This window comes from Ostrinia furnacalis, unplaced genomic scaffold (genome assembly GCF_004193835.3).
Source record: "Ostrinia furnacalis isolate ACB-3 unplaced genomic scaffold, ASM419383v2 OfSCF7339, whole genome shotgun sequence".
NCBI lineage: Eukaryota > Metazoa > Arthropoda > Insecta > Lepidoptera > Crambidae > Ostrinia > Ostrinia furnacalis.
The window spans coordinates 135,764-207,852 of NW_021137578.1; the positions used below are offsets into that span (position 1 = coordinate 135,764).

Sequence of the window (72,089 nt, forward strand, 5' to 3'; positions counted from 1 at the left end):
CGCAAATAATGCATTAATTTAAAACAGATTTCTTTTTGCATAAAAAGGGTTACTATGAGCCAACCTTAAAAGATAGACATATGCTATCGCGGACTTTTTTTTAGAACTTTTAAAGGGGAACAATTCTGTCATACATGATTTTTGCGAAACTTTAACCGTTTACGCAGCGTCAGCTCTCAAAAGGAAAAAAATCACTGATTTGAAACATTCTTCATTGGTGCTCCCCTCCTATTGGTCTTAGCGTGATGATATATAGCCTAAAGCCTTCAGGAACTAACGGGCTATCCAACACAAAAAGAATTTTTCAAATCGGTCCAGTAGTTCCTGAGATTAGCGCGTTCAACCAAACAAACAAACAAACAAACAAACAAACAAACAAACTCTTCAGCTTTATAATATTAGTATAGATATTTAATTTTATATGCGAATTCCACCTCTCGTTCTCACCACTCTGCAACCCCTATACATATAGGCAAAGACCCAACCAGTGAAGGCTAAATTAGTCCCAGGGTGAAGCAGTCATTGTACTCGCACCGAAAATAATCAGATGAAAATAAGGTATATTGAAGCTAACAGGATCGACTTTACTCCAATGCAAAGTTTATTTTTGTTTGATCAACTTATCCAGGCTATGAATATCTTTTAAGTTAAAGGTTTAAGTTGATTACGCTTTTCGTTCGAGGGTAAGTAATATTATAGAGCTGTTTTATGATTTAGGTATAAATATTATTTCTTTGAAATACATCAAACAGTAAGATAGATTAATTTAGTACTTTTGAAATCTTTAGAGTACTGACATTCTGATCCTGTTCTCAAAATGGTTTAATTAACTTTAATAACAGTTTAAGTACCCATCCATACGCTAACATTGAGGTAAGAATGTACATAAAATTTTACTACGGTAATTCAACATTTGCTACGAGAATTTGCGTTTTACTACGAACTCGTCAAGTGCTACGGGCGTACGTTTCGCGAAACTAGTAAATGCGCATTTCACTTTAAATTCAAGCTGGTTTGTGTGAATCAGTTTACTTGTGTTGGTGCTAATTTTATTTACTTCTTGCGGTTGTATGTTTGCTTAAATGAAACTGATTGATATTTTGCTCACATGAAAGTATTTGAATAAACATGTCTTATGATTGTACGATTAGGTAAATTTTCTTTAAATCAAGAAAAAAACTTGCGCGTCATACGCTGGAAAAAAAATGTGTCATCATTCTGACAATTATAATTATTAGCAATATTATTTATTTTTGAAGACATTTTCGTTTTTATTCTAGTCGTAACATAATTATTACCAGAAGTAGCCCCTATTGATCAACTTACTCTTGTTATTCAACCGATGCTCCTGTATCAGTGATTTCATTTCAAACCACAGAGTTCATAATTAAGCAGCATTAAGCTCTACGTAGGCCAGATAAGAGTGTTATATCGGGGCATAATACCAAACAATGAAGATATTTGGCAACATCGTTTAAGCGCACCGGGACACATCCGGGACGTAATTAGGGTCCACAGGAAGCCCTATTAAGCCTTACTAAATTGCCTATGCCCGCCCCCGGCTATCTGTGAAGAAGATTACGCCAAAAATATGTTAACAATTAACCAAATTCGACCGATAGCTCGTTAGGAAGTAATGAAGGCACCCGCCTTTAATGCCAATCAGAAGTGAATGTGTTGTGGATGAAATTCTAATTGCCATAAATAAAAAGATCAAAAGTTTAAGGTTCTTTAGAACTGAAAGCTGCATGACCATTGGTAAAAACTACTACTCAACTTGACAAAAATAATACAAAATAGTATTATTTTTGTACTCTTATACTCTTTAATATTTGATATATTAGAAAGAAGCCCGAATTAGCTCGTGAACCGGTCTACTATGCTAGAAGTTGGGAGATTCGATCGGCGTGGAATATAATTTATATCTTAGCTTTTTTTACTGATCTGTGTTTTTTGTGTGTGCATTTACAAAAAAACATGTTTATATCCATTGTCTTGTACTCATTCATAGCACAACTTTTCCTTAGTTAGGGACTAGCTAGATGGCGCAGTGTAAAATGTCCGAGGCCATTTTCTGTGAATTTTATCTGACAGCAAAGTAAAACAAATAAACAAAGACAAATAGAAAGCGCTGCGCTGTCCTTTAAATTTTATTTCGCAAAAGAAAGCGTTTCTAAAACATTTTTATTGGAGAAATCTTAAGTCGTGTTTGTTCTATGCACGGTTTATCTCCACCCGCCGACAGTCGGATATTCCTTGACCTACTTTGCGGACGGACAAGTGAGAAATGTTGGGAATCGCAGATAAAAATAAACTTTATTTATCCTGACGATACAAAACTGCAGAACTGCTGGTATGCTGCTTTTGGTAAATTATTTTGTAGGAATTAACACCCATGTTCACAAACGATGCTTGCTTAAGTGACGCAGCAAATCGAATGTACAGCGTTGAATAGACCCTGTGCGTCTACGCGCACTGTGAGACCTCATAGTAGCGTTTGTGAATACGGGCGTAAGACTGCTAGACTTCCAAGTTTGGTAACCTCCTGAAATCAAATTTAGGCTATTTACGAAAAAGTAATGATCCTGTTTCTATTTACTTTATAGAGTTTGAATATACATCGATTTTTTAAAATTGGTATAGCTATATATTGGTATATCTAACTTACGGTTCACTTTAGTGGGCTTAAAAGTTTTATGAACAACAGTAAAAATTTAATATTTTTACTGCCCATATTTTACTACCCATAGAGCCCGAGTAGGCTCTATGGGTAGTAAAATATTCAATGAAATTATAATTTTGATAATATACCTAATTAAATGCAAATCAGCAGTCAATCGACCTCAAAATACCTATAAACGTATGGATTTAACTGAACTTATCGACTTTACCATACGTTTTTAATAATAACCCGATGACAAACCTAAATCATAATAACAAATACCTAGAACGGGAAGCATGGTCGATCTGTTTTAGTGGTTTCAATTTATTATTTAATGGACTTTAGTGTACAAATTTGGTGTTATTTTGTGTTCTAAAGTGCAGTGAAGTGATAAATTATAAAAAACATTGAAATACTTCGAATTTGAGCGCGCATCGAGTGTCGAGTGGGTTGTCGTATGAACAACCCGCTTTGGACCCGGTGGCGTCTCGAAACCTGCTTACGGGCATACTTAACTCCACGGAATCCATAAAAAATCAATAGAACTGAAACACCCACGTTCTATTGATAACTATGTCAATACTTTTCACTCGACATTGGCAGAAATAAACCTCCCAGAGAGGTTTGGTTGCCACAAATTAAAAAAAAAAAAACAAATACCTAATCATCTTTGTAGAATCTGATGCTAAACAAAAACTTGGCTATAAAATATTCGGCTATCCTTTCTTTCTGGTCGAAAAACTTTACAAAACCACAATCGCGGTTAAACAAAAGGGACAAAGCTTAAATTCAAATCCAGGTAAGTTAACCGACTTATTAAGAGAAAGTTAAATTAGGTTCTTTAAATTGCCTTCTGTTTCAGTTTATTCTTTGGGCTTTAGGTGACAACTGCTGAACGGATCCTTAGAATTTTACTTTGAAGGTGTTTAAAAACTTGAGAAACTACTGCCTACGAGTTCCCGGAGTTTCCGTTTCATTCAAAAAGGTCTAACTTGTATGAATTCTTTAGTAATAGGGACAGGGCTTGTACTTGATACTATTTAGCACGAAAAGAATACAAACTGCTTAAAAAATAGGTTTTTTTTTATGAACAACACTAAAAATGCACTTGCAAAATTGGGCTGGTAAAAATTTCACGAACGACCTATGTATCAACTGCCGTAGCGTATCGTAGATTAGCGTAGCTAGCGGTAGCTACGATAATCGTAGCAATTTCAAAGCATTAAGGACGTAGTATATTTGTCAACCTGGAAAGGGATCTTAACCGTCAACTTGAGGCGGTCAGATTATTTGTATGAAACTCCATACTGCAATGCACACTTATCCGCATCGTAACGTAAACGCCTCGCCTCGTGGTTGACAGCGCGTGAAAGGCGATAACAGCTCGCGAATGGTGTTGATCCCTTTCCGAGTTGATAAGTCTGCTATGACCTTTATGCATGCTATGTTACAATTCCCACTATCATATGTGATTAATTTATTCTTTTCTAGATTATTAATTTACCCAAAAAAACACCAGAAATATTGGTGTAAAAATATGTACATTTTTGGGAATCGATGGGCACATACTGTTGTTAAGTATGTTATACTTTGGTGTTATTTGTATGATTTTGTATTTCAATATACAGAAGTATATCAGTATTCAGTAGATTTAGCTTTCAACCTCGCATTGTGCAATAAAAATTTAATTAGCTAACACGCAGGAGTGTAATACTCATAAAATGTGAAGTATGATCGTTAACATTAACAATAGTAGTAATAGTATTCCTGAAACAATATTATGATCTCACATTATACTCGTAACTACGTATTTTCAGGAATAGACGTTAATTTAATCGCATTCTTGTATCAATGATAGAATTTATCGATGTTTGAACTTCGGTTAAAAATACAATCATAAGCACTCCGACCAAAATTCATATACCATATGGTAAGATAATAAGATACCATTTTCCAAATACCACCTGAATAGCGTTACACTCTAAAAATATGACTATGAAAAGGAAAAATCTCCGGCCAAGTTCCTTAAACTTATTCTAATATCTTCACAGGTGAACTTAACTCTTTTAACTGCGGCAATAAAGAAACGGACCGTTTACATGCAAAAAACCTAAGAAAACTTTATTGGTATAAAGAAACTTTGTCTTTGCTCCATGAATAACTTATTGTAGCTCGGGCTCTTCCAAAACTGGGAAGCGTTTGTATAAAATATACAAAAGAAATATTTCATTTTTCCTTTTTATTTTTGCTGGATATTGTTTTCTGTGAAGCCATGTTTTGCTACCTCAGTAGATCTTTCAGTAGGAGATATAATTTACTTTTGATTGGTTACGTAATCAAAACTGTCTATTGATACATTTTCATCTCTACAAATATTAGAATATTTATACAATACACATGAAATCAAAGGTACACTTTCGAAGCATCATCATAATTTCAGCCAAAACGTCCGCTACTAAACATAGGTCTTACCCTAATGATTTCCATATTGATCGGTTGGTCGCAACCTGCATCCAACGCCTTCCTGCTACATTCATGAGGTCATTCAATGAGGTCCAACGCTGCGTTTTCCAGTACGTGGCCTCCACTATATTCATAGCATAGCAATAAGCAAAAACAGATTGAGAAAATTAACGAGAACCTATGAATTTCAGGATATTATATTCCATTTAGTTTTACAGACGTAATAACAAATGCAAAACATACCATATCCAACACGAACACTATGAAACAGGCATTTAATACATACTTACATTAGTAATAAAAAAATAAGTAGAAACTTATTGCAGATCATGCGTTTTTACTCGCGCGTTTCGAATCGCGCAATATTAAGATAAAAAATGATTCTAGTTTTAGAATAAAGATTTTTGATTTGATTTGATTTGAGAGATTCATACATTTTTGTCCTCATGCAGACGCGCGTTTTCATAGGCAAATGTTTTGAGATTATTACGTGTACTGACTGGCCAAATGCTTGATGAGGTATTGGTCGAAACGTACCTATATTTTTTTGTAACCGTTTTTATGCGATCAGAATGAGTATGTAAAAATACTTACCATTTGTAGCGTCATGTAGCGTCGTGTCGCGTTGCTCCCTGACTGTCGCGTGAGACCTGAAATAGAAACAGTTTTAATTAATAGAGCTGAAAGTTACTTATTCAGGCACAGATTAATTATTATTAACCTATTTACTCGTAATTAACGGATACTAGACTGTACTTCATAACTTCTTCGAAGCTGCTCTCGATTATTTTAGTAAAAATAAAATATGAGTATTTGTACTAATGAAGACTTAATTATCCGTTTGTCTAATTACAAGCCTGCTCATTAGTAAACTTACAAGTAATCCTAGGCTTTGCCATCTTAGAAATGAAATAAAGCAAAAAATAATAAGGTCATAGAATAAGATTTATGCGTCTACTACTTGACATTTAATATATTTTCTAATTTAATAAATTAGTGTCACATTTACGTTGAGACTTGTAAGATAAAATTAACATCTAGAAAAAAACTTATTTAGGGAGAATTCTGGATTATTATATTGAGCTTGTAAATTTTCTCTAAATTGTCATTGACATAGTTGGCATATTAAATCCAACCTAGATCAATCTATATAATATATAAAAGAAAGTCGTGTTAGTTACTTCGCTTATAACTCAAGAACGGCTGAACCGATTTAGCTGAAAATTGTCAGGGAGGTAGTTTAGAGCCAGGAGAAGGACATAGGATACTTTTTATTCCGTTCGAAATTAAAAAAAAAGTCTGCTTATTTATTGCCAAAGGCGGAACAAAGTTCGCCGGGTCAGCTAGTAATAAATAATTGGCATGGTCAAAAAATATAGCTAGACTATTCCTAATAAGAAACATGAATGAATTAAATAAAAAATATTCGAAATAAACGTGTACCGTATAACTTTAGACTTATCTTTTTTACAAACAGCATTTTCGATTGCAAACATTTGAGGTTTTATATCGTCTTTTAGCAGGAATCAGTGAGGTGATACGCGATACCTCCATCGAATACAAACAAAACAACACAAGAGAAGATCTTTGTCAATAAAACGAAAAGATTTTTGTCATTCAGATTCGATTAAATGGTGTGTTGATTTCAGGAACATAACATTGAAAATTGAATAAAAAAAATGATTTTTAACTCCGCAGAAGGTAAATACGTCGAGTAGCTTTAATAATAATAATATTTATAATAATAATAATCTAATAAGCGGCCCGCCCCGGCTTCGCGCGTGTAGATTAAAAGTATTGAACAAAAAATGTAAATAAATAAAAATGCCCTTCACATGAAAAAAAAGGATGTTATCCTTTATTAGGTCCAGTGTTTTTTGAGTTTATTCATTACTAACACACAAAAATAAAAATCTTGCCTCTTATTAAATGAAGTAAAAGATAACATTCACAAGTTAATATAATAATATGAAATATTTAGATTTATTACTCCACAGAAGCCAAAAGCTTCAAATACAAAGTTGTCTATAGCTTTTATACCTAATGTATCAGACAGATGTGGTGCATCAGCCGACAAATAACCGCGCCGTGTTGATCTACCGGTACTATTAACTGCAGGTGCAGTTACACGTACGTGATTGCTTACGAAGAAATCTCTGTCTGGTGGTAATATCGTTTGGGTGATTTTACTGGAAAGAATCTAATATAAGATTTAAAGTTTTGCGTTCGATTACATTTATTAGGGTATAATTCCATTACAACCATGTAAATCTGGGGAGAAAATATAATTCGGGAATCTGAGACGATTTATTGAAAAATGTGCCTCTAGATTATTGTTTCTGGGTGGTATCCCTGCGTCGTGATTATGTATTCACAAAAAATATAGATTTGCCTAAATAGTTTGCTAAGAACAAGTTTTACTTTGTGTAGGTAGAAGTAGAGTTAAATGTCCAACGATATTTTTTTTATTTGCGAAAACCAGCCAATTCTCAATTTCAGTATTACAAAATTGTTTTTGTCGTAGATAAAAAATAGTGCTCGCTGCGATGTGCAAATCGCTCAACGTATTGATCTACCGGTACAATTAACTGCAGATGTGTTCGGCGTACGTGATTGTTTACGAGGCAGCCTCCAGGGTATTGAAATTAGAAGTGTACGTTTTTGTGCACGTCTGTACCTCATTTAGTCTATGAAATTTTGTTAGACTTACAGAAAGAGCAGAAGAAAAATGATTTATTTATAGTGAATTTAACTTTGTAGACAGACTTAGGAAAGAAGCTGCTGATTTTCAATTTCAATTCATTTATTTCAAGAAGGCAACTATGTTCCGCATGGTTAGTAAATGTTATGCCATAAACAACTATGTTAGTAACTATTTATTATTATGCTATGAATACCTTTGTTAGAATGTTATTTTATATTTCGTTATTAATTATGATTCATTGCAGAATTTTGATTTGAGTAAACTTTTTAGTTTACCTATTGTTTATAATTATGGTGAATAGGAGACTTCATTTCAGAATTTTTCACTTTTAAAAATATGTTCAACATTATTTTTTACCTAGAAGTCAAATGACTATCTAATAACTAAGTAAATGGGGTTGGTATTCAATGTAAAACATACAATTCAGTCTTCATAGTTGTCTTGTAACAGTTTAAATTCACTTCCGCTATTGTGACCTCGTCCGCAGGCACCGTATTGATCTAATTGTACAATTAGCAACAGATGTGCTAAGCATACGTGACTGCTTGGGCAGAAAACTCCCTGGAGATTGTGATTAGTACTACGAAACAAGTTTCTATAGTAATTAAGACTAATAGTTAAAGTTAAAAGGATTAATGTATTCTAGAACTTATTATTTGACCAGGGGCCTGAAATCACCCCTGAGCTAAAGAGACATTGATGATGTACAGTCACATTAGGTATAATTAGGTATATCAGTCTTACGCCCGTATTCACAAACATTACTATGAGATCTCACAGTGCGCGTGGATGCACAGGGTGACACATGAACCAATCACAGAGCTCTATTCAACGCTGTGCGTTTGATTTGCTGCTTCACATAAGAAAGCATCGTTTGTGAATACAGGCGTACTATGTTATCGTTGTAAAATCGCTATTTTTAACACTTCTAAGACCCCAGAGTGTTTAGTTTGTACCGTCGTCTGTACCCCTGTATAAAGTTCGATAAAAGAAATAATAAGTGGGTCTATCAATCCAAATTAATTTGTAAGGTTTCTAGAATATTAAACATTACATCAATATCAAGTGGCAGTGGGCAGGGCACATAGCTCATAGAGCTGACGGCCGTTGGGGCAGGAAAGTTCTTGAGTGGCGACCACGAGCCGGAAGACGTAGCGTGGGCAGGCCTCCGACTAGATGGACCGACGATCTGGTGAAGGTGGGAGGTGCCTGGATGCGAGCGGCGCAGGACCGGTCTTTGTGGAAATCCTTGGGGGAGGCCTTTGTCCAGCAGTGGACGTCTTTCGGCTGAAACGAACGAACATCAATATTGTGATAGTTAGCTAAACGATGACCTTTTAGTAGGAAACGTATCGTTTATTATGCTGTATTTAGACGACTGTGTCAATAAGCAATCGCTCATTATTGACATTACACTACATTTGAAACAAAGCTTGTTGTTCCAATGAAAACGTATTCTACGAAATATCAATAATTGGTACTGTGTATTCAAATCTAATAATATCTATGTTTAATAAATATAGATTGATAATTAAATGTAATAATAACTACTCCTTCTCCCCTTTCTAAGAAACCACCAAACTCTATAATCTATACTTATTATCTATACTAATATTATAAAGCTGAAGAGTTTGTTTGTTTGTTTGTTTGTTTGTTTGTTTGTTTGGTTGAACGCGCTAATCTCAGGAACTACTGGACCGATTTGAAAAATTCTTTTTGTGTTGGATAGCCCGTTAGTTCCTGAAGGCTTTAGGCTATATATCATCACGNGTATTTAATCAATATGGATCATGGCGCCTTATGTGGAAACTTGTATGAATCGTTATTCAGAAGTTTAATTTACCAGAACTACATCAGTTTTTTTTTTATCGATCGGAACATAAGTTTTTTACTGTTTCGCGGATTTACCCACTCGCCACTCTGCCCGGTGAAGCTGGAAAAGCTCCTCAAGCTACCAGCGCGCGGCCCGTCAAAAAAAAAAAAAAAAAAAAAAAAGTGTAAATTAAATGCTCTAACCCCTTATGGTGGTTGAGCGTCATGTTTCACAACTTCAGCTTTATAATATTAGTACAGATGTTACATAATATATTTCAAAATATACAGTGTGTTAGGTAAATGGGTATCCGAGCCGACACTAGCCCATGTTAACATGGGCATATAAATGGAATGGTGAAGTCAGAAATTTGACATCATCATTTTAATTTTTTTAATTTTCATACAAAATAAATTTTATAAAATCCGGTTATTATGAAAATTAAAATAATTAAAATGAAGATATCAATTTTATGACTTCACTATACCATTTATATGCCCATGTTAACATGGGCTAGTGTCGGCTCATATACCCATTTACCTAACACCCTGTATATAACTTATTTAGATGAGTAAATAGGTTATAAGTAATATAATTTATTAACTTCAGTGGTTAGAGACAGCTTGCAGCAGGGATTCTCGTTTGAGTAACGCGACCCGGATGCAAGCATCCGGGCCGGAAGCAGCGCGGTGCCGGAATAACTTCCGCTTCCGCTTAACCTGCCCGCCTGGATGTCACTATATCTGTTAAGGCGTCTGGACATTTCCTTCATTTAAATTCACTAGTGGTAACATTTTCTTCATTTTTATTTGAATTTTCAGAGTATTTTAAGTACAGGCAATGCTGAATATTCAGTATAATTGGTATTCAATGGTTTTTCGTACACAATGTCAGTGTAAATTGAATGGTTTTCAGTGGTTTTTGAGAACGAACACAAAGTCCGAAGGCCGGACCCAGTGGCGGATTTACAAATTTGCCGCTAGTAGGCCATTCAATTTTTGCCGCCCCTACCTACTGACTTTTGAAATTCAATACGTTAGTTTAATCCCGTTATTAGTATGATTGTGAACAGAACTTAATGATATTTCTGTCAGTTACTAGATTATTATTGCAACCCGCTATGTAATGAAGAGTTTAATGTTGACCTAAAAACAGCAGTATGTACTAATCCTAAGGTGGGCAAAGGCATGACTTAAAAATACCTACACTATATGAACACAGACAAAATAATGTGTGGTCAGTAAACATTGTTTTTGGTAAATATTTTTTATTGGACTTAACAGTTTAAAAACAATACAAACAATTTCTATTAAAATATAACATGTTAACAATTCAGTTAATGGTGACAGATAATGAGATCAAATAAGTTTTACATTATTTTCTTGCGAGATTTTATTTGCAAAATCATTAATTATATCGACGTATGAAATCTTTTTCATAAGTTCTGACTCTATGCACAAAAGAGATAAAGCATTAATAGGCCAGAAGAATTAGATTTTAAATCGGAAATAATTCCTACAAAAGATTTTATTGCTTTAATGGCTTCATTTTTTTTTGAAGAGGAGCAGCCACAGTAGGTAACATAGAGTCGTTCAGGTGAGTGCCAGGAAGAGGTGCAGCAACCGCAGTTAAGGCACGGCTGGGACGAACAAGGATAGGCGCATCCAGCTCATAAGCCTTGATAGGGTTACACTGGTTGAGGCGCTCCTTTTCAATACTTGGAAGCCTGCGGGTAACGAGCCATTGGACGTGGAGAGGGTCATTAATTATACACATATTCTCTACTTTGCCGAACATTTGCAGGAGAACGGTTTGTTCAAAACTTATGAATTTGGTCTTATTTAATGCAGGATTAAATGCCCTTCAACCGTCAGGAAGACCACTTTTCGATAGGGTAAGTCATTTACGCGGTATAACCGGAAAACCGAAAAGGCGCCCCTTTTGGGGGCCCAATTATTTCCGATTTAATTCATTTTTGTGTTTAATTCTACTGGCCTATAAACTTTTCTTGACTTAAAGTAGATCGTAGATAGTTTTTAACCCGTTTTAAGCAAGAAAAGCTTCTCACCTGAATGTGCACAGAGCCATGCGAAGTGCTATATCCAGTATAATTAGCTAAGAACTACTTAAAGGTAAACAGAAAGACCAAGACTTGGTAATACAGGGTGGCCCAGAAGAAAATTATCTTTTGAAAATTAAAGGAAACGAAAACTGTACCTAAATTTTTATAGAACTTTAACTATTGCAATTTAAAGAAAATTTTGCAATGCAATTTATTTTTAAATTTACCTTTATTAAATTACATCGCCCAGGAGATTTCCTTGACGCTTACAACATTCGATCAACATACATCAAAATCTTGGAATGCGTTCGTCAGAATTACTTTGAAACCTATTTTCAATTTTTTTCCGAATGCTCAGCTTCAGTTGCTGCATGGTTGTTGGATTATAAAAGTATACTCTACTTATTCTTAATGTAACACCACAAAAAATAATTTTCTGGAGTGAGATCAGGGCTTCCTGGTGACCAGGAGATGTCACCCCTGCCTGAAATTATTTTTTTGTGGGAACATGTCTCTTACCATTTAAATGCTCTCAGTTGAAGTGTGACACGTACCTAGCCCCATCTTAATGAAACCAAGTGCTCCGGTCATAACCTTGCAAATCTTGCAGCTTTGAAATCAAAAAGCTTTTCTTTCAGCCTACCTGTTGGATTTATGGACGCATAAGAGAAACTCCTTACTAATATTGTCTATGGGCACTCTCGTCCTTGTCGCGTTGACAAAATGTTCTCATATATTTTACTCTAAAATATAAAGTCTTCATATTAAGCTTTGTTTAATTTCATCAGGTTATGGGCCGTCCCAAGCCTGCCGTTTAGTATAGCGCTCTTAAAAATTAATCATCCTTTCAATTCAACAAACCAATTAAGCAGTGGTGAATTCTCACTGCCTCTAAGAAGCGCTAATCTCATTCCAGCAGACTTCTTTTTGTGAGGTTACCTTATGAGCAGAGTATACCTACTCTAATAATCCAAAAACTCTGCAGCATTCATCCATCCTGAATCCATTTTGAGGTAACTCTAAGGGCTCCTGCACATGACACTGCCACCGCGCCGCCGCCGCGCCGTCGCCGCGCCGCTACACTGTTCATACGCACCGAGTAAAACCGCCTCCGCGCCGCCACCACGCCAACAAAGCATAATTTCGCGGCGCGGTGGCTGCGCGGCAGCGGTGTTCACGCGGCGCCTATAAACAGTGCAAAGGCGCGGCGACGGCGCGGCGGCGCGGCGGCGCGGTAGCGGCGTCGTGTGCATCAGCGCTTACGAAAGTTTTCCAAAATGTTGATGTACCTATGTTGACCGAATTTTGTAAACGTCAAGGGAATCACATGTACGATAAAATTTATAAAAGATAGTCAATTTTAAAATAAATTGCACTAAATTTCCTTTAAATTTCATCAGCTGGTAGAGAATGACGTATGGCATTAAGCTCGCCTTTTTGTACTGAACATTGTTGTGTGTGCAATAAAGTTTTTAAATAAAATAAATAAATTAAATAGCTTAAGTTCTACAAAAATGTACAGTTTTCGTTTCCTTGAATTTTCAAAAGGGAATTTTCTTCTGGGCTACTCTGTAAAACAATATACACGAAGTTGTGGAGAGAGATGGTGCTCGTGCTAGGCTCCGAAGATCCTGTGTTACTTAAGAGTTTTTTATTTTATTTTTATTGAAACGCTATTGGAATATTTTAAAATTCATGATTACATAAGTACCTAAGTATATATTACAATGCGTTTATTAATCGTTTATTTATATATGGATTGTGTAGGTATACGTATAATTATATATTTTTTTTCCAAAAAAAAAATTAGCTAAATTTGCCGCCCCTCTAAATCTGCCGCCCTAGGCACTGGCCTACTTGGCCTATTGGTAAATCCGCCACTGGCCGGACCAGTCGCATGAATAAATGCAGCAGTACACGGCGGCTCTCGCTTGACGCATCCATTATTAAAATGTTATCAAGCAGCCCATTTGATGAGCTTTGGGTAGGTTTTACCCAAAATAAGTTTCGGCTAACACTGTGTTTCCATTTGATTTACGTTTAAACCTGACTAACCAAGCGTTTTATGGTAATTTGAAACTATTTTCGGATATTTTTTATTAAAATTATAGTGCTGTGAGTTACGGTGAACAGGTAAGTTACGCTAAGATTGGTTTAGTTACTAATAACAAACCTTAAGTAGGTGTTTTTAAACGGAATCAATAGAGTACATATTTCTTTAATAAGTATTGAAAGTTAACCGATTGAAAGTTTTCAGCGTTATTTCAGAATACGAGTATCTACTCGTATGCCATCATGTAACTGTGATGCGTGTATTAATAAAGAAAAGGGGTAAATAACGACATCAAACTGTCACTCGCTGACTGCATTATTAAAATGTTATCAAGAGCGGCCCTTTGAGGTTTTAGGTCGGTAGTCGACTTTACAGGTACATATTATTATGTAGATTACAGGTACATCTTATGTAGTTGTAATAAATGCGATTTTGCAATGAAAAAGTCTGATGTTTTGTTGACTGTACCACTTTGTAAGCAGACCGCTTAGTAAGGACATCATTTTATTTTGATTGCTCTAACAATCATACCAATTATCTAAACTTTTTCACTAATGATGAACTCCAAATCGTTAAAGCTAATCTTACAAATCAAAACGCAAATGATACAAGCTTCATTCACACAGAAGGTGAGTGTCCACCGATAGTTAATTTGAAGTGTCCCAGGATGGCTTGGTGCCAAACTTTCTGGTGGCAGCCGCAGCGCTGCGGGTTCACATACGGAGTTAGCAAAAGCTGTTTGACGTCACCGTGGAAGTTCCACGGCCCATGAGCAAATAATCGTTAACGTTACACCTTCCGCTGTTTTGTTTGCTGATTCCGATGTTGCAAGTTAAATAAAACCTAAACCAAAACCGTTTGGTGTCCTAGCTTTTAGTACTCCTGTGTCCTAGTTTTAAAGTAAATAAGTAAGTACGAGAATTTCAATGGATAGAGCTCGCCATATCAACAGCAAACCAAGCGTTAAAGTAGATTTTTTTATGAGAAAAATGCACAGCATTGCGCAATGAAGACACAGTAAGAGAAAGGATAATGAAGCATAAAGAAATGTATTATTTTTTCATTTCCGTAATTGTACAATATTCCTTTGGTGGTCATTTGTTTCAATTAGAACAATAAACTGGAAAAACGGTGGTGAAGAAGTTAATTATACGTAAATATTGGCACGCTTAACGCTTAGCATAATTGAATTCGGCGTTTCTGGAAATGGATGTTTAAATTGGTTTTACAATTCAATTAGTTCATTTATTTTGCATCCTAAAATGTACTGTCTGTTATATTATTTCGATTAATTTAGTGGATGAGTAATTTTATGACAAAGGTAATATTTAATTTCATTTATGTCTAGGTTATGTTTTACCCTAATGAGACTTAAACCGTGTGTTAAAAATTCACCATTTATTTCTACTAACTTTTATTCTTTCCGTTTATTTAGGTAGATAGGTACGTAGGTAAGTTTTGAATCGGAACAACAAAGTCCCTACTTGCAGAAGACAATGCTGCACAATTAATTACAAAGAACTAATTAGAGGAGCTTAGTATTTGTTCACAAGTTTCGCATTGATTTTGTTTGTTACACCACTATACTTAAATAATGTGGAATAAACTTATTGTTTCCTGATAAACTTAGTTAAGTGCTTAATTTGATTTGTCTGCTATTGTTATTTTATGAGTGGTAGGACAGAATCCTTGGAGCTCTTATATCCATAATATGAATTATGATTAATATTCTAATTGATTGCTTATACGTCGACTTTCTACGAAATCCGTCATAAGGGTCCTTATTGGATAAACATCTTATTCTATTAAACGTAGAAAACTGAATTTATCGTGAACATGATTTCAATATTTATTTATTTATTATTCATTATTGAGCAATTACATATTTGATCCAAATAGCGTCCTAAATCCTTTTTAGGTTTGTCTAGACACTATTGTTCTCTATACAAATAAAAGCAAACGTTTTAGTATAATAAGCCTGGTGGAATATTTGATTTAGACATTTGTATTCAAATATTGATAAATGTATCTCATCTTTTATTGTTTTATTCTGAACAATCAAAGAAAAAGTTACCTATCTCTTAGGAAAAGGTTTAATATACAATATTCATCAGCATTGTAGGTACAGTTTCGTTGGTAGAGTCTCTAGAGGATACTAATCTAGATGTTTCAGAGATAAAGCAAGTAAAGGTAAAGGTTAATATCAAAGTTTAACAAATGACAATAATTGGTGAAAAGTAACACGTTGTCCGTCAACACGTTCGTTCACAGCCTTAACAACACGTCAGATATGAACTTATTAAAAATTAATTAAGTAATTGAGTAATTTGAGAAACTTAAGAATCAGAATAGAAACTAGAAATTCACAGAAGCGAAAGTTCACGTGACATTTAGATGTTCCTCAACTATAATGTCTGCAAAAAGTTTGACAGTTCCAATAAATTCAAAATTCAAATTCAAAACATTTATTTGCCAAAAACACAGTAATACAGGGTGACAATATTAAATAGGATCATGTGTTTAGTCTGCTCGCAGACGTGCAAAAATTACAGGATTCAATAGTATGTCAAATAATTAAGAAAATGTCAATGTAAAATTAAATTAATACATATCAATGTCGCCAATTAAAATATTCCTTATAACTATAAAAACATTTGTCCAAAAGCCAGCAAGTCAATCTGCTTTTAAATATAGGGCCTTGGAGTACTTTAAGTTCTTCCGGTATTCCTCTATCACTTACAAACTTGGTAGTAACTTACAAGCGCATAGTAGTAAAGATTATCAAGCAGTGTATCAACCATATTTATCACAACCTGAATTTCAAATATTCGTCAATTGAATAAAAAGTTTTATCTAATAGCCATCTACGCAACTCTGTTTTGAAACTATTTAACGGTAGTAGTTCACTATAATAGTCGCCAGGCTTAGTATTTCGTAGTATCCTTTGGTCTACCCTCCTGAGAGCGCTAAGCCGGAAGTGTCAGAGTAGATGGGTACTTACGGCCACAGGCTAATTGCTACACAATCATCCGCCCGAAGATGGAGCTAGTCCGCTGGGAGAACGTGTTGGTACAAGCAACAAGCTTCAGCGGCATGCAACTTAGTACGTAGTAGGTACCTAACTAAAAATGAAAATTTAGTCCAAAATGCGACTCTTATAGCTAACATTTTCAATAACAATGAAATTAGATTTAATAGACAGTAAAAATAGAGCAAGTTGATCAAACAGACACTACCTATTTGGTTATAATTATCAAAATATCTTTAAACAAAACGACGAAAAGTTTCTAATGTTGGTTAGTAACGCGCTTTATCATTCATGGAAACTCTTTCAGCAAACATATCAAAAATAAGGGGCAACTATTCTAAAAACGGCGAAGACAAAATTCTCCTTTTATCACTGAATTTCTCGTTGAAATACAAAAAATCACACTGAAATATTTTGAAATACAATACATAATAGGAGAAAATTGTAGGTGGGAGGGTGTTGTGGGAATTTTGTGACTGGATCCGATATTAAAAATAATTCCATCTATATTTGGATGTTCTTTGTCCTTTGTAAATGTGGTAGCAAATTCAAACATGATGAATGAAAGATATTGTTACTAATCATTGTATACGTAAAAAACATGAATCTATCCTGAAATTGTTAATTTTTTGTAGAATATTGCGATCTTCAATTAGACTGCTATACCTACAGTTGCTGAAAACACCAAATCGGAGCAATAAGCAACTAAAAGCAAAGCTTGTTATAAATGGATGAACAATGAAAAGCATGACTGCTAGATATTTCAGCTGAACAGCCATCGACAAAACGTCAATAGTAACTGAAACTTTGCATTGTTACTTAGCGGTCTCGCTAATGAGTTTCTGAACTTCGATGTTTGTTTCTTAGGTAGAAGATACTGAAATTATTTCGAAAATAATAGATTGAAGCTCAATGGTGTCGATTGCAGATATTAATAGAATGAAATGGAAACTTATTTAAGTTATTTAATTTAGAAATAAGTGGACAACAAGTGGGATGGTTTTGTTATTTTCCATTGTTTTAAAACGTAGTCCGTCTTTGCACGCGAAAAGGACGTTGGAGGGTGATTGCGAGCTGACGATATGATTCTATGTGTTGTGTACGAGGGCTGCACTAAAAGTATCGGGAATGGAATATTTCCACTGTTCCAGTCATATTAAAATCTATTTAATTGCAAAGTCCAGGGTTTTAAAAATCGTATACCATTTATTTATTTAAAAAAAGATTCTCGGTCGTATCACAAGGTCTTGTCAAACTTGTTTAGTCGTTGAGAAAATGGAATTGACTCGAGAAAATTCAAGAGCGATGATTTATTATGACTTTTGAAGTGGTTTAACACAAAAACAGTGTGTTGACCGGATGATTTCTGCATTTGGTAATGAAGCCCCATCCAAAACCACAATTTATCGCTAGTTTCCTGAATTTCAACGTGGACGTGTCAAGCTCAGTGATGATCCCCGTCAAGGTCGTCCAAAAACTGCAGTCACCTAAGAAAACGTTGATGCTGTGCGTAAGCTGATTGAAGAAGATCGACATGTGATATACCGCGAAATTCAGGCAACTTTAGACATTGGCATGAGTCAAATACAAATAATCTTGCATGAACAATTAGGTGTAAAAAAGTTGTTTTCCCGATGGATACCGCATTCGCTCTGTGAAGAGCAAAAAGCAGCTCGCGTTACTTGGTGCGTCAGAACTCTCGGGAGATTACATGCAGGATCCTCAAATGCTGTATACAACATCGTATCAGGTGACGAATCATGGATATACGCGTACGAACCCGAAACAAAAAACCAGTCACGAGTTTGGGTGTTCGAAAATGAATTAAAGCCAACAAAAATTGTTCGTTCACGGAGTGTTGCAAAAAAAATGGTGGCCACGTTTGTCTCCAAAACCGGCCATGTTGCGACTATTCCTCTTGGGGGACAAAGAACGGTTAATGCAGATTAGTATGCTAGCATTTGTTTGCCACAGGTCGTTTCTGAACTCCGTAAAGAGAACTGCAACCGCCGCATCATCCTCCATCACGACAATGCGAGTTCTCACACCGCGCACTGAACAAAGGAGTTTTTAGAGCAAGAAAACATAGAATTATTAGTCCATCCGCCGTACAGCCTCGACCTAAGCCCTAATGATTTCTATACTTTCCCTTAAATAAAGAATAAATTGCGTGGTCAGAGATTTTCATCACCTGAAGAAGCTGTGGAAGCCTACAAAACGGCCATTTTGGAGACCCAAACTTCCGAATGCAATGGTTGCTTCAATGATTGGTTTCGTGTATGGAAAAATGTGTCAAATTTCGCGGAGAATACTTTAAAAAGCAATAAATACATTTTTAAATAGTAATGTTGTTTCACTTCCTTGATTCCCGAAATTTTCAGTGCCGCCCTCGTATCATTAAATTAATGTCCAGCAGTTGTGTTTGTAGATGGACTAACCTGGCAGAGAGCACAGTGTGCCTACCATGAGTTTACGTTAGGTGAGCTCGCTAGCGAATACGTCAAAAAGTTCTATGAAAATTTTATTTCTTGAAAGTAGCCGCTAGGGGCGCTGCACAATATGTCATACATTTAAATGTCATTTTTTTACGCAGTCGCTAGCGAGCACACCTAACGTAAACTCATGGTAGGCACACAGATCTCACATTAAAGGATTTATTACTTTCGCAGCATTCCATGTTTTAAAAGGTTGATACAAGCTCGTATGCAAATTAGTTTCACCTAACCTACATGTTTTAGGAGCATTTAAATAACGAAGATACAGCGTGGAGATGAGATGCGGGTGAAGGTCTGGAGGGGTGAAAATCACGTATCTGCCAGCACGCCCGGCCTTCCCGTGGGATCCGGGGAAATGGCACACGGATACATATGACGGCTCATAAGAAATTTAAATGGGGAACGCGATTATGTTTGATTTGTTTAGATCGAATTGCTGGATTAGGATACTTTATTGGAGATAGAAACTTTGATTTGTGCAAATGAACGAGGGAGATGAACCTTCTGAAATGTCAAATTATTTCAGGTTCGATTGTGGTATGAAAATTCCGCGATTTAGTGATGGTATTCAGTTACGATTACCCAAGACAAGGTATATTGAGGCCAATTATACTTTTACTTTTAGAATAATCCGTCGGGGTTGTTTCTTGGAATTTTAGGAATTGCATACAACTTCTACCTAATCTAATATTGTTAATATTAGATTAGGTAGAATTTAATTGTTTGTTTCATAAAACGATGGAGATGAGACTTGACAACTGATATTATTCGATAAGCACATGACTGATTAGTAGGTATAAGTAGGTATCAAAGTGGAACCGAGTTGTATATCTTTGTATAGTACCTATTTACTAATCCTTTATCATTTTACTAAAGACAATGATAGTATAGCATTCAAAATATACATATTTAATGATAAATAGTTAATTATCTTGCTGATATAGGATCATTGACTCCAAGCTATCACTGCCTAGTTTTACCTTGGTGTTTGTTCAACAAAGAGTGAAGTAGTCTCCATTCTTTGTATTGAGGCAAATTCATCACGAATTAATACTTTAATGACAGAAAATCCATACTTCGTGATCAATCAATTATTTTCATTTGTTAATCTTTTCTTTTAATCTGAAGTAAGGTTACTTTTAAAGCGTCATATGGGCCTTGTAAAAATTTTAATGGTCAGTTAAAACAAAACTAGGTAGGTAGATACTTACGCAAACACAAGGAAGATGTTTGTTTATTTTTAAATTGTCATGTGTTTTGGATTTACTATTTATCAACTGCCATAAACGATAAGTGGCACTCATAGATAATGTGTTTATACTTAGGTAGTAGCAATAAAAAATGCTTCTACACTTGATAAGTTGATGTTGCTATAGTCATAAAATTTTACAGATACATAATAATTCTTTTATATAAATTTATCTTGCGTAATTACACGGTTTTATTGTGTTTGCCGTATATGTTTGAGTTCTTTAGGACCGAGGCCGCGAGGTGGGTACTAAATAGAACAGAAATAAGAGTCGTGATATTTGTATTTCATCGTCAAAGAGCAAATTCATTTGCGCGTGAAGCTTGGACTGGCACTGTGTTTTTCTAGCGAAATGGATTGATCTAGCGAGGAAAATGATCGGACCGGATAGAACTTTTTTTGAAAATCCACCCTAGATATAATGGACTATGCAAATTCTTTTTAAACCCCTAAAAAGGTATATTCTTTTTCGTACGATTCATCTTTGTTTCTGTTACATTGTCTACCAGCTGGTTAGGATAATGTAGAGCTCGCAAATGTAGTAGTCATACCAACGTCTTTTGAATAATATGTTTGGTTCAATAAAAATCATACAGACAGATCTAATGATTACTCCTAAATCCTAAAAGGACTACAGTATACTGACAGTGAATGCATAATTATAATAAGTAGGGTCTTGTGGGTAGTCTTTAAACTACGGGACCCAAAAAAGGGGCTTTAAGCCTAAATCTGTAATTGATTTCATCTTGTAACAATCTATATCTAAAGGTCACTGATTGACTGACTCACTCGTCATGAAATCTCAGAAACTACAAGTGCTAGGAGTATCAAATTTTGCATGGGGTTTCCTTTTAGAGTGTAGGTGCTCACTAAGACGGGATTTTGCAAAATTCAACTCCTTAGGAGGTCAAACAGGATCCACGCGTAACAAGTCACGGGGGGCCGCTAGTAACTCCTAATTTTATCCCTTAAAGGAACCTACCGGCCTTTCAATCCACTAGTAGAGGTGAAAGTTATACAATATGTACGTTTATTAGAGCAAGTTATGCCGATCTCGGAGTGTACCATCGTTTCGCCTGAAGACATCCACTTGGAACGAGGCCAGGCGAAAAGTTTCGGAGGTAGTTTGTCGGTTGCGACGGCGCCAGGGAACGATTAAATTACACGTATTTGCTCTGCTTGCTCAATTTGGCTAAATACAAAAGGTCCAGTTTGATTTAAAATCAGTTTTTTTATATCCCACGTTAGCGTACATATTTTAGGAGTATCCAACCAATTTCCTTGAGTGTACGGGCTTATAATTAAAAATCCTACGTACAGAAGTTGACAGTTGATTTCATAAATTGATTGTAATATACCTACCTAATCAAAATTTAGGTACGGAAAAGGTCATGGGTAAATTGGTTACCAATTAAAAAGTGAGATACAAACACTACAACGAAGATAAGGAAAAACATAAAGACAAAATAGAAGAAAAGATCAAAGTCAACATTAAGCATAGTTAGGAAAATAAATATACTTTTTATATAAGTAGAAAAATAAATCCAGATGTAAAACAAGCTGTTGAGTTTCTAAATAAATAAGGTAGGTAAGTAACAAAAATTTCAGCACTTCGGCAGTTGTCTTGAAGTCACGGAGGAAACTGTTTCACTTAATTTTACGATGATCACGGAATGGAGAATTATAGTTGTTGTGACTGTTCAATTTAGACATTTAATTGATCATTATAATCATATTAATCCCCAATGCTTTCAAAAGTCTTCTCTCCTCGTAATAAAAAAAAACAATAAACTTTTTTTTTAAAACTTAAAGTTTGCAAGTTTGCGTCTCGCGCGTACAGAACGCTCGTTCAAAGCTATTGTTCAAGCTGTAAAGCTTTCACTCATTAGGGTGGCGCTCGTGCGCAAACGACGCGGGTCCGCGATCCGAATTACGATGGTTATGCTCAGCGAGGTTCCTAGCAGATGCCGATCTTGCCGTTGCCGTGCCGAGTTATTTGTGAAAGCCGGGATGTGTGCACAGCCTAAACAAATAAGACAGTACCCTATTATAAACACTATCAGAAAGACAAAAGAAAAGAACCAAGTGAAAATAGTGCCAGTACCCTGACAATGTAGCAAGTTTTCGCTGTGTTCCCTAAGATGGGAAGCAGAGAAGCGATCACAAAACTGTTTAAAATACTAACAGTTCTCTGCTTCTCTACTTAAGGAGCTACGCGCTACGAGCTGCTACGAGTATTTAACTTTTATAGAATTTTGATTTGAATTTTGATTTTTAACTAACGAATATTTAGGTAGCGTTCAGCTCAACAGTCGTTAGTCATGAAGGGCTTATCCTGGAGACATGTCTTCAGGTTATTAGGAATTCTTTACAATTGTTTTTTGCTATAACACCACCATCTAGCCAGTTCAGTGGGCGAGTGAAATAACCACCCAAATGAACCACTCAAACAAATGCAAAGTCTGATTTGGCTGTACTATCTAGATACTGCATCGTGGACGCGAAGCGCCGCGAATGTCTGCAACTCCGCACGCCGCGAGTGCCCCGCTCCAACCTAAACGTATTTATCTGTGCACCTACAAAATCAACTTCGCGGTATGGAGCCTTCGTGGATGCGAAATCGCTGTAATGTACCGATGAATATTTCAAATACTCGCCAAACTAGCGAATCGCTACGGAACGCGGCACGTGTGTTTGGTAACAATATTTGGAACTTCGAGCCAATTTTGGAAATTCTTCAGCAAAAGAAAACTGTGTCGTAGCGAGAGAGGGAGTCGCGCTGATTATTTGCGAAACATTTATGTACCTTCCTCGTATGTAGGTGTTTGTAGGCTCAGAGCCGCAGACTATGTCTAGGTATCTATATCTGGGATATTTTGTCAACAAAAATGTTTTCAAGATGAAAAATCTTGAATAAGACTGACAAAATGAATGAAAGAAGAGGATTCTATTTCCGGGACAGTTTCAAAAATTCAGTAAAAGTTACAGGGTAAAAGAATTGACAAGGCCATGACCCAAATGCTCCGACCGACACCCTAAAGTTGGAAGTGAAAATTAGACGGGAATAACTCTCAGTTGATCGGAAATGAGACTTGAAAAAACAAGTGATTAAAGACTTGCCAGACCCTCCGGGCCTTTTTGACAATATTCAAATCCTCCTCACAGTTGCGTTAAGGAGGAGTTCTGTCCAAGTAAGATAAAGTGTTATTTTTTAGTCAAATTCCACAACAAGAAGGATTTTAATGTGTAATTTGACTTCAAATGAACTGTAACTATGACTTTCTTTCTTTGGGACTAGAGACATAAACAGATGCTTACATATAAGTTATGTATAAAATCTATTGCAAACCTTTTTATTAATAACATTTAAATATTTTAAAGTCCCAACAACCACCCCTGTATAGTCATACTCGTATGTAGGAATTTGAAAAACATAGCCTAAAAGTTGTTAGTACAAAATACTATACTTAGTTTTTATTAATTTTAATTAAGTATGTACGTATTTTTATTATCTAAAATACCGCGTCATCCATTTGGAATTATATTTTGTTTGTACAAAAATTAATGTCCCTCTTCATCCACAATCAAAACAAATGTTTATCGTCTCGTATAACCCCAGTTTATAGGTACAACTTGATATTATAATTATGCTCAGTGATTAAAACACATTTGAGAACAAATACTTAGCTCAGAAGACGTATTTTGTTGTATAATTTTACATTGCTCTGTAAAAATGTCTATACATTATAATATTTTGTGTTCAGTGCTTGTCATTGCCTTTGTAGTGCTGTGTAATGCTGATTATGCACATGAGTGTATTTACGACGATAGTGGGTTATGTAAGTACCGATAGATTTTTTTACTTAAGATAATAGGTATACCGTATACGCTTGTGACTCTCATCAGGTGTACCTATCTATCTCTTCTTAATAATTATAGTGTCAATAAATTTTTTAATGAATTATGACAACAGAATCTTGCTATAAAATTAGAAAGATATAGGTAAATAATATAAATAAAAAAATTGGTAGTACGAATGGGTTGCATAATTTTAATAAATTGTATGTACTGTGCTTTTATTTGTCTGTCTGTACCTATATCGACAGAAGAAGATGTATAGTCGACATGAGTTTTCTTGGAAGTATTTGAGATTTGTATTTAATACTGCCGTGTTGCCTTGATAGACCTGATATCTAATATACAGACAGGGCCATCTTTTATTAGCATCGGGAACTTGTAATGTGCAGTCTATAAAGTTACCCAAACTACTGTTTTTTACTTGGGTGGTAGAAATAAGGAGAAAAGTTGGTTACTTTTCTATTTATCGTGTAGTTAAGGCCATTAACTAACGAAGCACTGCACACTGGTGGTGCTTTGCATTAAAGTTATGGCAAACTAGTTCACTCACGCACATCGCAAATCTAGTAACAAAATATCAGAAACACTACTCCGAGGGGTAGATTGCGTATGCATAGGATTCAGGGCTGATACACTGCCCAAGGGAAATGCTCCAAAAATAGTTAACGCGATGGATGTTGAATTGCCAGCAACAAATTTTATTGACTTTCAAATGTTGGCTAACTCACTTTGTGTGAATTGTTTCGCATCATTTCATTTGAGTTTAGACACTTTATGAATAAGTTTGCTTTCGCAGTTAAAATGTTTTTTTTTTTTATGTGTTTAAAAATAGTTACACTTCAGTCTGGGTTCGCCGTAATCACAAACATAGACTCATCAATCTATATTTCTAATTAATTAGGCGAAAATGAAATTTTAATCTTACAAATCTGACTCTACGACAACAATCTATTGCAATACGATGGATTGACCATAAGATTCAGTGTAGTGGTTGTCGTGTAGTAGTAAATGTTAAAAGATTATGTACTAACTAATATGTCTTTTATCTATTTTCAGGCATCGAAGATTGCCCTCCAGGCACAATTTCATACACATCAGGGTGCGGAACAGAAGAAACGATGTCCCAGCGCACTTGCCGTCGTCCCATCGCGCGATCCATAGGCTTCATATGCGACCTATCCCGGTGCGACTGTCCCGAGCCCAAGGTGTGGGACGAAACTATTGAGAAATGCGTTTTCTACAAAGATTGCTCTTCGAAAAATTTTTCTGGCAGGAATCGTTTGTAGATTAGCAGCACTGGTTATTAAAGAGTGATTAGAGAATTTTATGTTTCATTATACCTACCTACTTCCAAAAGTATCATAAAATATGTTTCACTTCCTTCAGTGTGGGTTGCGACAATAACTCTTTTGTACCTAGTTAAGTACTAATAAGTAGGCACTTGATAATAGGTTATAACTTGATCGAGATTACCAGAAGCCGATTCAGTGTGAATCTGGGTCAGTATTTCAGACCCTGTTCATATTAAAAAAAAAGGAAATAATTATTATTTCATATTTTTACTAATATATGATTATCCCTAGTAGTTTTCAAGTGTTATTGTTATCACTATATTAGTCAAAATGTTCAAGATAATAGATAATGCTGCTGAACTGAGACCATCTGCGTATGGAAGAGACCGCCTAGCGACGGTATCTTATCTATTATCGCAATCTATCAGTTTTATCGATAACAACTGTCTACAGTATTTTTGTGCACGGGTTATGCATACCTAGCTTATTTTTATTGCTTTAAAAGGTAGAAATAAGAATAACAACAAAAAATTGTTCTAATTTGCTTTTATGCGTATAAAATAGAAAAAATCATATGAATGAATGTATGAAACATGGACATAGAGATGCCAAATATGTTTTTTCTTTCTTTTTTCTTTCTAATTATTAAAAGATACCAAACATCAATTTAAGATTTATTCTTACAAGAGAAGTTTTAAAATAGTCCAAATATTTATAAAAAAATGTAAAGTTCTACTTTCCATAGAAGATTTTTCACATAAAAACCTAACTCTATCATGCCTTCAGTATACTAGCCATGGTAACGTCGTCTCTCAAATCCCACTATATGTATTTTGATGGAAGCGTGCCCCTTGTTCTTGCGAATAAGCCCCCATAATTATCTAAAATGTATCCCAATAAGAATGTGACGTGCATCTTTAGAGACATTCTACTATGAAGATGGAAAATTCAAATAACTATAACTTCTTAAATAGCAAATATTTTCGATTTGTAATCGCACTTTTTTATATAAATTTGCTTAGGTATATAATCAGAATATAATACGTAAAATCCATGCGCAAAATTTTTTTTTGTTGACCGGTATAATAAATAACTTTAATAGCAAACTTGTAATCGTTACATAATTGTAAAAGTTTTTTCTGGACTGCAATGACTGAAATAAACCGTCTTGGATTAAAAAGTTTTCTCTTTCTTTGCGATATTTTTTATTTTCCTTGAATGTGAGAATGGGTTTTGATAGTACCATGTATGGCCAACTAAACAAATAAGTAAGTAATTTGATACTTAAATACTTAGAATAACTTTGTCGGTTGGATTGTGGACAAAGTAATGAAGACAGAAAGATTAAAATTCCTAAATCTAAAACTTGCTTGCCTGTGTGCCATCTAAATCTCTTGGGTATTGCCAAAGAAATTTCTACATTGCTTACTTGCGTTTATATATAATTTTACAAAGATCATATGGATAATATAATCGCGTGTGGTATGATGGAAACCTTGTGAAAGGTCAAGCAGATAAAGCCACAATCCACATGTGACTGACTCACATGGACCCACATGATCTTCGGATCAAGATTAATGCACTTATAGGCTGTGTAAAAATATTCTACTACCATAATATCTATTGCTATCAAATATCAAGGTATTTAATTTTGATAGCATACTGTGGTAGTAGGTGATTATACAGGATGTCGCTTTAAGTTTGAATCAAACAAAAAGCATCGATACTGCTTAAATGCAACCACTTTCATACAGAATCGGTGCAAAAAGAATCCAAATTAGAAAAAAATACATGTTTTTACTAATTGGATACTACTGGATTAATTACTGATGTCCATAGATGGTTTTAAGATGTTAACTTCTTTCTCTTTCAGAAAGTTGATCAATCAATCATTTTGTTTGATCCATATCTACTTAAAAAGATACCATGACGTCATGTAGTTTTTGGTTCTTAGTTGACTTTCAGCACAACACTGGGTGTCCAGTTAAGGACTTTTTTGATGCGAGGGATCACATTATTTTTCTTTTTGTGGGTATTGTACAGGTTCGTACAACTACAGAATCTTTTAATTTAAATATCAGCATGTAACTACACTCGGCATCAAATAAATCGCACCTCCCGCAACAAGCACTTCTCAAACGTATGCATCCCCACTTCCCACCAACATTGGTTCCATTTGAAAGCCTAGTTCTAAACTTCATTTCATTAAAGGAAAGGTTTTTACCCCAAAAATGTGTTTTTAGAAGGATCCAGAGTCACTTCTTCAAAAAATAGGTAGTTACGCTTGAGCCAACTTTTATGCCTATAAAACTGTTAATTGGGATTAATCACTATCCATCTGTTAAAAAGGACACGTAAGATCATTATTTGGTTTTATAACCACAAAAATTGGTCTCATTGATCCCAGAGGTGAGCCCAAAGTGAGGCCTTTTTTCAAGTCACATTTATGGTACCTGTTAATTGTTTAATAAAAAAATGTTGTGATTTTCTCTAAGTTTATTTATTGGGCTTTCAAATAACACCAATATTGTTGGGGCACCATGATTGTGTCAGAAGAAGATCTTTAAAGTTCGCGTCGCGGAAGGTGCGATTTATTTGATGTTGAGTATATAATCTCAACATATTAATAATATCCACTTCCTACCGACTTTCATATCATAACAATCGTTAACAAAGATTGTAAAATATCGCTAACCAAACAGTATCATCTTCATTGACATTTGACCTAAATGATGAACTTAGTTACATCGCTCGGTGCTAGTGCACTAGAATGATAACAATGAGGGTAAATTCAGTGGGCTCACTTCCCTCCGGTGGTAATCAAATGGGCAAGAACAAGCTCTGTCTGCAAAAAACCAGAAGAACCTACTTGTCAGGACAGCAGCGTAGTCATGTTTCAGCAAAGTACTCTCTTGCTCAAAGGGCAGGCAAACAAGATTTGCAAATAGTCATGAAATGTAAGTATCTGCAATGTCGATGCACTAACTGTGATCGTATTCTTAGAGATCGCAATATTTCTTGGTTATTGGAACTACCGCATTCATTTATATTGGAATAACTACGAGTAGAAGTGCTAGAGCGCATCTATATTAGGAGCCCGACTGTTTGTTTGATACACAGTGCACATCAACACTGCATTAGGTGAGTAGGTATACATTGCAAGTTGCAGTAACAGCGTTGACAGATTGACATTAGATAACAAGTGTGAAAGATTTAGGGCTTGTTTGTAATTTCTGCTTGCAGAACTATTTTTAGTAATCGCAAGTTTTACCTTAAATGCTAAAAAGTCTTTTAACTTTCAGGTAACAACAATGGCAACTTTAATTTCATTATTAGCAGTAACGGCAGTATTAGCAACGCCTAGTGCAGCATTAGAGAGCAGTAGCGACCCACAGAGCGACACTTGCGCCAAATTGTCGTCGTGTGCCACTTGCCTCAGTAAAAGTTATTGTTCCTGGTGCGTTACCAAGAGCAAATGTACGAAACAGTCTTGCGGCAACGACAACGTTATCTACCCCAAAAGCGTTAAGGCTTTAATGTCCGGACCCCAATTCTGCCCGAGAATTGTCCGCCCGGAGAAAGAGCTCGCATTCGAGAGCGGAAAAAAGCAAATCTTAAGCGTTAAAATCACACAGATCTATTTATACATGGCTTTTACTACTTGGAAATGCAGAATCAGTTTGAACGACGAAGAAATTGATGTGAACGCAGTGCTGCTTGCTGACGAGGTGTATTGTGACTCTGTAGTACTGAGTAATAAATCAGATAAGCCTGAAGCAGCAGGCAGTGTGACGCTGCTGTGGGAACAGAATAAGGTGCTCGACGGGAGTGTGCCTTTCATAGTGTGTCGGTGTGATATGGATTCTGGTTGTGCAGTTTGTAAATAGGTTAAACAGATTCCTTGTGAATGATGATTAATGTTATTAGAGCACTGGCACAAAATATTATATCAAGACGTACAATGTTAGTATTAGTAATGTAATTTTTATAATATGAAATATTTTCAATTGTAATTAAAATATCTAATCTTATGTAATTATTGTTCAAATTCATTAAGTCAATAATTTATATCGTCTTAGATTAATTTGTGCTAAATATTGTGAAATCCCATTGGCTCATAATACCTTCAACAGTTATTTATTTTTAAATAACTGTTATGTTATATTAAGTTTTATTAAGTAAACACGTGTTATAGTAATAAATATAGCTGCTAACTGTTCTACAAGCTGACCAGTCGTTTTAATTACGCTGAATAATTTTGCAATACTACTTAATTGCAATTGAATATTGCTCGTTACGATTTTCCCCAATATTCATGTTCCCTGTTGACTGTAACATAATTTGATCAATTTAATATTCATCGTGTTTTCCTAGCTAAATGTAAACAATATTAATAAATAGTGTAGAGCGAATTATTTGACTACAAATCCAAATATTCAAACTGTAAAAGGCTTAATAAAATTTGTGTGAGAGATGATCCAGTAAAACTTAATTGAAAGTACCTATGTTTTGACCATGATTCCATTGGAATGATATTTTCAACAGAATGAGTAAAGAATATTTAAGAAAATTTTTAAAAGATGTGTACAATAAATTCAGTAATATATTATTTAAAAAAAGATTAATGCTATCTAGTTTCAGGGTCTAAAACAAAAAATCATACTCTGAAATTCCATGTTTAAATTGGCAATCTGTCTCTTAAGGCCAAACAATTCATAACCTAGGTTATAAAACAAATTGATTTACAATGGAGACTGCAGGAGAGCCATTCGCTTTACGGATAACGATTTCGATAGTCATTTGTTTGTTCCGGCATTCAACTCTTGAAATTCAAATTGATCGTCGGCGCAGTGGAAACACTAGACTAGTGTGGGACGGATTTGCTGGAATAGATTAAACTACTTAGGTGGTTTAATAACGCCGGTAACCAGCTCACGAATCAGCATTTCGACACTGGCAAAATTGGTACTAATCTGTCACCTATATAATTTTTACTAAGTAGTTGGAATCTGAGATATTGTAAGTTATTGCTTATTCGTACTCGTTTGTATCTACATACCTATAAGTTTTGTTTAGTTACAAGTTAATATAACTAATGTGATATTTTTTAGACATTATGTAACATAATGTTAAAAATAGCTAAAAGTAAATGTCAGTACCTGAATTAAAGCCTTATTCGTAGCTATAAAGCAGCAGTCTCGTTCAGCAATGTATTCCATCTATGCATAATGTTTAGATTTTAGGTTCAGTCTAGCTTTTTGTTGGATCTTTTGCCAGCACATGTTGCAGCGGGAGTTATGCAACTCCTGTTAGAGATTTACGACAGCCCCTAAATAAGATTTAGCTTGAAATTCAAATTGCCGGCAGAGTTAATACACCCACTTGTGTGTAAGACAATGGAACCACATTGCAGGTTAAGTTCGCTGAAACTAGCGGAATTGTCTTCCTTTGAATTCAATTTTGGGTGGTGTATGTTATTGTGAACCTGCTCTGGAGAAAATCATGTTATAATTTATCATTGTTAGCTTTGTGTTGTTTATGAGTTGATGTTCAGATAACAGCATAATATTTATCTTGCAAAAATCGCACCGTACAAGAACACGTAAAAAGATTAATATTATACTATAAAACCTACGTAGTTGCGTCCTACATAAAATCCTATAAGAGGTAAGTAAAATTATCACAGCTTCAATTTTGCTAATACCTTCGCTGTACAAAAAAAGTACAAGAAGTAGTAACTTAATTGAAACATCATAATGGTTAAAAGCTTGTATTCATTTCAGTAATTAATAAACGGCTAATCAGAGCGAGTTTTCTCTTTTACTTAAATTTTTCATCGTACTAAAATCTATGTATATCAGCTGATGTTGATATTATTGTTACATGCAAAAGTCGTTTTAGTTTAGGTAAGCCTTAAATGTGAAACGATATTAAACGTATACATAATATCAACGCACAGCCCAAACCACTGGACGGATCGGGCTGAAATTTGGCATGCAGGTAGATGTTATGACGTAGGCATCCGATAAGAAAAGATATTACGAAACTCCACCCCTAAGGGGGTAAAACGGGATCCACGCGTACGAAGTCGCGAGCGGCCGCTAGTTTAGCATAAAGGTTAAATTAAACTAGTTCAAACTAGTTACATACTTGTTAAAAAGCATATTTGATTAATATGTAGGTCAAATTACTCCGATACGTCCAACATGTTCGAGTCCCATAAATTGATTGTCGAGCAGTTCAAAGTGGGACAATGGGAGTCGCGAATTTAGAGGTAGAGTTTGCGAACATGCAGCTACGTGCAGTGTAAGAGCTATTGTGTCCGCACCTTTAGAAATATTCCGTTTCAGTACCACTTATTGTACTAAGCAAAGAAGTTTATAGATTTTAATGACACATTAAAAAACAGACCATTTAATTTATTGTTGAATTACGTTATATGTCTTTACAGTTTGTTAATTTATTAAAGTCAATTTATCTGGTAATCCTTTTACCTATCACTAGACGACATGGATTAAAATTTATCAGATTATAAGCTATAAATAACATTACTGGCTGCTAATTTAATAAGTTGCTTTCTAATCATTTATTTTGTTGTGAAATTAAGGCGAAATTTATCATCATAACATTAATTCGTACAAACGTAATCCTAGATTAAAATTGCTCTTATGAAAACGTTCAGAGAAAATTGCCTTCGGCTTCAACAACATGGATGATTTGTGCGTGAAAAATCTTTGTAAATGTTTGTGAGAAAGAACCCAAGTCAAAAATGAACTTTAATATTACATGTCATAAGTACGTGGCTTTCCGACATAAGCACACGTGAGCCGCGTTCACATAATAGGTATTTAGCGGGGAACATGCACAGGAGAGTTTACTAAATGCGGGATGATTCGTGCTTAGTGGAGCGCGAGTATAAACGAGTGTCAGGAAATATGTCGGTAATGCTCCCGTATTACTTAGCCCGGAGCACACATAAGGGATTCTCGGAATAGCACTCCTAACATACTATTGGGAAATCTTTTTCTTGATACCGGTCTTCGCTTCGAGGCTCGGGAGCCATTACTGTCGCTGTTGAACTTTTGAAATAACTTCCAGTTTTAGTAGCTGAAATGTCACGGATTACACATTCGTGTAGCGTTATTGTCGTAACATTTCTAGTTTCATTCCATCAGGGAACTTTTGTTTGGAAAGGAAAAAATGTTTTTCAGGTTTAAATGAAGTTCTTTCAGGAAAATCTTTTATTGCGGATTCTGTTCGAGCGGATTAAGAAAAGACTGAGCACAGACAACGGCCGCACGCACAAAAGCGTATTTTCTGTATTTTATCGCCAGATACGTAACTGCGAACCACTAATCCAGCTGAGTAAGTTGCTCTTTTCAATTAACAACCGTCTGTGCAATTTTTCTTCTTGCTCTTCCCTGTTGAGGGCAAAAAAGAAAAGAAATGAATTCTTTAGCTCCGACGGCACACGGTTCTAATTATTTAAAAGGTTTAAGAACGAGATTCAATTAATGTATTGCCTTGTGTTCCTAAAAACTAAAATAATAGGTATTCTGATATAACCTGAGGTGGAATTGTGTAAAGCAATCGTAATCTATTGACAGTTCATAATGTACAATAAAGTCAGTTAAACCACAGATAATATAATACTAGTGTTAAACAAAGCGTTTGACAGAATAATCGTACGTTATGAACTGTCAAATGATAACGATTGCTTTACACAATTCCACCTGTTTGGTTTTATGAATTCGATGAAATAATTTTATAGATGTACCTACCTATGTTTTTTTAATGTGGTTGTATTGAATTTTGGCGCTATATTTCGGGTGGTGAGTGAGATACAATCTATTTAATAAAAACATAGCTGAAGCGCTCGCCGTGCTGACTGGTGCAATTAAAATTTTACACGCTCGTGACAAAGAGCGCGGAGTGTTAACATTGGAGCGGCGCGCACTCGCGAATGTTACTATTTTCCCATTAATTTATATGCAGTGAAGTGGATGATGCAAGAACGAAAACCTTAAGCTTTCAGCGACATACTCAAATGAAGTATGATTTAAAAAGCAGTATATTTTATAAAGAAAAGTTTTTTTAAGGGAGTTGAGTTCGTTTCCGAGATTAAAAATAACTTCGTTCAAATTATTCCCAGTTTGGTTAGGACATTGCACTATTGCAGGCTTGAATCAGTCTGATTGTCCGATAAGAAATACGATGCCGTGCTTTGGAAGCTCTAATTAGTCATGCCAGACGCCTTTGGCGGACATAATGACAGACACCAGGGTTGTAACAACTGAGGTCGATAAAAGAACACATAAAGTAAAGCAAAAGACTAAGGCACCATCTTACTTTAACTATAACAAACGTCAAAAGTCTGTCAAACTCCGTACAAAAATACCGGTTATGGTTATAGTTACAGTTAAAGTAAGGTGGTACAACTTATCGTAAATGCACACAAGTACAACACTCAGTTCTACTGAAAGAAGCATTCTGTAGTAATCTAGTTGCATGTCATTTGAATGCAGCGCCTGCCAAATGAGCGAGCTTGTCATCAAACCCAATGTGCTTTGAAATAATATAGAAATAGACACATATTAATTCAAACCTTTGGGAGTCTAACTTAGTTTCCCAGTTCTGTGTAAGTTCGCTTGGCATCTTGCCGCGTATGCTTGCAAAGCAAATTATAATTTATGCAGACTTAGGTTTACGTATTCATTTCGCGAAATAAATAGTCGGAGGGTGACATTATTTTCCATTTACCGTCATGTCCTGGAATAGTTACTTATGTTTAATGACTTTGGTAGAGCTTTCAGACATAAAGAATATGAACATTTTTGAGAAATCGGTATGAATATTATTATGAGAAATTGGGTTCTCGAATGGCTACCACGTCTCGGCAAACATGGTGTAGGATATTTTACGACTCGAAGGAATGGCTTACAGAAGATCCCTAGCAGAAGCTGGTTTTATCCAGCTTAAGAGGCCAATGAGACGAAGAGACACTAATAACACCAGATAACAAATAAATTGCTGTTGATTTTGGTAAAAGTAGTTCTAAAGTTTGTTAGGTAAGTTCCCTTTTGTGATTGAAGTATCTTCCCGATAATTCTTTATTGCGGCGGGATATCCTCGCGCCGCGGCCGGCGCTATCGCGGTAAGTTATGTGAGTCTAATCCGGCCGTTAACTATAATCCGTGTTCGGGAAAAGTGTCGGGCTGATTAATCGCCGGCGCCACCCGCCCGTTAACGCCGTGTCGCCTGCCGGTCAATCATGGGCAATGAACAAACGCAATTGCTTGTAGCAATTTTATTACGTAATGGAATGTGTAAGGGTTTAAAATTGCATTAAAGTGATTTAGTTAAGAGCTCGTTTCCTAGCGCTCGTTATAGTGTTGGTGGTTTCGTGTGGTATTGCGCAATGGTAGAGCTGTAACATAGAAAACGTAGACCACAAAATAACTTTTCTATTTGTGTATTTACTTAAAAAAATATATATTTGTGTCAATATAAATAATGCGAAATTCTTCTTCTCCTATCATTAGGGTGGTTTTTATACGAATTACGAACCATGAAAAACGAACTCCTATATTGTTACTATCAACTTCGAGTCGTAGTAATCAGCTTACTTCGTGAACAATCCTTTTTGAGTCAAAAGTTCAAAACCACAAATTACCTAATAGACAACAAAACTTTAGTTCCAAGTAACATGGTTCTAATTTAGGAGCATTACACACATGCTGAAAGGGCTACACAATTTCGGGAGGCTCACAGTATTAGTTCGGAGTAAACAAAGGATAAGCCCGTAATATGGTTTTGAGTTAGGCCGCTCACGAGCGCCTTAAGTCGCGTCTAGCCCGCTTCATTGCACAGTCGCGGACGTGGCGCGAATGCGTGAGCGCTGTATGTATGGCAAGGGCGTCGATACGTTGACAACTTGACAGTAGCATTGTTTTGTTAAACTCATTGTATCTTATTTGTGTCTTATGTAACAATAGGAGTCGTTAATGGGCCGAAAATAAAGATTAAGCATTACTAAGGAAATTGAATTGTTTTTACATCACCTTTGGTGACAATGGTTGCAGTGTGAACGGACGCTCTAGAATCCGGGTTCGATCACATTGTGTAATTATTATTTTCTTTTAGGACATAGCAGATTTTAATCAGCAATATAATTATATTGCTGATTAAAATCTGCTATCTTAAAGTGCCCTACTGAATTCAGTAGGGCACTTTAAGCTGTCGGTCCGAATGAGCTATGCAGAAGCCGATGCATGGCTATATTGGATACATGGATGCGACTCATTTAACGTAAAGGCTGCAATCTAAATTGTTACAAACCATTCGATAAATAAAGATTTTCTCTTTTGATAAAAGTAAGTAGGTACCTATCATTATTTTTTCAGAATCGAGTAATTAATCAAATTACAATATCTACAGCCGTAGTACTGGCGCTGATTATTATCGGAGATAATCCAAATACGATAAAGTTGGCAATGTTAAAGAGTTTGATATGCATATTTTTATAAACATATTAAAAAAACTATTTACGAATAATATTTGCAATTAAGCTATTTTAAAATTATCTACAAACGTCAAAAATCTGTCAAACTCCATACAAAAACACCGGTTATCGTCATAGTTACGGTCAAAGTTAGGTGGTGCAACTCGGCCTAAGAGTTGTTTTGTGAAGGTGCCCAGCGCTAACGTGTAGCGATTTCAGTCCTTCGGGAGAAACATCGAGCTTGCCGGGCCGGAGCTAGCCGCGCATTACGAATGAACAATCGGAAACATGATTTAACAATAGAGACAATTGTCAAGAATTTTGTTCAAATTGTAACGCCGTTGGTTTCTTAATAAAATAAAATACATAGAATAGGATAAAAACAGTTTGAAAATAGCTTTTGAGAAAAAATATATAGGACAAGATCCATAATTTTATTCATCAGGGCAGCATGGGGTCCGTAGGCTAAACCTTCTGATTCTGTCTTATACGCAAATCGAAGTCATGCTCATGCAGTGAAGATTAAAATGTCGATTATGATTGAAGTTTAGGTAGGTAAGTAGGTACATTATCTTCAATATCAACTGTAATTATGTGTCATGTGAACTGATTTTATCAACAAGTTATATGTAGGATAAATGCTACCTACTTCACAAAACAAAATTTTGTGTGGGCAATGTTAAATTTCACTATTTAACTTGTAATTTGTAAAAGTTCCCATACCTTTCAAGCTTCCCAATTTTTTTTCTCGAATTGTACTACAAGTAAACAAAAAACAAACATGTATTTCAATCCCCAGGGATCCGAAAGCCCCTGTTTAGTTCGTATCCCAGCATTAGGGATCCTGAACATGCTATTGGCCGCTCGCTCTGAATTTGTCCCGGATGCAATTTTCACAAGCATTGCGGTAGAAAATCCTATAATTTGTCCGGCTTACAATACCTACTTTATCCTCGTAAGACCGAAGAGTAAATTTTGTCGACTTCTAAGTATCGCCGAATGTGCTTTCAGAAGAACGAATAATTTGAAGTAGTAAACGCCGAGCACTTCGAGTAAAAAAATTTCTATGTTAGAGATTTTCTTTTGCGTTCATATTTTCAGGGGCCCTATATAATAGTGCATAGAGCTTATTTTAGGTGAAAAATAATAAAAAAATGTTTTCTCTTAAAAGAACATTCGGTATTACAGACTATATAAAGGAAAAGTAAATAAATTGTATTTTATACTTTAAAGTAAAACATAAATGTAACCTTCTTAATAAATTAATACTACATAAAGATACAATAATGATATTAATAAATGTAACTGAAAAGGAACAACGGTTTTAATTTTATTTAATGTTTCATAATTAGTACTTTTAAAAGTACTATCGGTTTTATAACATACACTAATGATAGGTTAGAATGTACAAGAAGTAAAGTGAATATTCATTTTAATTATAATATTTACTAAACTAAAAATCAGAACGTTCTCATGGTAAATTTTCTCAATCATATCATAATTTTAAAAGTCCAATATTCAATCCCATCTCAATAGAAAAAATATACAAAAATAAAACTTTCACCATCAAGACCGAATGTTCCTTGCAAAGAACTATTATTTTCAAACGAAAAAAAATCTTACAAAACTACTTCAAATTGGGAAAAATAATTTTTTTGCTTGTTTAGCAGTATTTTAACTTAAATTATACTGGTCAGTTTTGCAATTAAACTACGTTTACGTGAAGAAAAAAAATTAATCGCATATCACGTCTTCTCGGACGAACCACCTTGTCAAAGAAAAATGATAATTTGACAGTGACATTTTATTTTTTTATATTAATAAGTTCGGATACCTGATTTTGAATACTTTAAGCCATACACTATCACTCTTTTTTTTCGATAGGCGCGAATTTTTGAACTTAAATTTATCGCTAAAGTTTTAGTTCCTCTGAAGGCACATCCGGCGATACTTCGAAGTCACCTCCGAAAATGTCTCGGCGTTACTGACTACAAAGTTTCAGTTCCTTCTGAGGCACATCCGGGCTTACGAGGTAGTAGTGTAAACAAGGCAAACATAATGTGCCAAAAAACAATTAAGATTTGAAATGCAACTCTTAACGCTAAAAATTTAAATAACAACATTGTGTTATTGGTAATTTCAGAAAATAATTACCGATCAAACCAGTTCATTCAAATCGAAGATGACTCACTAATTTAAAACCATAGTCAAATTTCATACATCAAGATTTATTAGATACCTATTTATTTGTTGGTTAATTAAAAAAGGTTGCATTAATTATGGTCTGTAAAAAAGAGTTTCAAAAATAATTCAAAGTCAAAGGACTACTAGGCGCATGTTGGTGTGCGCCAGAAAAGCTGTTTAGTTTTACAAATGTTACGATGTGCGTGTTGTCGCGAAGCACTTATTATTTACTAATTCATCATTGAAGACTACCGTTAGCCGCGCTTGTAATCATATCACAATAGTAATCACAAATAAACAGATGAATGAGGGCCGGTTTCTGCGCTATCTACGATATTACTATCATGCTGCACGCTACGTAAGTTGACTGGCAGGTATAAATACTTTCATGGAGTGCTCGCTCCGAGACAGACGTGCGGGCCTCGCCAGTAAATAAAATAACATCTGACCTGTTGTGTACCCGGAACTGTTAGACAATGGCCGCATAAGTGTGTGAAAAAACAATTCATTGTTGTTAAGCGGCTAGGTGAATTCAAGAGCTGGTCTAGTGATATTTTCAAAAATGACGATAACCCCTACCCCAGTCATCTTTGGTGAAAAGAGCAGCAAACCAGCCCTTCACTGGGTTTCTTCAGAATGGAGAGGAATTCTTGCCGAATTCGTAGCGACGGCGTTGCTTTTGACATTTGGCTGCATGGCCTGCATACCTATGGACGATATTCCGGCCAGTGACTCGATATTTGGGCCCCTCGGATTTGGATTTACGGTCATGTTTAATATTCAAATATTTGGACACATATCCGGTGCATTTATGAATCCCTTCGTAACAATAGCAGCTGTGATATGGGGAAAAATATCAATTGCAACGGGAGTTGCGTATATTCTAGCGGAATGTGCAGGAGCTACATTGGGCTACGGCCTTTTGACAACTTTGGCACATATTGATATAGCAGCAGAAGCTGTTTGTGTGACGTTACCTCGTTCTGGTATAAATGAATTTCAAGCTTTGGGTGTGGAAATGGTGTTATCAGCAGCACTCTCGCTCATAAACTGTGGTGTGTGGGATCCTGTGAACGCGCATAACTCTGATTCAGTGCCGTTGAAGTTTGCATTTACTATTGTTGGATTGTCGTACGCTGGAGCACACTTAACCGGCGCTAGCATGAATCCCGCGAGGTCGCTGGGCCCGGCAATTTGGGCCAACCGATGGGACATCCACTGGGTGTACTGGGTCGGCCCACTGGTCGGCGGCGTTTTTCCAGCAATCTTCTACAAATACGTTTGGCTGCGGAAACCAGATCCTAAGTTACAAGACTGATCTCAGATCAATGTTAACTAGTGTTGGAGTGAAACGGAATAAATTTAAGCATCAAAATACTATTGCGACTGCTCTGATGAAATAGTCACTGATCTGTTCTTTGTTTTAATAACATACACAAACTATTTATCATAGATGTTGTTGTAATTTAAGGTTTTTATTTGGTAATACTCAAGAATTAGTATTTAATCGCAATATAGGTAAGGGCTTACTGTCAAGGCATAGATAATGATAACGCTATGATAATAATGTAATTCGAAGCAATGTCAAAAATAAAGAGGAATAAGCAGATTATCAAGTTATCAGCACCGTGACTATTCAATTAGGCGCCTTTGTTTCAATTACTACTTTCAATAGCTTTAATCAAACGATTTTATGAACTGATAGTAACGCAATTAATTTGTAATGAGTGTAGGCTTGAAAGGTGTGAAATACAGAAATAAATTTGTAAAAATATGAAACGAAGTTTATGATTTTAACAAAAACACTGAGTTTCTTAGGTAAAATGAACATCTGGCTCTACAAAATAATATTAGGTGTCATAAATTAGTAAAAAGTTCGTGGGCATGTTATAATAACTTTGGTCTTAACTCGGATAGGTATATTATCAACGTGATAATGATAAAATAAGCCGAAACAAGGCTTATTTTATCATTATTCAGCTTTCCCAGCTGTTTATATGATAGGGTGCGACATGTACAGTATCGACGCAAGGCACCTGTAAAATATGCATTTTTATCGCCACGACAAATGGATTATGGCATTAACAATGTAGATATTGGCACTAGATATTTAGGTCTTCCATCATACTAAATAAGTTTGTAATATCATATAATTTTTATGGTCGTGATTTCCATAAAAGTTAGTTATTTTTATTGTTATCTTAGCAGAAAAACAGTGTGACGTTCTTTAGATTTACATTTAGATTGTATACCTGATTAACAGGATATTTGTAATGAGTAAGATGGATGAATGTGGATAATGTAAAAACAGTTTTCTTTTAATAAATGCATTATTGTTAGGGACGTAACCATGACCATAACAGTATTTTTCCAGAGACATTCAAATTGAATAACATATTGTAGGAAAATTACATAAATCCGTTTATCTCTGAACTATTGAAATGATTGTGATGACACACAATGATCCAGAATGTAAACAGCAAATGATTACCAGGGTCACATTCCGGTAAGTACAACCGACCCGAGTAAAAAAATGAATCATGACATTAAATGATGTCCGTGCCAGTGCCGAATAACAATTGACGCTCCTTTTGCTTAAATAACATACGACTGCATATCAATCTAATCAATATAAGAACACTGGCATCTTTTGTACTTGTAATAGATACTATTTTGAGACAAAAATGTATAGTCTGAGTGCAGTCCATTGTTACTTCTTCGAATCTAACGAGTCCTCTTAAACCATTGTTTCCTGCTCTACCTACATGTGAACTGTGATTGTCTTTGGATAAACAATCCAAAAAACTTGCTGTTGTAAAAAGTTCGTAAGGCGAATCTATCGAGTATTCAAAACCATTTCCGTCCGGCAAAGTGCTTGTTGCTTCCAGATATATTGCTAGGGGCTTATAGAAAAAATCCAATTTGCCATCACCCAAGCAAATTCGAGGCGCGATACACCGTCGGCCGTCAACACAACGCGATTTACGAAATCGAACGGAAAGGCCCCAGTATTTTGTTGGGTCATCTTTATAATGCCAGCCAAGTCGCCCCGATTTGTATTGTTGCCCTAGAAAAGTTTGAATTGACTGGTTGGCATACTAAATTGATAAATACAAGTTAGAGCATAAATTGATAAATGGGAGTACATCATACTAACTTTGACAACTAGCTGACTAGTTGTTAACTATTGCGGTGCCTAAGTAGCTTATAATAATATATTGTACAAAAAACCTTGGCTAATTTACTTCATAATATATTTTCTGCATATTATAATAATATTATAAACACTTATTCACGCAAGAAATACTACATACTTACATTAAGATGAAAAACCCATTTTCCATGGTTTATTTTATGGTTGGTATCATCTTTATTAAACAGGCTTCTTTTCTCCATTGTATTTAAAATAGACACCAAGTCTTGGTAGCAGGCAATAGGAAGTAGTAGGTACTCATTAATTTCTAAATAAATGGAAGGTAAATTAGGGAATAGGATACTTCCTAGGTATTGTTAATTAGTTTTTCTTTGTCTAATAATGACACGTATATATAATCAGGTACACTTACCTACTTACTTACTTTAGTACTTTCAAGTTTTGCCGGCCAGCTGTCATGATCATCTTACTGATTTCTTAAATTTCTTAAAATATTTCTAAAAAATATTTCTTTTCAATTCTTAAAAGAAATAAAACATGGCATGGAACATGCAACCCTATTTATAAACGATAGTTAATTGATTTATCATTTAATAAAAAACTAAAAAATATTTTATCAATCTCGTGACAGATATGAATGCAAACACTATTAGTAAATCAGGTTTGACAACAAACATTGGCTTCACGACGTTATTTTCAATAACAATATTAACTATCCGCGAGTAAGTAAATAGAGTATGCAAAAATAGTTAAGTACCTACCTACGTAAAATTTTGTCAGATTGATTTTTAACTGTTCAAAAGACAATTGCCTAATACAAAACTTTAACTGTACCTATAATTTTAAGCGGGGTTTTTGTATGTAGTTACATTTGAAAAGCCACACCATCTGTTCTTGTCTAAATCTAAAACTCATTCATCAAGAAGCAGTAACTATTTACTACTTCGATATTAGTTTTTCTTATCGGCCGATAGCAGGAGCGCTACTTCTGAATACGTAGTTGATCGTGTAATCGAAACAATGATTTTGTTTGTCTTTAGCAATCACTTGCCAGAGGATAAAAACAATGAAATACTTACGTAAGTTAATACTAATTTTCCTTATAATTAGCACCAGTAGTCGTTTCTCTGAACAGTAAAAGCATTGATTTTCTGTCTTGTGAGAATATTCACGTTAGGTAAAAGCAGTTTTAGAGCATAGCTCCCAACATAAAACTACATAGTTGTAAGTAAATTGTAATGTTAATGATGAATACAATAGGTGCTAAATATTGATGGTATTCGTAGAACTATGAATGGTATATTCCTGATGCTATTCATATAAACTCAAATTTTACACGGCCACGTACCAAAACCATGCATTTTCGCGGTCAATCAAATATTCATAAGTGGTCAAAATACTTTTAGTCGTTAAGCCTGAAACACATACTTTGGTGAATGTAGAAACTCATCCATTACTTATATCCTACCCTTTGGATGAGATATAATTCTTTTTCTATTTATTTTGATAAGATCACAGTAAATATTGCAACAAAGTGATAAAGTAGCTACAAGTAGCTCACCTACAAATTGATTATTTCATGAGAAAACTGGGCAGCTTTTAACTGCACCTGAAGCTTTCTTCTACTATACTTCTCGTTCTTACATGACATTCATGTCGACCTTGATTTCTGGGTCCGCATGTTATAATACTTCAGCGATAAAAAACAATACTCACACTGTGTAATTATTTACGTTCTAAATATAAATTGCTCATACAAATATAATGGAAAAATTCATGTAATTGTTTAATGGAAAAATCTGCGATGAATGCTAAGCATCAATTCGTCACCATACATAACAAGTTGATAATGATCTTTTTGCGAATGCGGGCGATATTGCGTCGTGAATCTCATATACAGACTTATATAGTAAAACTAGTATATGTGGTCCCACAGCACCTATGGTCATGCTGTCACGTGACCGGTGACATTTCCTCTTGGAGGTCACGACCTCACGGCACTGCAGCGCCATTTACATCTTTTATCTTTATCCCAGACTTTTGTGCGAGTTTGGAGCAATTTTGTTTGGTTTTACTACTGCGTCTGCCATTAAACGCGTCGAAAGCGAAGTAAACATCCTATAAATTTTTATAGAGGTTCCTGTAAGCTGCTAATGTGAAATTACTACTGCTATGATAGGAGTATAGTAAAGGAACATACGATGTAGACCTATAGGCAGTTATAAGGCACAGTGGTAGAGTAAAAATACCCAACCCTTTAATCTTACGAATAGTATGGTAACTACGTACTTACGTACGTGCTTCATCTGTTATAAGTGTGTTAATGAATTTGACTTGAAATTTTCCGAGACAGTTAATAAAATGATGCAAGAACAAGGGGAGAAGTACGAAACCTAACCTGTTCGAAATCGACAAGCTCTATATCGTTTTATTTTCTTTTAGTATAATTTACATACAACCCTCGTATTTGATGAAAGGAACGCTGTCATGAGGTTGCAATTTGTTTTAATTAAGTATGCGCTGGGTTTTTCCTCTAATTAAATGAGGATGAGAATGACGAGACCTTGAACTTGAAGAACTCGCATGCCTTTGTGTTGGTACAGTTTAGTACTTACAATTTCACATGTTTTAAATTTAATAAAAAGGCTCTGGCACATGCCAGACCAGACTGGTTGTTATTACACTTACCCGTCACTACACTCATAGCTGGGCATTAACTCGTTAATCCGTTAGTCGTTAATTAACGAAGTTAACATTTCTATTAACGGATTAACTTTTAAGTTAACTTTAAAAAATGTTAACGGACTCGTTGACTTCCGTTAAATTATCCTAAGTCCGTTAATCGTTAATCCAGTACCTACTATACACCAAAAAGATACAGCAGGCACGCTGAAAAACGCTAGAAAAACGCGTTCTGACAAGTACGTTTGGGCTTCCACCCGATCACTAACGACACTTGTTAGTATTTGTGGGACAACTCTTGCAACTGAATTTAAGACCAATTTAAGTTAATTCCTCAACCGATTGAGCTGAAATTTGGTATACCTACTTATGTAAGTACGATGACAATGCAATGTTATGGTACCATTGAGCTGGTCTGATGATGGAGTCATGAGGTGGCCATAGGAACACCTAAATGAAACGGCGGCATCGCATCGAATTTGGGTTCGTTGGATTTGTCTTTTCAAGCACTTTAGTACTAGATGATGTCCAGGATCCTGATGATGGAGTCAGGAGTTGGCCATAGGAATTCCTAAACAAAACGGTGGAAACTTATCGAGTTTGGGTTTGCTGGATTTGTCTTTTCGAGCACTTTGGTGCTAAATTGTAGGTATTGTAATTGAACCAAGCAAGGCTCTGAGATTGAGATACTACAAAAAAATGTAAAATAAAATTATAATCATTAAAAAACTTTTTTAAAAACAAGCTTTTATTCTGAAATGCAGTTGTACTAAAACGAAAAAAATAATTGTACTTATGCAAGGTTCAAATAATTGCGAAAGCTTGAAGCGCAAACATAAAAAAGGAATAAATTCCATGCGCGATACAAGCTTTCAAAATTATTTTGCAATTATACAATTATTTTTTTCGTTTTATCATGTGTACGTTTAACGTTAATCGTTAACGGATTAACGATTAACGTTAACTTGCGTTAAATCTTGCGAAATGTAACGTTTTAACGTTTAACGAAGTTAATTTTTTATTAACGGTTTAACGATTAACGAAGTTAACTATTTGATTAATGGTGCCCAGCTATGACTACACTACACTTTTTAATTCATGCTGAAACCATAAGAGTGAATTTTCATATTAATGGTATTAATCCCTTTCGCACGGATTCAGTGCGTGAAAGTTGATTGATCTCCCCGTGCAAATTAATGGATGGCTTTACATGACTGATTAATTGCAATTTATTACCATTGTAGTTTCCCAACTCACATTAAAGCAGAGTAGTTATGTTACATTATTAAAAAATGTAAAACCAGAACAATATAATATTTTTACTCTTATTAAGAATTCAATTTGAAAGAAAAAAAGCCAGTTTAAGTGCAATATTAAGAACGAATTAAGAATAAAGGTAGTTCTTTAAAACATTAATTTCCAAACCTGTATCTCGTGTTAAAGAAAATGCATTAGGTACATTTAGGTACAGTCCACTTTGAATTTTTTTCGTTAATAAGCTACATAAAAACAAATGAAATAGTCGTTTTCGGAAAATAAACTAGAGTTATCTCATTTGTCCGCAAACGTTAATCTACAAACTCAATCGGGTTTACTATCCACATGGAGAGGGCGCCACGCGTTTGATAAAATATTTACAGCGGATGACCCTCGGCGTCCACGCTGCGTGGGACTTATTTATAACACAATTTTTTGTCTTAGAACCAAAGCTATTGTTCCTTTGAAACAAGCCGAAAATATTAAACTTTTAGATTGGAATTAGCCTTGAGCTGTCAGTAGGAAAAGATAGAACTAAAAATTGTCACTTTATCACTAGTCACACCCTTGAAATAAAGCCTTTTGGATCAAACCAATTGAAATATGTTTATGCAAAATATAAACCAATATTACTATTCCAACTTAGGAAAAAGAAAATCTTAAAAGATTTTGTTGCAAAATAAAATGTAACATTCACGTTCATCATGGACAAATCCAAATTCATGATATTTTGCACCAAATGTTTTACACACCGGCTAGTTTACGAAAGCAATAAAAATCTAGTGTCCAAGCAAACTCCATATTACTAAAAGCGCTTGATATGGTTATTTTAATAAACATACTTTAATTAACTAATTAGAAACTTCAAAGAGGTTAAAATGTTGTTACTAAGCGTTAATTATTCAGGACTAACACATTTAATGGAAATGTTAGTCTAAATGCATATTATACATAGCGAGAGTCGCAAGATTGATAACGGTTTATTAATACGACCCGTCCCGTCGTTGCGTAAATGTACCAACATTAGCCACAATAATTTTCAGTTTTATAGGGTTTGATGGAATCACAAAGTTGACTTAAACAGAGTTTACAACTTAAAATCTTTTTTGCTCTAAAACATTTGAACCACACTGGAACCTCCTCTTTATTTGAAGTCGATTAAAAAAGGATTTTTTTTATAACTCTATTACCTATTTTATTACCGTACAAGTTAGGGGCTGACAAAAATATGCAGGAACGGTACTCGATGTTTTGTTGCTGAAAATCAGTAGGTACCTAAGCTTAAAATTCTAGCTGGCTGGGAATAAAAGTGAAATACGACTTATAGGTAACCTTAGTACCTGAGCAGCTGGATTGTATTCAAATTGCATCTTTAATTACAATTAGTTAGGTATATTGTAGTAAAATTAAAATAGAATGATAGGAGTGACATGAACGAATGAATGACATCCAAACAACTTTACAGTAGCACCAACAAACATTGGTGCCCTCATTTCAACTTAATGAGATGGGAGTAGGTGCGGGACCCTCTTCAAGCCTCCTCTAACTGTCGAGTCCAAGTTTCATTGGCATCTTCAAGATTCATGCGTTTGGAATGACCGCGCGCCCATCACGGCACCTGAATTGTTAAATACACGCGTGCTCAACTTTGACCAACTGTGTAATACAGTGCGCATACGTGATGCTGCCACAATTTTGAAAGAATGATCATTTATTTAAGTCTGGCGTCTGTGTATGCTACTTGATAATCATAATGAGGGCGGTTTTACACTAGTATCTATGTATTTCATCTTTGTAACTACAGTACGGTTTTGAAAAATTGTTGCACTATTAGAATCCAGCATTATTTTTGATAAACATAGGTACGAAGTACCCTGAGTCGGCTAGTGAATGAGTCTAAAGAAAATCAACTTCGTTAAATGTTTAGGTCTCTAGTAAAGAGTTCTTTTTCTCAGTCAGGAACGTTGCACCTCACTCACGACAGCTTTAGTGTATTTAATAACATCTTTTGTTAGTGCAAATTCGACTTTTACATCATTGCAACTTTTTGTGTAAATTAATGACAAACATTGTTCGCTGGTTTCCTAAAACTATCTTGATGTTATAATGAGGTCTTTGTATATTGTGCAAAATAACAAAGGTAGTTTAACTCGGAATTCCTTTAGCTTAAGGGCTACTTCAAAATGGAATTGTGGACTTCAAATTATTTATTACGCTTTACTTGTGGCATAAAAATGATGGGTGATTTTTTAAATCGGGATATTCAAACAAATTATGATAATAAAGTATCTTTTATGTATACAGAGTGTGTTATATAACAGTAGCAGAAACTTATGGATTAACTGTCCCCAACTCGATATCATTAGTTATACAACGTCAGCTGCGGTTGTGGTTCGAGTCCCGGAGGGATAAAATAAGTGCGCTTCAGAGGAGAGTCTAGTCATATTTATATCAGTAGATTTTTCTCAGAAATACAGTAATAAGTTCAACATCTCATAATCATAATTTAACCGATAGCACTCTACTGCTAGACGTAATAAGTCTTTCCACAAACCACGACCTTCAGCATTTTTTATCCAGCCTCTGCCCATGTATCTTCTTAAGTTGTCAGCCGATCGAGCAGAGAAGTGGCGTCCTACTACTTACTTAACATAAATTGTTTATAAATAAATATCTCCTCATTTTACAGCAGTTTGTTTAACTAGCTCGCTACCACTGCAATCTAATTACCTGTGTTAATCATTCGATTAACCGATTAATGGAAATTCTCCGTCAAATTAAACTAATCATCATATACATTTATATCTGTTTATACGAGTAGGTCCGCAACAGATGGTCCCGGACGGGCCGTGTGAATTGCCCACTTGGAATACCTAATTGGTGCAAATGTTGCAGCGATTCAATTAACAGAGTTTGCATTTACTACCGGGAACAATTCATTATTGCTAGCGGATTGCGAATCGGCCACGTATATTATGCTTACCTACCTACCTATAAAAGTTATTTTTAAGCTACGTACAATTAAAGCTGTATAAAAATGACACCAAGTATGTATTAAATACAGTACATTTTTACTAAGTCTCATTATGGAATGTTGTTATAATTATTATTTACTAGCTTTTGCCCGCGGTTTCACCCGCGTGAAATTTATTTTGTCACAAATCGTCATAAATTATAGCCTATAATATATGTTATTCTGGGTTATAAAAAATAATACTGTAAAGTTTTATCAAAAACCGTTCAGTAGTTTTTGAGTGAAAGAGTAACAAACATACATCCATCCAGACATCCAGACAGTAGGATTTCTAAGGAAGAAAGTCACACGCCATCGCATGTTAATCTCAGAGAAAACCATTCAACTTTAATTGATTTAATTAATCTTGTGTCGTTTGTCATACCTACTCATAATACTTCGCCAAGGATTAAATCCTTAGGAGGTACGTACATGAAGTAAATAAATACATATACATAATTATATTAAATAAAAGTAGATAGCGACCTAAGACCTTACGTTGTCTAGAAGTTCTGTTCACGTGCCATACTTATATTTTCCTGATTATATTTCATATTTCCTGATTCTTGTACTGGCGACAGTACATCAAAGTAATGTTATGTACATCAAAGTTTCGATTTGTAAGTACTATTTATTAGTCTAAGCAAATAAAGAAATTTTGACTTTGACTTTGTAAATATTAAGATCTTATGAAGCTGTAACAAAATGTGGTGTGCGAAATTCCACGAACTTATTATTGTTGAACATTACGCAGACAACATTATGAGCTGAAATAACGTTTATGATATCCTTTGATAATCGAAGAAAGAATAAAGAGCGATCAAGTGCAAGTCGGGCTCAAAGATGACGGTTTCATACCGGGAAAAAAATGTAGTAAATTGAACAGAAACAAAAAAACATGTTTCTTGTGTATGTCGTCCCCGTCGTCCCCCCATTTTATAAACAATACACACAACACAATGAGAAAAATGATATTTTTGGTTCATGAGATGCGGCTACTAGCAAATCCTACTAACACAGAGAGAACAAAAGTACACTTTTATCCAGACCTAATAAAATTGGCATCCTTTAGCCAACGGGACCCTAAAAAGGAATACAAAGCATTCAAATTTAATATTCGACGTTTCTTAGAATCACTTCTGAGAAAATAAGATCTGAAAACCTAATTTAGAACTCTTCGCGAGCTGAAAAGAAATCATGAGTTTCACGAAATCAAAAGTCAGAATTGGCCACATTTTAGGGAAACAACTACATAAATGTTTGGATAATATATTTCCAGTTTGAAAATGGACTTTTGGTTTTAGATTCCGCGAAACTTTGTAAATATTAAAAGCTTAATTTTTTTTAAAGTAAAGGAAAAATTAAAGTAGTTAAGTTCATCTGTAGGATTATTGACAAATACATAGAAATACTAGTATCATGCATATTTTTTGCGAAATGTTAATACAGCAATAATTTTCTGACAAAAATGTAACTTAACAAAATGTAACACTGTAGTTTTATAAATCCCTTAACTAAAGTGACAAATGACTGTACCTATTATGCTATTTTCACAAGCCTCGCAACTGAAAGCACTTTCTTCAATAGTGTATTAAAGCGCGTTCGACATCTAAGCAATAAAATCTCCAATTGGATTCTCACCTAGAAAATGACAATAACGAGTGCGCTAGAGGCGGCAGTTTGTGTTAACGGGCATCGGTATTGAATGCAGCGGCTGCAGTAAGCCGGTTCCATTAGACGGCCTAATACAGCAGCTGTGGAGCGAGATAGCCGCGAGCAACGTTTAATGGGAGTTTGCCCAACCAAGCGGGCACAATGTTTACCTGACCATCTGCTCTTTCGCGTGAGTGGCTGTTGAATTTGACCAACATTTTGGTACTTTTGGCATTTAGTGAGCATTTGTTTATGCTCACTTAACTCCTGCCCCCCTAGACAAGTTGCACTTTTTGATCGAATCCGTCATAACTCCACACATAAAAGCCCTTTTGACCATTTAATATTAATCGACTGGTTTGCGATTATAATATGCACTTAGTCTAGTACTGATCAGAGACTAGTCAAAATAGTGGTAAGATAGAAAAATTCTCCGGAAAAAAATGTGAGATAGGACCACATCCAAAGACTTAATCATCATTTCAGCCACAGGACGTCCACTGCTGAACATAGCCCCCCCCCAGTCTTTAACACCTACAATAATATAAGTAGATATAATATTTAAAGATATTAAACAAAAAAGTCAATTCACATTTCTTATCACACAAATCGACGTCAGCTATTTTGAAAAAGAAAAACAATCTGTCATTTTTAAAAGACTCACTTATTTTCCTTAGGCTGTTTCATATTTATTTGTTTACTGGAACAAGTTAGTCAATATTAGCGAAGTCAGTCAACAGATATTTCTTTTAGCAAATAGGTTTATCTATTTTAGTTCGATTGTGTTTACCTTCGATTGTGTTGCTTTATTCGGTACATCAACCCCGACAAGTCAATCTATAGCGCGAGGATTAAGAAATATCCTGATTAATGACTGGCTTTTACGTGATCTTGGATTTCGGTAAAACTGTTTATTATTCTGTCAAACCTTTGAAAAATAAGGATTATTTGACATAGATTAATAAATTGATATTTATGACTTTCTTCGTCAATCTCACCAAAAGCCTTTAGCTTCTATAGCAAAGATTCTGATTATAAAATTAAACATTTATCACAATTTGTTTTAATTTTTAAGAGTCGGAAACCATAGTCAGTGTAAGTAGCTGCGGCGTGATGATTTCCCGTACTCTTGCCTACTTTCGTTTCCCGCCGTAGCGACGCAGTGCTCGTACTGTGGCACATTAAGTCGGAACTTGTATGCAAATGTAGTCACTACGGGTATTAATCCTGTACAGATTGGAAGACTCCTTGGCAGTCGCATGGCTAGAGAATTATACTTTCTGTGTACTTATTTAACTTTAAGATTGGTCAAATAAAATGAGACATTATGTCAGTTCGATTGAGCCACGACAAGCTTTAAGGTTAAAATGCATTTATCAGGACTTCAGTGAGGTCACACCCCATAATAAGATGGACGAAAAGAATTTGTATTATACACTGAAATATTGGGAAAAAAAATTAAGAAATCATTTTAAGAAATAAACAAAATTTTGGTAACAAGATGTCAACCGTGCGTAAGCTAGCTGGAATCGTTTCAGGTTTTTCATGTCCTTGGTAAAAAGAGTGAGAAGGTCCTAATCCCGTAAGTATTAAATATGTAATTAATGACGGTGATAAAATACTGCGATTAGCATAAAATTAATTTATTGCGACATCATAATAGGATAATTTCTAAATCTTCCACGTTAATCGTTATTTCCTGTGATAGAGGTAATAGATGGAGAATTATACTAAAGCGTTTGTTTCTATTATAATTGAGAATACATTAACAATGTACTTTTACGATGTCGTCGGTCCACCTTGTGGGTAGACGTCCCATGCTGCGTTTTCCGGTACGCGGCCTCCACTCCAGAACCTTGCTGCCCCATCGGCCGTCAGTTCTGCGTACCTACTATGTGCTAGCAGTGGATGTCCTATGGCTGAGATGATGATGATGATAACATTATACGTTTGCATTGGCATACTGAAGCGTATTTTTGTAGGTTTCTTTCAAATGGTAAACTTCCTGTATTTAATTGAGTTGTTGTTCACAAAGTTGTTCCATGCAGTATCTCATTAAAGCGTCATTGATTGTGTGGTGTCTTAAATAAAACACTGGTATATGTTCACTGTGTAAGCTAGTGCAAGCACTGACGTCCGTCCTGTGTGGCGGCCCGACTACGACTGACCCCCCACCGCGCCGTACTAGTCAGTGTTGCCATAGCGCACACTCTTTATTTGTGTAGTAGTACACCACAGATTGTAAGACTAATTTTCAGAATATAAAAGTTAGCTGAAATAAAGGGAGGAGGAAACACAGGGAGGAACGTTCCACAAACATTCGAGGTTCCGAACTTGCGAGGCAATTACGAACTCCGCACTGCATCTTCAACTTCTACGAGAGGCCAACAATAATAATTATGTTCGAAGTCCTTAGCCTAGAAATTTAACTACGAACAGTAAGAGGATTAGGTGTTATATTGCAGGATTTTCGGAGAACTGAATAGTTAAAACATTAGTTTCAATTGCTAGTTTTTTCCTCACATGCATGGTTGTTTGATGGAAATCCCCGTACTAAGTGTCGTGTAAATTGAGTTAATTATGTAATCAAACTAAATGACTGTTTCCCACGCATAACCATACCTTTAAACTTTGCAAAAAATATGCAATTCCTACGATTTAATGACAAATGTGAAGTTAGAAGTACTTCAAATATTTTCCGCGTCTATTATCCGACCACGGCTATCGGTTTGCCGTGTCGCTGATCCAATTACTGGCAAAATAAAAAGCTAACAGACTCCAGAACTGTTTACCCGGAGGCACGCAAATTCATCTATAACGAAGTTGACTCTAACCCACTTCCAGCCTCTTAAAGAAAAACAACCGGCTTCCGAGCAGTTCTATAGATAAGTAGAGTCGCTAGTAAATAAGGACCTCGATATCGAACCAGGGAAATTGCGTAACGATCGTTATTAGTCATGTTTTATTTAGCGTTAACGTTAACGCTGACATGACGAAATCACTGTGATTTAAATTAATTTTACTTTTACATTACGCGAAGTCCAATTAACTTTTACAGTGCACGTGTTCACATCATGGACTTTGAGGTAATGTTTATAAAAGACTTTATGAATAGAATGGAATAACGTATTGCGGTTAAATATGGTGCATAATTAATTTATATAGGTCCCTAAACACACAAATAGAACTGTAGAATACGAGAGCTCCTTCTATTTTGAATAAGAAATTGCTTGAAATTGCCAAGAAAACAACTGCAGACCGAAAGTGAAGCGAAATGATAAAATCTTCCGTGCAAACAATCACTGGAATGTTGAACCAAAAACAACACTTGGGTTCAACGAGTCACGAGAATTTGAATTTAATTTGTCACAATTCGTGGCGAACGGTGCGAGAGCTCTCCGCAAATTCGTCCTAAGAATTGGAAACATAACTTCTTAACATAACTGAATTTAACTCGGAGACACAAGCGGCATTTAAACCAGCCTGAACTTTTGCGATGCTTGTTGTGCTCAACGCGGAATGTGCTAATTTAAGTAACTTCCCTCCAAGAACTAAAACGATTAAATACTTGTCTTTTGAAATACCCAAGATTAAATATTTGCTTGCTATCTGGAGGTATTTTCGTGATTTTTATTATGAAGGAAACGAGAACGAACTGGTAATAACTTCAACACGGAATTTCTATCTTGAGAAATTCACTTAAAATTAAATACAATTTGATCACATTTCAGTTAACTTTAATTAATTGGATCTATTCAATTGAAAGTCAAAAGAGAAATTCAATAAAGGACAAATTAATGGTAGGTACCTATTGTATTGAGAGTGACAATCTCAGTTCTAAGCTTAGGTTTGGGTGACTCCGTTTACCTACTTAGAGCTTCAGAAAAGCTCTATGAACTCGGACATGAAGTTAGATGAAACCGATGATTGCAGATGCGTCGTGAGTTTGTTCCAGCCCGCTAAGTGCTTTGTATGCCAACTTTGAGTGAGCTTTAAACAGATACCAGAAGTTTTCCTCTTTAAGTTCCCGCTACTTGTCAATTTCTAACGCAAACTTTGTGTCTGTTATACTATAAGTAAGTATAGTATAAGAACCACCAGGCTATCATAAGTAGAATTACGAACATTAAGGGATAGGCGGATTATTTTATTGGTATAATTTGATGTATATGTCGGTCTAGCTTTGAATATTTAATTCAATATTTAGGCAGTTTTTATGGTTCTGAAAACCTGCCTCATCTTTTTCCCACAAAGACGTGATTAAAAAAATCTAACTTAACTGCGGATTTTAGGTTTCTACAAGTTTTAGTCATTGAGACTTCTACTTGTTCGGTGTGATAAGCGATGTCATCGAAAGACTTCAGGCTTAAAATGTAAATTACTTATCGGCTATAAGTAGCTTATAATATTTTATAATAAATAAATAAATAAATAATCCTCTTATCTATATATATAAAAGAAAGTCGTGTTAGTTACTTCGCTTATAACTCAAGAACGGCTGAACCGATTTAGCTGAAAATTGTCCGGGAGGTAGTTTAGAGCCAGGAGAAGGACATAGGATACTTTTTATCCCGTTCGAAATTAAAAAAAAGTCTGCTTATTTATTGCCATTAAGGCGGAACAAAGTTCGCCGGGTCAGTTCGCCGGCTAGTTACTTATAAGAAAATGATAAGTTTGTATAGATATTTTTAGCCGATTTTTGTTATGACAGCAACAAAAATAAATGCATGTATGATGGATCAAGATAAAAATCTCATGCAGTTGTAAGAGGTGATAATATGCAATAAATAGATGTATGTATACCTAGTCTGCTGAACTAACGACAGCTTGGTTTAAGTCGTATTACTTTGATGCACCTCAGAGATAACAATCCACGGTAATATTTTCTTCAAAGAAGAGTTTTATCAGTCTTTGTAAACCCACTTCTTGAAAATGTCAATTACTTGTCTATAAATACCTATCTACGTACTAATATCGATAGATAGTAAATAAAACAAAAGTCCTTCTTTATCCAATGATGTAGATTAACGAATGTAGTTATTTAAACATGAGATAACTGGGGCCGTTAAATCTTTGTGTTTCAACAGGTTTTTATCATCATCATCTTATCTAATAAAGGCGCTGACTAAAGACGTTATGGATCAAAAAGTGATTGGGTATATCACCAAAAATGCTTATTCTCATCAATCAGATAAGTAGGCCAGATAAGTCTGTTTTGTATTTAGGTACAACTAGCTTTTGCCCGCGACTTGGTCAGTTTTAATATATCGGCGGTCTTATGAACTAACTATCAATTCTTAATTTTCATTCAATTAAAGAGTTATCGGACTCTCAAGTTCCTACCTATTCTGGTGAATTCACAAAATGGTCCTTTTATAGTATCGAAATTTAACTAGAAAATTTTACTGGATTTCAATATAACATTTTTGAGGTCTCGGTTAAATTCAGACTTCAATAGCGGCTCGTGACGTTTGAAATTAAGGGTGATTAGACGGAAGATGCCACCAAGACTACACTCAAAGCTAAGTAACTTCCTACCTTTGGTCTATCATGAAATTCGACTATTAGATCACTAAGATACTAATAACAATAATGTCTTTAGCTAGGATTTAATATTATTATACTAGGTAGTACTTATGAAGCACGAACGACACGGCACATCAAGATAAAATACTATGGCATCTTATAAAGGGTGGGTGTACCAGTAACAAACCGAATAAGCGACATTTTAAAAGTAATTTTGATATTGTGACTCAATTATTACAACAATAATTGCAAAAAAAAGAATTAACTACTCCTTGTCTATCATAGAATCAAGTAGCTTATTCCAATTTTCTTAATAGCTGTAAGGCTTATTTTTATTTAACAATCAATGTGCAAAGTCGCAATGTGCCTAAGGTTGACCAGATAGTACCAAGTCGTGTTTGTCGCTTTTATTTATGACTAATATTATTGGTAGAAGTACGGCAGTGCTACCAAACGTAACAAAATTGGCGGGAAATTCGACAGATTGTTAATATTTTGATGTGAAATTAGAAATGATGTACTACTGGTTCCTGGTGTGGACTGGTGCACCCACCCTAGTTGTGTTAGGAGTGATTTTGTTAATATAGGAAAGAAGAGAGACGAAACCTCTAGTAAATAAGCATCTATGAACGTCTGCAAAAAGTCGGCAGAGCTTAAGGCCTCTTTTCTTTTTTACGTGCTTAAATAAGTGTTAAGTATATGGCTGTGTAATTTATTGCAAGAATTTTATGTAAGGGAAACATTAATGAGTAAGGTAAACTCGTTGTTTATTTTAAAAACTTTTAAAGAGACAATAAACAATGACGAAGTTGGAATCCAGGCGAATGAAAAATGCAATCACTTAAAGCAAAGCGAGAAAAGGCAAATGCCGTTTTATTCTGCCGGTAAACTTTCGCAGAAATCTTTTCATTTTAACTTCAATGGGAAAGCTTTAGACTTCTGATGTTCTATTACCTTGCCAGTTTGGAATACGGTGCGGTACAATATGGGTTTGCAATACGGTTTAAAGAATAGATATGAGAATATTAATTTCACAATATCTTCATTATCACATATTTCAATCATGGACCATCCCGATAATTTATTCATTATCATCATCATTACAGTCTTCTCATGTGGGCCACGATTAAATTCGTTTGATTAGATAATAGTATAATCGACATTACATCTGATTTTGAATCTCAGGAACTACTGGTCCAATTGAAAAAAAAAATGTTGTGTTAGATAGCCCATTTATCGAGGAAGGCTTTAGGCTATAGAAAGTTGCCCTACAGCTAATAGGGGCGGATAAGTAAAGAAAAATGTTACATAAACTGGAAATATTCCAACTATTTTCATGCATACGAAGTCGCGGGAACAGTTAGTTATAACTAAAGTTATAAGTTCAATATCGGAATAATGTGTAGTTTTGTGAGAGGTTGATATGATATTTTTATAGCATGAAATGAATAGCATCCGAAACCATCTTTCGTGCCATTGTACCACAACAAAGTATGGTGTGGAAACAAAACAACATAAGATTAAGCATGTTGGGGAATATTTGTGCTACGGTTTTAAAAGGAGAAAGAATATATTAAAATTAAAGGGTAACTGTAAAAGCATGTTTATGCCAGCGTGTATTTTGTGGTTAAATTTCACTGTTGCACCCAACAGTTTTCATTAAAATTGAAGAGTTGCCGCAGAGATGCGGTTACGATTGATTTACAAATTTCAGTCCTGATGGTGATTTATTTAATTATTGTGTTGTTTTCTATTTATTAAATTAATAAAAAATCTAAACTGTTTAACTGAATTGATAAATTGTTTGATAATGTTTAACTTAAAGCTTTGCTTAATTTTCCATACAAGTAACAACATAAGTCAAAGTAAATTAGTGACAAAAATATCCAGTATTACTAAAATGCCAAGCCATGTTTGACCACATCAGTGCATTTTCACTAAATAGCGTATGTGCAAAACATAAATTCCCCCGTTTTTGTGGATTATTCCGCCTAAATTCCAGTGAATGTGGATGAGATCAGACGTGTGTGATAGATTGAACCTGGAATTGTGCACGCTATGTACTTTGGTGTGTGAAGCCGGTGGTTTATTAATGAACTAAACGCAGTGGAGGGTTTAACTTCCTCAATTTGAACGCTTGGTTTGGCATAGAGCGAAGATTATATAAGTAATTTGAGTTTAGCTGTGCTTTACACCAAGTGAACATCTAACAGACGTAATATGTAGATGTAAAATGACCTTTACCCATAGCATTAGAAGCCTTTCTGGAGAGTTGAGCAAAAAAGGTACACATATCGACGGGGATTTCTGGGTTAAGTTGCCATACTAATATTATTGTTATGAGGGTGTGTGACTTGTAAGTGACATATTTTATGGGTCTCTTTTGTGTGCGTTTTTACCTGCTATGATAACTTACTTTCTTATCCTTTTATGTAGGTATATTGCATAATTATATTGCTAAAGTATGTCACTGTATCGTAGCTGTGTAATAGATACCTTAATAATGGTTGATGTAGGTCATAATCTCGCACTACCTTACTTTTAACATCGGTAATAAAAACTTACGACTCCAAAACGACGATAAAATTTGAACTCGTGGCAATTGAAAAAAATCCTGACATGCATTTAGTGTTTTACGGCATTTTTTCTACAACGCTGGGCTAACGGCATGTACTGGATATGCGAGGCGATTTTTTCAGGTATTTTCGCTGAATTTAATTTATCGCTGGAACATCACGTGCCGGTCCTAGGGGCCATTTGCATATTCATACGTATCGCTTTCAACATACTTTTGTGTCGAATACGAAAACACGTATAAAAGCATTGGTAGAGGGACAAATTTTATTGCAATTCGGATAAGGAAATTAAAAGCTCGCAAAAAGTAAATTTATAAACTAGAAAATACACAGCAAACTATATAATAATTCGTTGCAATATTTGCGGGTTCAATGAAGCTGTAAACATTACAAGAAGAGATTGTAAATAATATTAAACTTACCATTTTACATTCTGTTACATTGTTGGTCCTCAATGACCTGAATGCAAATTGTGGCGCCCAACGTGTAGCGCAGAATGCGTCAAAGTAGCGGCCAATTTGTTGCGGATATCAATTTAAATTAAATTCATAAATGAGCAAGAGCATAAAATACTACCTTACTATTGGGGCCATTCAGTCTATTTGACAATACTTAGATTATATTCTTTTATAATAACCGAAACGAGAGATCATTTGAATATTCATAAGTACCTAGACATTTTTACTCGAATGTTCTTCTGACAACAACATGCACGTGTAAGTAAATTGAAAATCTAAGTATGTTATATAATACTTGCTGTCAATTCAGGCTCAAAATTCAATTTACAGACGGCAAAAAATCATTGGTTGAATTCTTGGACCAATTTCTAATAATAGGCTTCAATCTAATCTTGAGTAATAAAAGTACTGATTGAGTGTTGAGTAAGAATACCGACCAAAAAAGAAAATTGAAAATTAAATTAAAGTTTGATCGAATACTTAGTTTACTAGGTGCGTATAATGAAAAAAAAAACAACTTTTCACGTCGTGAAATAATGCATAAGTAAGTAGCTAGGTGTATGGTATAGTATATCACTCTCGTAAATGTATGAGTTGTTAACTTTTAATATGTACGCGGCTCGGAGCGAAAGCAAATATTTTCACAATTTTTGCCGCTAAAAGCTTTTATTTTACGTAGGTAATCAAGCAACACAGGTATTTCTAACTTACAGAATTTTGATTCAAAAATGCTTAACGCTACCCTTGCGTTAATGTTATGCATTAAAAGAAATTAATTCTTAGGATGAGTTGCGCTAACTTACTTTAACTGTAACTATAACAGTAAACAGTCTTTTTTATGGAGTTTGACAGATTTTTGACGTTTTTTATAGTTAAAGTAAGATGGTGCAACTCAGCCTTAATATTTCCTAGCAAAACGAGCGCACAGCTGCTGTAATATCTGTTTCTTTTGATTAGCGTCCGGTTGGCCCTCAAAGACTCAACAAGAAAGACTGACTCAGTGGTCTGTGAATTGTAGTGCAATATGATTTGAGACTTCTGTTCACTTCATTCCATGCTCATTTTAACCCTTGAGTAGCAGATAAGGTTTTGTATGCCTATATGAACTTGACGTACCGACGACAGACGTCAGGTACATTATTGTTGCAAACTCAACCCTAATATTACTTAAATACCCTAATATTAACTCATTAGGACCCCACAGTGTCTTGCTTGACGTGCTGTCGCCCATCTACTGCTCATTTTATTCGACCTTTCAGTGGCAGATAAGACTTTGTATGCCCATAAGAACTTGACGCACCGACGACAGCACATCAGATAAATTATTGTTGCAAACTCAACCCTATTACAACTTAATAGGATCACAGTGTTTTGAAGTGCTGGCGCCCATCTACTGCTCATTTTATCGACCTTCCAGTGGCAGATAAGGCCTTGTATGCCCACAACAACTTGACGTACGCAAGTATGCCCATGATCTGACCCAAAACAAACACAATTTCCCTGAACAACTGCGTCAATATGGGCGCTCATTACATGAGAAAGCAGAGAGCCAAAGGCTAATCTTGTTTTTCTTTTGCCTTTGTCCTAAATTGTTAGCAAACATTGACGAGGTGTTCCGTTCTTATAATGTTACCCATTTCTTACCCTTTAATTTTCAATTTACTGGCGGCTAAGTCTACAGTACGAAAGTACATACACTGTTTCATATACCTAAGCTGTTTTTCTGTATAATTTTACATTAAGTCATTCAATACAAACTTTTACCTGTCACACTTTTTCTCTTAACGACTTTTTTCGCGAAAACACACGTCAGAACTTAGAGGAATACTTACCTACTTTCGTGCCTACTAGATGAAAGAATATACAATAATGGAATACGTTTTCATAAAAAGTTATGCGCAATGGCCCGAGAAATTCCGCTTAGAGTAAGTAGGTACCTAATATTTGAGTTTCGATTACCTCTTTACTCTTTGAAATATTTTCAGGTTAAAGATATGAAGAAATTTCAAAGAGTAAAGAGGTATTACGACGCAGCTTGGAAGGTTTTTGCTTTATAAGGCAACCTTCAAGAGCCTTCTTACAGTTGCTAGAGATACCTTCGATCCGATACCTAGCATACAATCCACTAGTACTAAAATCCAAACTAATAGAGGCCTTGCTTGAACGGGTAAATTTGACGCTTTAGGCTGCCTCTGAATGCGACGCCAAGCTAGAGAATTCAGCGCTTTCAAAATACTTGTCTTTTCTGTCTTCCTAAAACGTAAAGAACGTCGAAGTTAACTCTCCTCAGTCGTCATAATACTGCTTTAGTAGGTAACATAATCATTAAATGTAAAATTTAAAACATAGATATGTAACTATTTTTGATATTTTTCGTAAGGTACCTTACGAAAAATAAACCGGCACTTTTTGCTGTTCGACAAAGTATAGACAAAAGAGTATCAGATTTATTTATTATGCAAAGATATAATGCTGAGTTGTATGTAGAATTAAACAATACGTAGCCGGCTCCATTACCTATATTCAGGAAAACTTCAGCCGAAAGTGGGGATTATACGGCATGGCGCATAATATGTATGCCGCATACAATTCCGGCTCGGCACAATCCCACATAACGCCAGATTAAATCGGACTGGGCTTGTTCGTGTCACCACTACACTATGATGCTAATGCTACGACGAAATCCAGAGACGAATCTCGAAGCCACTTTAAAAAATAGGTAGCATTAAACAACTTACTTTTTAATAAATTATCTTTACTTGTAAATGTTAAAGGAGGCGAAAAATAAAAAGTCAAGATCTGAATAAACCTTTAATTTATGTATACAGTTTCACAATTCACACATTAAACACTGCCAACAGTTTGACAGCAAAACAAATAGACAACGCAATTACTGAACATCGAAGCAGTTAATTACTAGACAAACTTGTAAACAACGGTATAAATGATTGCTCAACTAGGGCGGTTTCATAAGCCGTAAGTTTTTAATTATGGCAACATAATTAACAAAAAAATAAATAAATAATCAACAGTAAGCTCCATATTGCCTTTTACAGTCCTCGTTGCCGCAATGCAAATATCCTCTCGTCGGGCTTGCTTTATACGGAGTCTCTCCGATAAAGTTTCCACTGGAAAAAAAGGAAATTTATCAGATAGATAAACTGTAATAATAATAATAAATAATAAAAAAAGTTTATTTTTCCCATCACAAACTTATAATACAGAGTACAGGTACATTAACATTAAGTTTCAGTCACTAGTTTGTGTGAGACTGATGCCTGAGCTAGGTATAAAATACCTGTGTTACAGGACATCAGGCTCCCACCACTCAAAACGGCCCAAGCAGTACACTGAACTAGTAAAGGTATACAGGAATGAATTAAAGTGATAAGATTTAACAAAGAGGACGAAAGATATCATGTAATTTACTGCAGATGCTTTATATCGGCCGGTGGGGATTACGGCGGAAAATACGTCTCCACGATAGAGATGGGGCCAGTCTCATAAAATGGCGGTCATTCAATAGAAAATGTCGTTATTTTAAAAAAATATTGCATACAGGCTGGCCGCATTTAAAATTGTGATGGCAAAATTATAGATGTGATTATTCGAACTTCGTTAGAAGTGTATCTGAAAATATATGTAGGTATAGTTTCAGACACAGAAGAAACTTTACTGATTCCATCAAACAAAAATCATTTTTAATTTTGAAGACACAGACTACACTACACTATAAATTAAACATACCCCAAATCCTAAATAACCTCAATTTTCCAGTCTTTTCTATTTTCATGCTAAGATAAGACCTATTTCTTCTACGTGAGAACACATATGGCTCATATAGGAGAAATTGGTGCAATTTTGCTGCAACATGTGCACCATGCTCTGATATGCTGCTTAGGCTGGGTTGCAACATCTTACTTTGACTTTAACAAACGTCAGAAATCTGTCAAACTCCATACAAAATACACTGGTTATCGTTATATTAGTTACCGGGAAAGTTAGATGGTGCAACTCAGCCTTACTGTACTTGAGTAAGAATCGGCCATTTCTCGCACATCACTACTAAACCGTGCGAGTGAGCAAAGACACTCCGGACGCCGAGAGCCAATGAGTAAGGGCGACGGACTTTTTGAATTATTGCCCCTTTGTATTGGGGTTCAATTATAAAATAGCTTTGTGGATTAAGGAAGGAAGTAATGCCTCTCAATTTACGCCACAAATTAATTTAGAGCGATCATTTATTTATGGAACAAATGCCAACCTTAATTTATGCTTTATATTGAAAGCTAAAATAGCACTACACAACCCGAAAATTATTGTTAAAGCGTTTAAAGTTAAAGAAAATCCTTGTTGGCGTATTAAAGGGTAAGTATTACCTGCTACTAGGAAAAGTTCATCTCGAGAAATTATTTTAGTGATGTTCAAATCGTAATTAGGTACCTAAATACGCTATTAGAAATTGTTGTTTCACAAATTTGAAATAGTTTAATTTTATTTTGATACTTAAGTTGTGCTTAAGTTAACTTTCTTAGCGAAAATATAAAATCTTTAGAACACGTTCAAAGTAGGAAGCCTAATTACCTCACCTTTCTTTGGCAAAGCCTTTCTTTGGACTGATAAGAATGGATTCTCGAAGCAATTAGTGCGATGGAATCGCGACCAGTGGAACTAAACGACTTCGAGCGATTGCAATATTCTAGGGAACCTTTGCGTCGTCTGCGCTATAGACATAAGGTGTGGCACAATGATCATTATGTTATCAAACTTGGCATAGAACTAATTCAACTTGAGATGATTATGAGCCCGCTAATATTGAGAATTAGTGTAGGGTAATTGCGCCGGTTTTCCGTCCAGCTCCTGTTTTCGTCCATTTGACCGACTTGCCACAAACAAATACGGAAAATTAGAATACAAACCTAACTTTCCGTGAAAGTTTGGACTTGTTACATTCTATAATATCTAAGTAACAGTTATGTCCGCATGAAAATGTAATTTGACAAGTAATAACTCCAAAAAAATCTACGGAAGTTGCTGCTGCACACAGGTGAATGGAAAACGTCGTCAAGTTAGAAAAAAAACGTGCCGGTAGGGAACTTTCATGGTATGTTTAATTACTGTTTTAGCTACTTTACGTAATGTTTTTGGCACGTATGTCTAATTATTAGCATAATAAACACTATTTTAAGGGTTTATTAAAGTTTTTGTATAGAAATCTTAGATAATTAAGTGGACTAATACTAGCATAACAATTTTGCAAGATTTTGGTTTTCGTCCACGTGGACGGAAACCCTGACACCTAGTTAATATTTTTAATAATCATTTTACTTCAATGGACCTACAAAATACAATGTTTTTTCTTCCAATATGATCTTTATTGCTATTACATTAAACATTTTAGTTTACGTCCACTTTTTAACAGTGATAAACCCATAAAAACCGTTAAAAAGATGTGGACGAAAACAAAAAACAGCTTTAAACGTTGTTGTGTTTTCGTCCATGACGTCATGAGCAAGCACTGGGGTGGACGAAAACCAAAATTAGCTATTCCTGTAGATTAGTTTTCGTCCATTTGTCCTTCGACCTATTGAAATATTTTCCTAAATTTAGGTAAGAAACTTATTTAAATCTTTTTGATATCATTTGAAAGCTAACAAAATTACCTTTCAAATGATATACCACAATCCATAGTTACTGTATTGTAGAGTTGGTTTTAAGTTAATAATTCAACTGCACCCTTTTTTTTACACAGTGGTCGAAAACTAGCGTACACTAGGACGAAAACTGATTTTTTTGGACGAAAACTAGTGAAATCGCCTCTTTTGCATTAAATATTTTTTATAAAAACACCCGTAGTATTTACTTATTGTCATATAATATTAACGTAAAGTAGACTATATAAGGACTAAAACGACATATGATACATATGAGTAAGGGTATTTTAAGATATTCATTTCGCATCACAAAGTTGGCAACTCCGCTAATTGGACGAAAACTAGCGCACTTACCCTACTTTTAACTTTATCTACTCTAATCGTACAATCGAAGTAGTTTATGGATTAGTAGAGTATAAATTTTGATTGCCAAAACATAATGTCATGAAACGCAGCGAAATGGCTAGATAGTGGATAAAGATGAAATAAGGATGCAGAGATTTGTGTTAAAAAGATTTCGCATCAAGTTGTGTGTGAGTTTTCTACTCAAGAAGAACTCCATCTAGACACTCTAAAGAAAACTCAAAAATATCCAACAAAATAAAGAGACAACTAATGAACTGGCCTTTGTTCTTTGTGCTTTGCAGTGAAGGAAAAATATAAGCTAAAAGTCAGTATTTGGTTTCGTGTATCTAAATAAGTGAACTCTCTGAAAAAAGGGAACAATTTGCTCTTTTTAAAAATTATTTAGTCCAGGGCCACGCGCCATAAATGGTTTGATTTTATTTTAAGTAAAAACGTAAAAAAATATTCACTTAGGTAACTCAATCGCAGCGCTAACTGGGTTTATTATTGTGTACATATAAAATCCTCAACAATACGAGAACATACTAAAATTCATCAAATTCGCCAGCCAGCGCTTCAGGAGGAATTCAACTTCGACGTATAGAAAAGATATCGAAAATAAATACTTACGTTGGACCATAATCACATACAAAAAGCGTGGTCACAAATCCGTTTTCTCTTTTTTGAGAAATACCACAACCAATTTTTGTTGATTCGGCCCACACCATCTGAAAATAAGTACGAGTACAACTTATGAACATAATTCAAAATCCGCCTTTCTTTGAAATTCAATCGGCGTAAAGATAGACCCTTAAGGCCATGANCTAGTGTAATGTATAAAAAGGGAATAAGTATTTTTAAATTAGGAATCGCTTTCAATAGGTAACCACTCAATTTCTCCTAGAAATACAGCAGTAAGTGAGATTATTTAGTGCTTCGGGGCTTGTGCTGAAGCTACAAGAAACTCAGACATTATTGTCAGCTAAGGCTTATTCATTTCCAAGTAAATGAAGAAGATGGATAAGACACATCATTTCTAACTCACATTAAAATGAGGTAATATTGTCAGAATAAAGTTTCGGTAGGTACCAACTATGTTTTACTACTACCTATGTTTTAAGAGTCAAACTTACCTGAGTGTAGTGTCCAACTGCCTGAGCGATTTCCAACGAATACGGCTCGAAGTTATAGTTCATGAACTCGCTGAACCAGCCATTCATAGCCTCGGCAAGGTTCGGCACCACCGACCCCACCGGCGAGTAGATGGTCGAATAGAAAACATTTTCTCCAATTTGTTCCCACCTTTTGGAAGCTATAACAGAAATACCTTATTCATAAATTGTTATTGGGCTGAAATAGCTAAATAAATGTAGTATAGGTATTTTATAAATTTTCACAGCATGTAATAGCAGCCAATACTTATTTTTATGTTCATGTTCCTGTAGTTCAAACTCATGAATAGATAAGTAGGCATCCATATACTTCAATTCATTAATACTAATTTACTTAACAGAAATTACCATAATTCACAATTTAATAATAGTATTTGTTGCATTAATGTAATTTAATAATCTTATTACGTAGAATTCATCAAATTCAAATATTACAAATTAATGTGCACGTATGAAAATTTCCCATTGTCATTATCACATTAAAGGGTTCAGTGAACCTATTTTAAAATTAGTAACCATTTAAGTGGTCACTTTTGTTAAAGTCACGTCCGTGTATTTGGTCGATTTCAATAGATAAATCATCAATTTTTTACCTCATATTTACTCAGTTGTTACAAATATACAAAACTTCTTTAATGGAATTTTTACGTTAAAGTTTTGAAAATCGAACAGAAAACTGTCATGAGTAAGCACTTGTTCTCTTTTTAAATAAAAACTCTTTTTCAAAATTCGAACAACAATTAGAACGTTATTTTTTAAAATTCGAACACTCCTCGCTTGTCCTCGCAAAGAAAAGTGTTATGGCAGTTATGGGTATAATTACTCACGCACTGTCCTGTCGGGGTTGTGCGCGAACAATCCATTCTCGGCCCATCGCGCGGCCTTCTCCGCGAGCTCCTCGTCCCAAACCTGAAATTGATGTGGAACATTTATCATTCGCTTAATTGAATGTATTTTTTCTTCAAAACTTTTTCAATTCTCCTCATATTTTTGCACAAATGTTTGTTGAGATTTTTTTTCCGTTGTGATATGAAAACAATTAAACATTTAATATTATTAACGTTCATTACAGAGTTCGACGAGTATTAGTCAAAATCGTAGTCTCGAGGCAACGTCTGAACTTTGTCAAGTTGGGAATTTGGGGCACGATAGTTCTACCTGGTTTTGAACTTCTAAGCCATTCTGAGTAATTATAATTTACAAATGTTAAAATTATGTTGTTCTATGTATAATAGATAAGCTGTTAGATTTAGTCAAGTAGGTAACTATCAAGTTTTAAATCAAACGTATCTACAGTTTTACACAATACTTGATATAACTTAGGTACTATTTAATCGTGTAGGTACTTATCTATCTATACTTATAATAAATCTGTAGAGAGGTCAATTCTGTACATGAAATATATTTTCAAAATAACTATCAGGGGGTGATTAGTGATCGATACTGATGCCAAAAATGCAATCAGTAAAATTTTTGTCTGTCTGTCTGTCTGTCTATCTGTCTGTCTGTCTGTCTGTCTGTCTGTATGTTCCTTATAGAAACGAAAACTACTCGACGGATTTTAACGAAACTTGGTACAATTATTCTTCATACTCCTGGGCAGGTTATAGGATACTTAGAAATTCCCACGGGACCGGGAATTAGCGGGAAAATCTTTTTGTATGAAAAATCTAAACTGCTTAAGTTAGGCGCTTGAAATTTGGCATGCAGGTACCTTAGTAAACTTAAAGCTTAGTTACAACAGGATATTGCAAAATTCCCACGGGAACGGGAGTTAGCGGGAAAAAACATTTGTATGAAAAAATCTAAACCGCGTAAGATAGACGCTTGAAATTTGGCATGCAGGTACCTTAGTAAACTTAAAGCTTAGTTACAACAGGATATTGCAAAATTCCCACGGGAACGGGAGTTAGCGGGCAAAAACATTTGTATGAAAAAATCTTAACCGTGTAAGATAGATGAAGGGGGTAAAACGGGATCCACGCGTACGAAGTCGCGGGCGGCCGCTAGTTAATTAATAAAATGATCGAAATAAACGTAAGCGCTAATCAGCCTTGCTCTGTCAATAACCAATTTGGCCGAACCCACGTTACATATGGACGTTTGAAAGATTGACAGGCGATAGAACTATATTCAGTCCAATATTAATAGCAAGTAACGTACACAATAACTACTTGCTCTTTTTTTCGATTTTGAGTAAGAAGAACAAATACCTATGCAACATTAGGTCCCATACCTATCTGGCCAGGATGGGGAGTGCAGGCAAATCCTTCATTTGCCTCTGGTAAATTGGAGAAGGCGTGCTCCTTTATTGGAAGCCGAATGACCTGATGATGATGACTTACCAAAGCGTTCATATTTGCAGCAGCGGGCTGACGGGGAATGTGTCCAAACGCCGCGTCCTGCCGATGCAGGTTGTGTCCATCCACGAAATGCTTTATTTGCTGACACGTCAGCGGTACTCCTGTAAAAATTTAGAACACCATATTTAATAGGATAAATAAGATAAAGTTGCACTATCATTTTCACATTTAAATAACTACTATATTTTTCAGTACAATTGCAAATGCAATTGCTTTGTGTAATTGGTGATCGATCGATCAATTTAATGGAACATTATAAAGCTGACGGTGTTCCGAGCGTCCTGATAATGGATGAAATTTCGAGCTAAACTAATTATTTTACCTTTACCTAGTTAAAACTAGTGCCGGTTTTGCAATTTTCTTCGGGAATAAATTACCCATTTATGAAGAAGAATCAAAATCTCTTAACGTCTGATACTAACCAACTAAATTACTGACCGGGTGTCTTTCAGTATAATTAAGTAATAAATGATTACCATCTCAATCTCAAAGAGATTTTCATTACAAACTAACCAGATTATGAGCTACTACAGCAGCTATTTAATAAGCGGCAAGAGAATCAAAAAGTTCCCATTAAGTGTACTAACAGTGTTCAAACTTTATAACCGACACCAGTTGGCGCTTGACACTTTTTATAGCGAGCTAGTAAAAATTGGTGTACATTTTTATTATAGTTGTTTTTAATACCCGACTGTAGGAAAAGGGCCGACTAACTTTTGTTGTAACCACTATTAGGATTTAAAGACTCACCACGCAAAAACATAAACAAAATTGTATTTGTAAATTATGGGCGTACATATTTTGAGCTTCTTAAATTTTGTTTAGATCTAGCAAGTTAACTTTTTGAAACCTTTGTAATAAAAAATGCATTATTTAGACCAATAGTGATACCTTTAATCTTATTAAAATTAATGCCAAATAAGTGATAGAAATTGAAAAAGGTTTAGATTGCATTTGAGAGTAAATTTTTCAGTCGATGCGCTAAGCGGTTTGATACGTACGGGGAGCGGAAAAAGCTTTTATTTCGTCCCGAGATGACGCCGTCACTTCCAACTTGTAAGTATTTGAAAGTAAAATTTTCTTTTGCAGCACTCGGGAAGTTTCAGAACTAAAATTGTTTTAGAACCACTATTTGCTCAGTTAGCAGTCGTTTTGCGGGAGTAGTCTGTTTTAGCATGACAAAAGTAGATGAAGTGTTCCGTTGGAATGAAGTGCCGCTAGTGTTGGTAGCCAGGTCGTTTTTTTTTGGAACGTATTTTTTTTTGTTTTTCAGTTGAAACTTGGAATGAAGTTTAATAAAAGAATATGCAACTTTTTTGTAAAGCTTTTTCTTACCAAATATCACTGACAAAATTTTGTACAGAGTAAAATTTATCATAGGTGTCCCGACCTAAGGTAAATCGGGACGGGACGTATGACCAAAACCCTAAAACGAACAAAGCTCAGACATAAATTAGAAAGTGTTGTTAAAAAGTATTTTATTGGCTCTTTGAAAATAGGGACGTCCCGCGCATCGGGACACCTAGCAATCGAGGGTGCAACTATTGAGTGCAGTTCGAGTTGTTCTTGACTGGTTTGAGCGGATTAATTTTAAAAGAGTTTTCCGTTTGAATATTTTATATCCTCTTTAGGTGATCGCATTTAGCTTTTTCCGATATACATATTTTTAGTTATTAATTTCTTGGAGAATGGATTCAGTCATTTCTCAGAGACAGCATTAAATATACATACTTGTAGAAGTTATTCATAGCTACTAGTTATTATCACAAAATTGCGAAAGTACCTAAACAATTCTGTCCGTCAGTTAGGTTACCTGGCAGGATTACACCACAGAATCGATTTTGATGTTTCGTAAAGAGATAGTTTGATACCCAGGAAGAAACAAAAATCCATGAAGCCACGTATGTAATTTACAGAAATTAATGTGATCATTTCGTGTAGTAAAGACAAATGCTAATATGCCATAGAATTACCAAATACACATAAATAAAGAAAAATAACGTAGGTACTTAATGATTAACACTTACTTGTGCATGTGCAGTTCACTCCGTAAATAAATAGGAGGCAAATTAATATTTTGCGAACCATAGCTACAATATCCAACTATGCTGTCGGACAATCAACTAATTAATGACTATTTATTATGCCATTTTAATAATATATAGCAGACTGTTGTTTTCGGATCATCTGTGCAAACAAGACTAATTTTTCCAATAAATTTATTTAGTGGAAATGTTTGAAAATTGAAGAAAAGAATACTGATTCACGCAACACATACATATTTATAGCTGTTCTCAAGAACTTCCAGTCTTCCAGTAAATTCTACGTCAGTAAGTATAATGATGCGGTTCCACCGATAGTGTGAGGAGTTAGGAAGGAAACGGATTAAATGCTATGAAACTTTACTTTTGTTGTTCTTCTACCAAATTTTGTGATGTGGGTAGAATAGAATACACACACAGTGAACATAATTTATTAACAATGACAACACAACACGAAGAGAAAAAAAAGAAAATTTGTGGGCTACAGTGGCAATAGGCACCCCCCTCAGCGTTTATCTTGACATGCTCGTAAGGGTAGCAGATAGAGTCACAGATAATCATAATATGACTAGATATTATATCTAGTCACACGAAATGTAAATTTTGTTAATTGACGATTAACCGTATTGTACCTACCTACATATTATATGGACGACTTCCGGGAACAAGAATAATAAATAACATAAGAATCAAACGATCCAATGAATTTTTAGCTTGGCACCCCTTTGGTGGAATAACGACCTGATGTTAGTCATTAAAACGACGGTCACCTCATTTGAATATGAAATTATTGTTATGTTCGTTTCAATTGACGAGTATCCAGTGTCCAACTAAAGGATAAAGAGTTAAATTACAGATTTCCTATTCGATTACATAGACATTATGAATTATTCGAAAACTTCTTATATTTAGCTTAGATTGTATTCTAACCTACTGGAATCACGAAATTTTGTGTATTACACTTTTAATTTTGATATAACTAAAGGCACAAAGAATATAATTCATAAAAATTCATAGGTGCAAAGCCGCGGGTGGAATTTAGAGAACTTAAATATCAAATAACTCAAGACTCTATATCAAATTCTCACAAAATTAAATACCAATGCGTTTCATAGCGCTAGTTCGTTAATGAAAATATCTCCCCGGTAACGTGCTATGTGAACATATTAGCTGCCATACGTAACACGGTTTGTGTTAAAAACTTTTAATATGAACTCAAAAATGTATACGCCACTTATACTGTAGGTAGGTACCTACATAGAAATTTGATTAAAAAAACTGAGTCAATAGAATTGGAGGATATTTTATAAGTAAATAAAAATGTAGCTGGAACCTTTATTTTGTCTTTAGCCATGTTAGTGTCCAGTAGAAAAGGTCTGAGTTTGTTAGTACAGTCTGTCTGAAAGCTGAAACTTACCTGTTCCTGAAAGCAAATAAATCGAAGTTAACATACTTCCAAAGCAGTGCACAATAGTTTTTCTTTTACAGTGTCAAGTCTTTGTTTAATTACGAATAGTTCAAGTAACTTGCAAAGAAGATATTTGTCTGGGATGCACGCATATTAGTTTCAGCGGGCGGCGACAAAGGGAGCTCGCTTGCTTTCAGCTTCCTGCATCACCCTCCCACCCTAACAATATTGCCGCTAACTCACTCTAGCACCGCGAATTTAATTTGGACAATAATCTCACGGAAACTCGCGGTGGGACTCCACATTGTTAAAAGCAGTTTGTTTAATGTTTTATCCGACTAGTTAGTAGTTCTGTGTAAATGCTGAAAGTTACGAGGGTGAAACAGATTTTTTAGTTGGCCGGTGCAATGTTCAAAAATTCA

General features: G+C 35.1%; 4 protein-coding genes across 4 annotated transcripts; 3 read left to right on the forward strand and 1 right to left on the reverse strand.

Annotated features, from left to right (window-relative positions):
* Positions 1-24,147: 24,147 nt before the first annotated feature.
* Positions 24,148-25,709, forward strand: LOC114363977 (uncharacterized). Its single transcript, XM_028319948.1, has 2 exons — positions 24,148-24,368; positions 25,444-25,709. Exons 1-2 carry the CDS (start codon positions 24,263-24,265, stop codon positions 25,671-25,673), a joined length of 336 nt encoding a protein of 111 aa, XP_028175749.1. The 5' UTR covers positions 24,148-24,262; the 3' UTR covers positions 25,674-25,709.
* A 3,073-nt stretch (positions 25,710-28,782) lies between these two features.
* LOC114363978 (uncharacterized) lies at positions 28,783-29,938 on the forward strand. The gene is made up of 2 exons (XM_028319949.1): positions 28,783-28,820; positions 28,982-29,938. The coding sequence occupies exon 2, from the start codon at positions 28,991-28,993 to the stop codon at positions 29,564-29,566; it is 576 nt and encodes a 191-aa protein (XP_028175750.1). The 5' UTR covers positions 28,783-28,820; positions 28,982-28,990; the 3' UTR covers positions 29,567-29,938.
* An 8,791-nt stretch (positions 29,939-38,729) lies between these two features.
* On the forward strand, positions 38,730-40,143 carry LOC114363976 (aquaporin). The gene has a single exon (XM_028319946.1). The coding sequence runs from the start codon at positions 38,927-38,929 to the stop codon at positions 39,680-39,682; it is 756 nt and encodes a 251-aa protein (XP_028175747.1). The 5' UTR covers positions 38,730-38,926; the 3' UTR covers positions 39,683-40,143.
* Positions 40,144-61,483: 21,340 nt separating this feature from the next.
* Positions 61,484-70,355, reverse strand: LOC114363970 (venom allergen 5 2-like). The gene is made up of 6 exons (XM_028319933.1): positions 70,245-70,355; positions 68,200-68,318; positions 66,682-66,763; positions 65,816-65,994; positions 65,313-65,410; positions 61,484-61,811 (listed from the first exon to the last, which is right to left on the reverse strand). Exons 1-6 carry the CDS (start codon positions 70,303-70,305, stop codon positions 61,709-61,711), a joined length of 642 nt encoding a protein of 213 aa, XP_028175734.1. The 5' UTR covers positions 70,306-70,355; the 3' UTR covers positions 61,484-61,708.
* Between the last annotated feature and the right edge of the window lie 1,734 nt (positions 70,356-72,089).

Bases quoted from the DNA above. Each gene is read 5' to 3' on its own strand.
- LOC114363977 (XM_028319948.1), top strand. From the start codon at position 24,263: ATGTCTATACATTATAATATTTTGTGTTCAGTGCTTGTCATTGCCTTT. The intron at 24,369-25,443 runs GTAAGTACCGAT...ATCTATTTTCAG, and splicing joins TTACGACGATAGTGGGTTAT to GCATCGAAGATTGCCCTCCA.
- LOC114363978 (XM_028319949.1), top strand. From the start codon at position 28,991: ATGGCAACTTTAATTTCATTATTAGCAGTAACGGCAGTATTAGCAACG.
- LOC114363976 (XM_028319946.1), top strand. From the start codon at position 38,927: ATGACGATAACCCCTACCCCAGTCATCTTTGGTGAAAAGAGCAGCAAA.
- LOC114363970 (XM_028319933.1), bottom strand. From the start codon at position 70,305: ATGGTTCGCAAAATATTAATTTGCCTCCTATTTATTTACGGAGTGAAC. The intron at 65,995-66,681 runs GTGAGTAATTAT...TTTCTGTTATAG, and splicing joins CAACCCCGACAGGACAGTGC to CTTCCAAAAGGTGGGAACAA. The intron at 61,812-65,312 runs GTAAGTATTTAT...CTTTTTTTCCAG, and splicing joins GTATGTGATTATGGTCCAAC to TGGAAACTTTATCGGAGAGA.